Source organism: Amblyomma maculatum, chromosome 1, assembly GCF_055883805.1.
Source record: "Amblyomma maculatum isolate TAMU_Amacu chromosome 1, ASM5588380v1, whole genome shotgun sequence".
In the NCBI taxonomy this organism is placed as follows: Eukaryota; Metazoa; Arthropoda; class Arachnida; order Ixodida; family Ixodidae; genus Amblyomma; species Amblyomma maculatum.
The window spans coordinates 24,146,204-24,218,292 of record NC_139344.1 but is presented as its reverse complement, the minus strand read 5'-3'; the positions used below and the strand labels follow the sequence as shown (position 1 = coordinate 24,218,292).

General features: G+C 45.3%; 1 protein-coding gene across 2 annotated transcripts; it reads left to right on the top strand.

The window, feature by feature from the left end:
* The first annotated feature begins 16,022 nt into the window (after positions 1-16,022).
* LOC146201952 (putative 4-coumarate--CoA ligase 1) lies at positions 16,023-55,687 on the top strand. 2 transcript variants are annotated; one of them, XM_084587874.1, is made up of 11 exons: positions 16,023-16,395; positions 40,112-40,319; positions 41,352-41,458; positions 45,256-45,449; positions 47,514-47,685; positions 49,499-49,670; positions 50,181-50,281; positions 51,219-51,363; positions 53,459-53,716; positions 54,228-54,387; positions 55,238-55,687. In XM_084587874.1, the coding sequence occupies exons 1-10, from the start codon at positions 16,207-16,209 to the stop codon at positions 54,359-54,361; spliced, it is 1,680 nt and encodes a 559-aa protein (XP_084444000.1). In that variant the 5' UTR covers positions 16,023-16,206; the 3' UTR covers positions 54,362-54,387; positions 55,238-55,687. The 2 variants fall into 2 exon arrangements, with proteins under 2 accessions (XP_084444000.1, XP_084444001.1); XM_084587875.1 differs by having other exon boundaries at positions 55,217-55,687.
* The last annotated feature ends 16,402 nt before the right edge of the window (positions 55,688-72,089 follow it).

Genomic DNA, 72,089 nt, shown 5'->3' with positions numbered 1-72,089 from the left:
TATTTGCATAATTGGTGAAAATTGTTTTTGTGTTTACACTCCTTGTCTCGTTTTGTGTTTGCATATGCTTTATATCTAACTATTGTTACTTTTAATTCTTACCTTGTGTTCCCCTGCTAGGAATTAAATATTTGGTGTATTCTCCGCACTTTTCGAATTACTTCCGGTTCAACAACGCACAGACACACGTGAACCCTACATAGGCGCAGGCCGGCCTAGCAAAGTCGGTTGTCCAACGCTGACTCTGAGGTCAGGTACTAGCGTAAAGCGGCCCCTGGGCCTCCACGGTTTACACCTGGCAGCCGTGGCTAGAGCAAGTTTGTGACAAGGTCTCAAGGATGGTTAATCACCTACGGGTGAATGAAAACATCGAAGTGTGCTGCGCCTTTTTAGAGCGCTCGCTATTAAATGCAGCAGGGCTAGAATGTCCAAACGCTTTCAGCCAAGCAAATATATGCATTTCGGTGCGAATACCGCGTTCACAAAGAAAGAAACTATCTCGCAAGCTCATAATGAATTTCTCTCGTTTAAAATTTCAACCGCGATATTATCATTTCGAACGCCTCATTAGAAACCTCCTGCGGCTGGCAATCGGCCTCCTGCGCGTTATATTTGGGGCGGCGGGGAGAGATGTGCTACAGAGCCAGCCAAAAGTCACGCATGTGCTTAACAAATACGAAAGTTTTGCTCTTGAGCGGGCTGGAAGCGTCTGACTTTAGCGATATCAGACGGTGAAGGAGAGGCTGTTATTAATTAAATCGGCATCAAGTTACAGACAAACGCTAGAAGTACATCGGTAAGAGCACAACGAAAGGTTTTCAGTGTCATCTGTGGCCACAGAAACAAATGGATGCGTGGCGCATGGTGGGAGGTCTGGTAGCAATGCGTTAAGCTGTCAGTGGCGCAGAACTACGATCTATCTTTCCCGCTCTGCTTCTTTCCAAGTATGCTTTGTTAAAAACGGTCAGGTAACGAGCGAAGTCCGGAGAAAAGGGGACTCACGAGGGGCCGGCAACCAGAGATCCTTGAGCACGGCTGTTTAAAATGTGTTCTTTGATGCTCTGGTACTGCAGCAGTGCTGTAAACTTTTACGCTTTCACCTTCATTTGCCCGCTAGTCATCCGTCTATCAAAGCGAGAAAATGATTATCACAAATCGGCCATTAAATTCGCGGATAAGTAAAAAAAAAAATCGCAATGACGCCAGCTTACTCACGCAGGCTCGTTTAACCACTCTTTTACTGAAAATAATTGGCGTGCAAGTATTTGTATAATTACAGAATAGTAGGAGATTCTACCATCATGAGAACAATTAAACGCTGATTAGTTTCCAGTAAAGCACGCATACAATAATTGCCAGCGTCCGTAGCCGTCGTGGACGGGCACCCTTACTGTCTCTGAGCTGGATGTCTTCGCTTCCCTCTGTAAATGCCTTGTGCCATTTGAACAGGCGCAGTAAGCACACCGCATCGATGCCTTGATGATCATGACGAGTGCCTCGGTAGGCGACTTCCTCAATTTATTGCAAAATTTCACCAGGTATCGCTGTTCCCAAGTTCGATCCACTTTCCCCGACGCAGCCAAGAAATAGGGGTACATGGCGTCTACTCGCTTCGCCTCTTCGAAGCCAACTGAAGTCGTCACATTGTGAAGCTAAAGGGTCCTCCTCCATCCCTCAAAACCGGCTTTTCAATCGCAGTCATAAGCGTGCAACGCCACAACTAGTCTCATTACTTTCAGGACATACCCAATATGTGTGGGATCGAAACTTTTCGGAAACATACACATGCGTTGACACTGTGGTTTAACCTAGGTGCAGCATAAATTGGACCGAAAATTTGTTTGTTTGTTCTTTGACATAATGCCGTATGAACAAAGCACAAAACATTTAGCGCTTTTAGAAAGGAAGAGGCTGGGTAAAGATGACAGGGGCATATGAACTCCGCAGCTCTTGATTTTTAACGCAAGAGAATTTCTTGGTTCATGAGAAACATCAGAGCGTGTCACCAGTGCATCTCATCGAAGCGTAAAATTAGAGCGTGTCCTCATGCACTGACACTTAAAAAAAAAAATCATATCCACGCCAGCAATAAAACCACAATCCTTCCGTGTCCCAACCGAGCGCGCTAGCTGCTGCTCAACAGCGACTTCCACCAAACGTTTTCCTTGTCTAGCGCAAGAGCACGCTGGAGTGTGTTGAGGGAAAATAAAGGGATAAGACATGAAAAAAGAAAATAATAAAAAAAAAATGAATAAAATGAGAAACCATTACAAACAGGTAAAAATAAGAAGAAAGAAAAGTAAAATGAAAGATAAAAATGACGGCTCTTTTAGTGTCGCAGCAACAGCAGCAGCAAGGCGGACGTTTTCGCATTTCTCCAGTACGTGTAGGCAGTACTCTCCTTTTTGTTTTATTTTTAGTTTTATTCATTTTACGTAATTTTCACATCCCATAGCATGCTGATTCGCGGATATTTTACTTTCTGCTTGCTGCTGCAAAGAGTCGGCCTCCAAGCACCAGTGTTAGTTAGGTAAAAAAGCCATGGGATGCTCTTCAATGAAACCAGTCACGTCTCACAGGTGGATTTAGCAATGTGCCTAGATTTAGGACTAGCATTGCATAAATGAGCACACAGGAAAGCTTATGCGTCATTAAACCCAACGCAACACAGCACGTGAAAGTACTGGCAGACATTTGTAGTGCCTGCACACTAGTAGTTCTTAAAAAAGAAGGTAAAATTCCTATAATTAAAGGTGTTAATCAAGGAGACACGATCTCCCTAGTACTATTCACAGGTTGCATAGAGGAAATATTCAGATACATGGAATGGGAGCTGTTAGTGATCAGGGTTGAGGGAGGATATATCAGTAATCTGCGATTCCCTGATGGTATTGCATTTCTATAGTAACTCAGAGGACGAATTGCAAAGAATGATTAATGGCCTAGACAAGAAAAGTAGAATGGTAGGCTTGAAAATCAATATGCAGAAGACTAAGGTAATGTTCAACAGCCTCGGGAAGGAACAACAGTTTACAACAGGTAGCGAGGCGCTGGACATGGTAGGCGAATATGTCTACTTAGGACAGGTAGTAACCGCAGATCCGGGCCATGAAAAAGGAATAACTAGGAGAATAAGATTGGGATGGGGCGCATTTGGCAAGCACTCGCAGATTATGACTAGCAGCTTACCGGTATCGCTGAAGAGGAAAGTAATCAACAGTTGCATCTTACCTGTACTAACCTATGGAACTGAAACGCGGAGGATAACAAAAAGGTTTCTACTTATGTTGAGAAGAACACAGCGAGCTACGAAACAGAAAATGGTAGGGGTAACATTAAGAGATAGGAAGCATGCAGAGTGGTTCAGAGAAATAACTCAAGTTACCGACATTCTAGTGGAAATTAAGAAGACGAAATGGGCATGGGCAGGACATGTAGTGCGAAGAGATGATAACCAATGGTCGCTTAGGTTAACAAACTGGATTCCAAGGGAAGGAAAACGTCGCAGGGGGCGGCAGAAAGTTAGGTGCAACGTTAAGAGATTAGAGACGTGCAGAGGGGATCAGAGAAATAACTGGAATTAACGAGTTCTGGTAGAAATCAGAAATAAGAAATGGGCAAGACATTTAGTGCGAATAGAGGATAACCGATGGTCGCTAAAGGTAAAAAACTGGATTTCAAGGGAAGTAATGCGCAGCAGGGGCGCCAGAAATTCAGATGGGTAAATGATGCTGTGAAGTTCACAGGGTTCAAGTGGATGCAGCTAGCACAATACCGGGTTAATGGAAGAATATGGGAGAAGCCTTCGCCCTGCAGTGGGTATAGTCCTGTTGATGGTGAGGAAGAACACAGCACGTAAATCTTACGATTTGATAACCTGGTGAAAGATATGCAAGGCAGTACGGTCGTCAACGACCACTAACTGACTGAATTTATTGGTAAAACCAACTGCTTTTACGTGCTCTCTTCATCGTCTTGATTGGTATGTCTTCTCGAGGCGCCTTTTTGTTTTTAAATCTGCGTTATAAACTACCAAAGAGCCATAACTCCAGATTTAACCATGGCTGCTATACAGATGAATGTAAATGAAAAACAGTGCGTAAGCTTCTACGCCACTGTTAACTCTACGATTTCAGCTTCAATCCTGACATATTCAACCAACTTTTCCTAACCTGCGGCTCACGTTAGCAGGGCCACCTTATGTGCATGGTTCGCATACGATATGGGGGGAGAAAGTTCAAGTGTATATACAGCCCAACATAGCGCATTTTACAGCGCCAGCTGTTAATGGGTATTCGTCGGGCGGCATTGACGGCGGCAATTTTGTTAGTCTGCCAGCGTTGGTCCTGATTCCAGACACCCCGGGATTATCTGGAATCATAATTCAGGCAGTAATGTACAAAGATCTCACCAAGATTCACCAGGGCCACCAAAGTATTGTCAAGTGTCGAGGGAGAGCGCGCAAGTCGGTCTGGCGGCCGTGCAGTTTATCGCAGATTAAAGAACTCTCCGGTCTTTACACCATGAGAATTAAAGGGCCTCCGATCCTATTTTAAAAAGTTTTTCATGCCCAAATTCCAAATTTATTCGATGTGAATATAGGGTCTAACATATTCCAGTTTATTCTCATGGCGCAAAGTTTGTTGAAAATTAGTAAAACTAGAGAGAGAGAAGATGGCTACACAGTATGCAAGAGCCTCGAAGAAAGGTAGAGGGGGGAAGCCTCAGCCCACAAGACGAGCCAACGTTTTGACAAGGTGACATCTCCGTCTGGGCAGCGCGCTCGTCCTTCGAACTGATGCTCTTCTTCAACGTTTGTGCAGGGCTGTTTCATAAAATCAGAAAATATCAGATGTTATTTGCATTCAAAACGTCCTTCAAATGTCAGTTACAATTAATTTCAGCATGCACTCGATCAGCTAAGGAATCATTCCTGTTATGCAAAAAGGTGGCCTTAACTATATTGAACCACATTTAATTTCGACAATATTTGACGTCTAAAATACTTAATAAATTTTGTAGTAGCTGTATATTGATAATATATATAGAGAACTATCACCACCTGTCAACTTTGTATCTACTTACATTTTATTAACTAAGCTATATACAAATTAACCATCCATCAAATTCGTATTTACACATCGTCATACGGAATAAAAGTGCGTACAATGTTGATAAGGTCAATACGTTTTTAATACAGACGCTGAAGACTGTTGACGACCATATTTGTACGGGTAGGAATGCATGGATCAACCGCAAACACCTCTCGAATCTACTTAGAGAACGAGACTATACAAAAGATGTTGACGTGAATAGTCCAGTGCGTCTAAAGAAGCGCCACTGGAGGCTCCATACTTGGACGGTGACAGCGACGTCCAGCTCTCAGTGAAAGCCCCCTTAAGGAGGCAGCATCGCAAGGTGAAGTGAGTGGCCAGAATGAAAGCCTGGCTTCGAATGTTTTAAAGTCGTCAGAGGCATCGATGTCAATCCCGCTAGGAGCACATGCACGCTAACTCTACACTCACTGCCCGGGCTTCCATCAAGTGCACCGTTATCTCACAACACTAGGGATTGCACATGCACCTCTGAAGGTCGGCCGCCTCAACTAAATATTGAATTTCAGTGATTAATGAACAATTATGCATCGTAGTGTTTGTCCCTAACCTCCTAGCGAGCTGTTCGACCACATATCACTTCAATATAACGCATGATGCTGAAATAAAATAATCCAGCAGTTCTAACGAGGACACTTGAAATAATTTATCTGATTCGCAAAAGTAATACTCCGAAATATAAAGCTTTAAGGCCACCTTTGTGCAAATACAAATTAGCCAGCAGATGCAAACACCGCAGAGCCATATATTAGGGAATTGAAACGTAATGTATGATAAAAGTATGCCACAAAGGGCCTACAGTCCCAAGCTAAACTGAAAGCATCAAGAACTATTGCGCAATTTTATTTAATTGTCCCCACGTCACCGCGCGGGAATGATTAACATTGGCATCAGGCCTGTAAATACTTGTATTTTACTTCTGTCTACAGGGCCTGCATTGTTGACGCCTGTATATGCCTGCGTTTCTTTTCTGCTAAAAGCATAGCAGAACGTCCAGACAAAAGGCAAGGTAAGCAACACGAAAAGTATTATTTTTCTGGATTTCATTTCTGGAACCCCAACAACGAGAGAGCGAAATACCGGCTGCGCCGAGTTCCTGAAGAAACGTTTCATTTCTGCTCGAGTATTTTAGGTTGCAAAGTTGACGGTAAGGAAGAAGAATTTGGCACTCATTACGCGCAAGTGCCTCTGAGCTAACCAGGAGAATGACCTTTCGTTTTCTGAAATTTGTTCGAGTTTAGCAAAGCTAATCCGAATGTTTTTTGAGGAATCCCCCAACGTGGGGTAGATTTCATTCAACTGAATAATTACTCATTTTCGCGCAAAGTAGTGCAAAGCGGCAAAATCTTCTCAGAGTTTCGCCGTGGAATTAAATACGGTAATTCGGAACCAGATCTGAGTCCCCCATCTGTGTGAGGCATTCACTTTGCCAGCCAGCTATGCAAGCAAGTCTAAATAGATCGACAACTCGACGGAGGAATGAAATTAGTCTATTCACTTTACAGGTATATCCTCCGTGGGTAGTCATCACTGAAAGGAGTAATCGTTTAGGACCCCTCAATAAGCAACTGTAGAGCAGCAGGGAATGCTAGTGATGAATAACTCGCTTTGACAAAATTCAACCTCGCACTGAGAAGCCTCATGGTAGCAAGCAGCCATTGAATTATATTATTTGTTCTGTTGACCTTCGGTAACTCTTTGCCTCACTTAAGACACTGCCTCGTCAGAGTACTTTAAACAAAGAATGGCGGTGATTGAGAAGTAATTGCTTGATAGTTTCGCAATGCAAGTGCCGTTGTTGGTGCACCTATTGTAAGTTTGCCAAAAAATGACCTTGTTCAGAATCCCACTGCAATCTGCAGGTATTTTTACTGTGTGTGGCGAGACTCCAAGAGTCTGAAGTATCAGCGCATGGGCGCAGCTGGTAAGTGTAATCAGCTCATATCACGCTCGTAAAATTCTTCAAGTTTACTCCCTGCATTCATGAGTTGATACGAATCACCTACCATTCTTCGTAGATTATGTTGCGACAGGATCGCTTAAATATAAATTAACGAAAATTAAGTGACACAATTTCTTCCTGTACGAGCAGAGAAAGGAGTATGTTTGTGAGCTCTCATTTTCTCACGGGGGCTTTGAGAGAAAAAGATAGAAATTCGATATGTTCAGCATATCTTTCTGCCTGCTGCACACATCTCTCCCTCCCCCCCACCCCCCCCCCACCCCTAAACACACACACATGCACCCTTCTCGCGGTGGTATATATGATATCGCATTTGACTGCTGAGTTTAAAGTAACGAGTTCAAGTCCGGGCTTAACCCGCCTATTTTCTCCGGAGTAGTCAATAGAAACGCGCTTGTGATGACAGTGATTTCGATACAGAAATCTTGGGTGGTCGATATTAATCCCCGCAGCACAACGTACAGTACAGCACAGAGTACAGATTCGGCAGTTCAAAATCAATCAATATATCCAATACTTTCTCCCTACCTCATCCATGATTAGACCATGACTGTTCGTATTTTCTGTTCTTGACCTGCATGTCTAACTTTTCGCTCCAGAGCTGTGGTGAGCGCACAAGGAAGTCCGCATAGATAAAGAAAGGGCACCGCCGTTTTACGACACTATTCAGATATTATAGGTACGCAGGGTGGTAGATTAGATTGTGGGGGACCCAAAGACGTCAGAGTTGTCCTCAGAAGTTAGGAATATCACTCACTTATGTCACAGCCCCTAAATACCCACTCCCATTACAGCACGTCATGCTGTGTAATAGAAACCGGCTTTGATTGCCCGTAGATCATAAAATCCCCAGTTACCTTATTCAATTGCTTAAGAAAGTCCCAGCTTTTGGCGCTCTCCCAGGGCGACAAAAAGTCAGTGATTAGTGCCCGCAGAAATACCTACGATGACGGCCATTTTTGGCGGCAGAAAAGAGGGTAGGAAAGTGAAAGTTCTCCTTTTTTTTTTTTTGCTCTTTTTAAACGAGTCGCAGGCAACCGAATACAAACGTGGGTAGATATAGGAATAGGAGGAGAGGTAAGGATGAATATATTTAAATTGGCAATAATGCAAAGCATAGAGAGCATTCTGTTCCCGTAGCTATCTCGTAGAACACTGGGTTCGTTTTAATTGCGATGGAAAACTTCAGCTTTCCTCCTGTCCAGAAGCCGGGGCTCCATTGGTTTGTTTGGTCATAGAATGATGAGAATGAAGGTATGTCGGAGAAAACTTTTTCATATGAGGACATCCAAACGAATTAAGATGAGGCGGAACGACCAAAGAGGCAACGAAGGTAACTAATGTAGATAGTTCTTTCGGAGATGAAGCTGTCAGCGAAGGCCCGCAAGGGCGGAAAGAGATAAAGGACGCTCAGTAGAATCAGTGATCGTAACTAGGTAATTGGCATAACATGAAGAAAAAAGACAAAGAGTGTTTCTGCACAAATTCTCTGAATAAATGTATGCTTAGGATTAACGTGCGCGTGCGGTTTCCTTCTGCAGGGAATGTGCTTATAGTCACTGTGCCAACAAACAACTCGTAAAAATGTCGGGATCATCGCTGGTGCCAGCGCTGCGAGAAATGAGATATTCGATATCTATATGCATGCTGTGCGGAAAGGTACGTGTCACTGTGATATCTTTGTGGATTTTTTCATTGCCTAAGTCGATGCAACGCATGCATGGTGGCGGCTGTTGCGAAAATGGTGCACTCACCTTTGAGCAAACTAAACTTTAGGCCATGTCAGCCCATGTAAGGGCACGCAACACCATTTTCGTGCACTTACCTCACCATGTCATCCGCTGCGACCGCAATGTCCCTGGCTTCTTTGTCACTCGAAAGGTTATGTTGCGGCCAACTCGACCTTCCCTTTCGCACTCTTTCTTGGCGCAAACTAACATGCACGGTGTCAAGCGACTCATTCGTGAACATGGCGCGCCGGGTTTCACAAATCAGCGAAACGGTCAGCGATGCATCTCTGGGAGGCATGGAAGTTTCGTAACGATGGAAAGGACGGCTTCCTTACGCGTGCGCCACCGAGTTTTAGGGAGGAAGCAAAAATATGTTTCGCGAATTGTAGCTGCGCACAATTCGCAAAACATACTTTTGCTGCGCATGCGTACAGGCTGCTACAGAAGGCCGCGCCCAGTTACCTCCCCTGAAAGAGTGAAGCGGCTACTGAACCGAGCTCAGAGCAGCTCAGTGCCCTTTCCTTTTATTTTTTAATTTTCTTTTTAACTTCGTTTGGAGAGTCTGAACTTTTCTAAGCTGAGGTATTTATATATATATATTCCTTTTTTTTTCTTTAAACTGCGCAAGATGAGCAGTCAACCTGATGTTTATCCAGCATCCTTTCAGGTAGTGCTGCAGGGCAATTTCGACGCATTTACCGTATGCAGAGTCTGCCTATATAGCTGCAACCCAACATGCGTTTATGAGAAATATTAGTTCGCCTATATCTTATAGCAACGTATACTTTAGGGACCAAGTGTCCAATTTCACTGAAAACGGAGCCCTTAAATAGAGTTCAGCAAATGAACTCCAGGCATCGTCACCGGTGGCCGTTTTCTCAAACAAGCTGCCTAACACGAAAACCGTTCTATTTTGTTTTTCCTGGTACCACGATGTGATCATTAGCTAGGGCGCTCAGGCTGCTGAACCCAAAGATGGCGGTTCATTCCCAGCAGCGGTGGTCACTTTTTGAAGGAGGTGAACAAGCAAGGCGCCTGTGCGCAGCGCGATATCAGTGAGCGTTAAAGAACACCAGGGCCCGCTTGCACAAAACAATCTTAAGACTGTCTTAGCTAAGTCCAGACTTAACTGGAGTCTAAAGAATAGGCCACTAGCATGGACGCTTAAGACTGGAGTCAAGACTGGGCTTCAGTCCTGACTTGAATAAGTCGCTTGTATGATTACGACTCTAGTGCTGTCTTGGTCAAGACACAAGGACGCCAGGTGTCTAAGTAGAGAAATTAGAAAAATACAGGGATGCGCTGGCACTGTCCCTGCTGTAAGATGTACACATTCCGTCAATTTTGCGTTGTGTAAAATCAGTGCCATTCCTTTTTGCGGCTTAAGATTGCGTTACGAGGAAAAATGCCCCAAGTGATTGCTGAGGCCGTTCTGGGAGCCACTCTGGTGAACATTAACCCGAGGCGTTCGACGTTCGGAACACGAGCCGTCTTAAATAAGCTTGGTCTTTCTAAAGACACCATTTAAGTCTGGACTTAGCTCGGACTTTATCGTGCAAGCCGGCCCAGGTGATCAAAATTTCCAGAGCTTCCCACTACCGTGTCCCTCATAGCCTGATAAACGTTCACTAAGTTCCAAGTGGAATCACGGAGTTCTTTTTCTGTCCTTGCGACCCCCGCATGAATCGTATGGCGGGTGGAAAAAAAATGCTCCTTTTATAAATACAGTTTTCTGATCACCGAATGCGCCATCTGCTGTCAAACAGCAACATGGCCCGACAGGTCCATAGAATTGATTTTTATTAACAACGATAAATTATACTGGAAGACGGGCAGAACGTCATGACCAGTCTACAATGTTGCCTAATTATTTTCTAGTGGTGACTTTAAAGTGGGCTGCTCTGAAAGTACTCGGAGAGCTCCGCCAGCACCGAAGCACTGCCGAATGGCCTCATCGACTTTTATCAATTACATGTCGCGTGCGCTGCACGAGGACAACCGCCAAAGAAGGATTCCTTTTTAGACAACAGGCACGCGATCATTGCGAATATGTCGCTATGCTTATCGATCTAAAACGCTGCAGCTCTTCTGAAGCCCTGATTCGCGGCGTTCACTGCTTGTGAGCAGTGAAATGTGTGCGAGTGGCGCGTCAACGATGATTTATCAAGAATACGGCTGATCAGGTTCCATATAAAGCCGCCCAACTTCCGACATGGTGGATTGCTATGCATTTTGAAAACGCTGTTTGCTTTAAACGTTTCAGTTAGATTGCTTTGCTCTATACCCTCCTGCGTGACCTAAGTTGTCGTCCTCGTCAGCTGCCATTAATCCGCTGGCATCCCACAGAGCGAAGCTGCTGTTTGCCCTCATCAGCCAAGACTCAATGAGGGACGCGGTACCCAAAAAAAAAAAAAAAAGGAAATGCTTGCTACCACGGTCTATTTGGTGCGAGTGATTTTACCCGAGTTATAATAAGAACTAATATTCGTCGACAAGCGCTAGCCCTTGTACCTACAGGCAGGTATCGCTAAGCACAAAACATTTAGGTGCTTAGAGATACACAGTGCACCGCTCAGAACTGTTATCTTGCTAATCCTTCCCACGCGGTGGCGCAGACGCAGTGGCTGATCAGTTTTCCTGCTGAGCTCAAAGCCATGGGTCCAAGTCATGGTCGTGCGGGCAGCACTTCAAAGAGTAATAAATGAAAAGGCAACTTCTGTTAGTTCGATGACGACTTTCTTTAAGAACTAAGAGGGAGCAGGAATTAAAGCAGAGCCTTCCACGGTGGCTTCCCCCTGTACCACAGATGCAGCCTCCGGGCGCCGAAAGCGAAAAAAAAAAAAAAAACAGAAAAAAAAAAAAAAAACAGGAAATTAAAAAGCACGAATCGATGTTGTCGGAGCTGGACCCTTCAGTGTTCTCGAGTGAAACACGTTAAACGCATCCTTATCCCAACTTTTTTTTCTTTATTGCGGAATGTACATAATGACAAAATATACAGTAAAAATATTTACAAGGTTTGCAGGCCGCTTGCAGACCGCGAACAATGGAGTCGTTTCATTTGTGCAAGGAGGGCGCTGTCGGGACCCGGAAAAGGTCTCGAGAGATCTGAGGAGTGCCGCCTTAGACGGCTCCAAACCGGGTTTTTTTTTTATTGCCTGACTTTTGCAAGACAACACAAACACACTAGACATTGATATAATAAGCCTGCCAGGGGCTGGCTTCGTTGTTCTAAAACTCCTTTAGATCCATCAAAGGTTCTACCTTTTGCAACCACTCAAGATTATCATCGACAAACTTCACAATCTCGATAAAATGGACGGCCTCGCGGAAAAACATTCGTGCAGGACGCGCATCAGAATTACAGTGATATCCTGCCATGCGTGAACGTCATATACTGTGGAGGCCCATTAGCACGATTCAATCATATGAAACACCCTCCTCATTTTGCGTGGGTAAGTACCGTATTCCGTAAGGATTAATAGGTAACTCTTTCTTTATGGTTCTTTGATGTGCGTCCCAAAAATAAACCCTTTCCCAACAGTGAATAAATACATGATCTATCGTTTCTGGCTGTTTAGAAATTAAGCAATGTGCACCCCACGGAAGAAATAAACCTTTTTCTTGCAAAAACACTTTGACTTATCCCAACAGCGCGAGCGCATACTACGAAACTTTCTTTGTCTTGCGTCAGAAGAGCCAACGGCATCTGTTGGTTGCCTAAGCTTGCGCTAACCCAGGAGACACCCTCGCATTGCGTGCAGAGTACAGATGTGGCCGTCGTTGCGAGAGCCCTTTATTGTCGCAGCAGCGCTCGAGGGATGGTGCCTTGATAGTGGGCTACAAATGGCGTCGCACTGCCGCCTTTGTTCGAGTGCAGAGCCCAGCTTGAGCCTTCTAGGACGAGGGAGCTATGTTCTTCTCCTGACACTCGGTGGCGCAATAATAATAGTAATACTTGTCGCACTTACGAATCAACGCCGACCATCAGCCATGAGAAACGCCCCGTTAGGGTGTTCTAGGGAAGTTCCGACCATACGGAGTTCATTCCCGGCACAATTAAGTGACCACAAATTAGGTAGTTTTATTTACGTACATTTTTTTTTTTTTTTCGCATGGCGCCACAAACAGGCAGCACGTCGAACAGAGTACCAGCACACTCAGCAGGATGCCCGCAAACGTCCTGCACGCCAAAATGCTCGAGGCCATGTCAACACGCACCTCCAAAACCAGAAACACAATCGTCGCCTACTTATGCGAGGCGGCAATATTCGATGCAAATGCAAGAGGTGCAAAAATGCTGTGCGCAGAAGCGAGCACTGATTATCTGCATATACAACGGATGAAATTGCCGTTTTGTGATTCTTTATTCGCCTTTCGTTAGCACAACGAAGACTCAAAACCGAGTAATAACTACAATCTGTCTCAAAGTTACAGCTTCCAAACGCCACAGTGACTCAGTGGCTCGGGCGCTCGGCTACTGAACCAGAGGACCCGGGCTCAACCCCTGCCGCGGCGGTCATTTCGTGGCGGGCGGAATGGAAGCGACATCCGTGTGCTATGCCTGAATGCGTTTTTATGTGTAATGATAGTGCAGTTGACTTAGAAGAGTGCAGCTATGCGAGCCTGACTGTGCCAATAGAGTACGCGACTGGCAGGCAATTCATGTGATAAAGAAATGCGCACGTAAACAACTGTCAAAGCGACGAGACATAATGGCATCCTGCAGATCGCATCGCTGGGGCCGCTCGAGCGAGGCATCTCCGAATTTTCGGCATCCCTCGCCGTTTGATTCTTGGCCGAAAATTTGGCTCTGTGATTCACTTAGCCTCCTTGTCATTTTATTAGTACTCTTTTAGTCTCGCGAGGTGACACTCTTTTATACTCTTCGTCGTCGTTTCATGCATGTTCAAACATCTTTGCGCTTTTCCAGTGTCTCGTGTGATTTTCTGCCTCCAAGTTTCTTCAAAAGCGCAACGAAGTTTGAACTTGTCAGTTACCAACTATCGCAATTAGAAACCCTTTTGTTGTTTCATGCACTACAGATATTCAAGGGAGACAAAAGAGTCAAATCAAAACGTTTAATATGGCGAGCGAATACAGCTTGTACTGCACAACAATTGTGAATAGTAAAGAATATAATAAATAGTAAACCACGGGCTTTTTTAAAGCCCCGAAACGACACATAGCTCATGACGGATGCCGTAGTGGAAGGAACCGGATTAATTTAGACCCCCTGTTGTTATTCAACGTGCACTAACATTGCACAACACACAGACGTTGCTGCTTCTCGCCTGCGTCGGAATGCCGTCGCTGCGTTCCTGGACCCTAGCCCTTGACAATGGACCGTAGCTATAGCAGAACAAAGCGATTAGGCATCGGCGTATACGGTCACTGAACACGTAAGAAACGCAGTAAGTGTAAACTTGTATGTCACGTTGCATCTAGTTTCGTTGTCGTGTTCTGAACTTGACCTCGTTACAGCTTGTAAAGGGGCACTTAGTACATCGGGCCTCCGAAGACCGAAATGAGCGTCTGCAGTATTGTGGAAATAAATAAAATAAAAAAAAACAAGGCAGCTGAGAAACTCTGATGGCGTTTATATTCGGCTTCAAAACACGTTTTCTTTGATGAGAACGGCAGAGTCGTTATGGGGGTATACGTCCTTCCTGCTTTCTTTATCGCTTCAAGCTTTTGACGTTTCTAGTTATGTTCAGTGTTGCCAGTTTTCTCGGTGCTTTTTTTTTTTTTTATTTCCGACGTTTATTTGTTAATGCCAAAACACTAGAAGCGCTATTGGAAACGAAAAGCGACGTCCTTCCAAAAGTGGCGTCAAACAGGCACCAGCCGGCACCTATAGTCACAGCACACACCTACCACAATCAAAGTAATCGATTATTTGAAGTGATTTGAAACTAATTCAAATTTAAACCAGTGCACTTGCCACGGCTGGCTGTGGCAATTGTGGAAAAGAAGGGAATCCACCGTTGGCAGGCGGCAGCTGGCAGGCTGCATGACCGAGTGCATGGGTCACGTGACCGGTTTGTGGGATTTTATTATTATTACGTTATTTATTACGTTATTAGACAGTTACATGCCGTAGTTGGCGGCAGTTTTCACAGGTGGCAGCTGGCAGCTGGCAGGTGACATGGTCATGAGGTGATGGTTCGCCGAGCATGTGTGATGTCATGACGCCACGTGACATGGCCGAATTAGCAAGTGCCGAGAACGCTGGCGGTAGGATTTCTCCGCGCAACCTCCTATAAGTGTTAAAGAAACAAAACAAAAAAGGCGAATACGTAAACGTCCGCCTGCAAGGAAGGAAGCCTCTTGCAGCAAAGTTGTTTTTAATGCTATTGCATTCCTCTGTTAAAGTGGCTTTAGCGTCCCATATATTTTGTGCTTGCATTCTTTGTGCGATAAAATGCGCTTTTGCGGCAGTGGCGCAAAAGCTATCTAAATATTTCGACGCGTAACCTCTCGTTTGCTGTTCTATTGAACAAACACTTTCTTTAACCCGCCGTGGTGCTGCAGTGGTTACGGCGCTCAACAACTGTGGCCAAGGATGCGTGGTCGAATCCCGCGGTCGCGGCGGCCGCTTTTCGATGAAGATGGCAAGCAAGGCGCCCGTGTTCTGTGTGGTGTCAGCGCACACCGAAGAACACCAGGGGGTCGAAATTTCCGGAGCCATCCACTACGGCGTCTGTCATAGCCTTACTTGCTTTGGGGCGTTAAACTTTCTAAATCAAACCAAACCATCCAGAAAACGTTTCACCTTACAGCATCTCGTTTGGCAGAGGCTGAGGGTGGTATACTCGTTGTTTGTGCTCTTCTGGCCTATACGAGTTTCATTTTATATATATACATTGCCTCTACATGTCCTCATAAAACGGTAATCTATCAATCTTCGCCAACGTTTGCATGCTTCCGTTTTCCCAGTAACGTTCTGTCGCTACAAAAGAGCTTCTCAGGCGCTCGCGACGGTTCTATCAGATACTTACTGCTTTCTGTTCTTAGTTTTGTTTGCGTGTGTGTGTCCCTTATCTTCTTCAACGTCGCCTTAAAGGCATAATAAAGTAATCCGAAAAAGATCCGCGCCATAAAGATAGCTAAGACGTCCTACCGTTACTGAGATAATGGGTTGCAAAATTATTTCTGTTCTCTTTTTCTACTTGTCGGGGAAACATACTTAAGTCCGTGTTGGCATGGCCATGCGCAAGCTTGTACCTGCTTCAATGCCACCGCCTGCTTACATAATGAGCCTTGCGTGACGGAGCTCACTTAGCTATAGACCGTGGCAGCTTAATCGACGTGCGCTGTCCGCGCTTCCGCTCCAGCCAGACTTCCTTGCCACCAGACCTGCGTCACCCATTGTATAAAGGAAAAGAGACAACCAGACATGCCTGTTCCGCGCGAGAACCGAAGTCGAGCTCTTGGAGCGCAAAACACGACTGCCACGAGCGACATGACAGCAGTCATTGAAGACGGCGTTGTCAGGTCCTCCATTCAGGACCTTTACATTCCGGACGTCGATCTGGGCACTTTCTTCAGGGGCTGCTGCAGGAAGTACAAGGATCGCATTGCCGTGGTAAGTGAAGCGTGAACGTCTGCTACTGTGCGTATATGCGCGAAACTGTGCAACGCGCGATATCTGCGGCTGGTGTTTGTCTTTTCTGTAGTGAAGACCTGACTCCTGTTCTGGGTTAGGCTGGTAGCATTAGAGCTGGAGAGCCGCAATATGGTCAAGAATCATATGATGGAGTTGTTGGTGAGGTCCCTGTGTGTATGTGAAAGAGCTGATCTGCCCTGTGCCGCATACTCCTAAAAGGGGAAACGTTTCTTGACAATGGGAAAGTTATGACCTCGAAGCGGGAGATGCCAAAATAGTGCACTTCGCTAACCAGACATGTCCAGAAGCTGATGACTTGGGTTCATAGCATTTTCCTGACTTTCAGCAACAGCAGCCCCTCAGTATAGTGAAATCGCTAATTTGAACATGTCGTAATCGAGAGAGCTCTGCATGATTAACCTGTACCATTTGTGTAACACTGGCTTCAAGGAACTGTAAGTTGAGGTACCTGAAGTTCCATTGGCGCTTCCTTTACCTCTTTATAATGTCGCCAAATTGCTCGCTTTCTGCGCCGTACCCCATGTTCGTATAACGCTAGCAAGTTTTGCTTTAAAAGTGGTTGCACTCATTGTTGCTGTAGTCATAGCTTTCATATCATTTTTTTTTTCGAGAGACGCGTAATTAATGGTCATTCAGTCTTTATGCCTAACAGTAAACTGTTGCTTTAGTATGTGCCTCCTCTCCTCAGAGTGTGTTATTTCCGGCACCAGTTACCTGCTGTAGTATAAATGAGATATATCCTTCTCCAAAAGTGTTTCGTTAAGTTTCTCGCGGATATTCGGCGAAGCCTCAATCATTTTCATTGCTCAAGTTTTCATTCTTAAACGTTTTGCGTCTGCGTAGCTCTGTTAACATGCCGAGGTACGCAGAAGCAAAGGGAAAATTTGTTTCCACAGTTTTGTTCTTGTATTAGTCATATCAATAATATGGTTTGGTTTGGTTTGATTTGGTTTCGGAATTTAACATCCCAAAGCGACTCAGGGTTAGGCTGATAGCATAGAGAGGCCATATGGGAGCGGTCCGGAAATTTCGACCACCTGGGATTCTTTAACGTGCACTGACATCGCACAGCAAATGGGCGCCTAGCTTTTCACCTCCACCGAAAAGCGGCCGCCGAAACCGGGATTCGACCCCGCATCCTTGGACACAGTAGCCGAGCGCCCTAACCACTGCGCCGCCCCGGAGGGGCATATCGACAATATGGTCCAAATGTCTCTAGAGGACATTGGCATGAAATATACCCACGTAAAAAACAAAAAAATGAAAAGATGTTCCACAGGAGAACGGAAACACGGTGTGCAACTTCCTAATCACGATTAAACTTCGTGCTCTTTCCTTCTTAACAACTCGAAGCAGACCGTTATATTTGCTGCGTTAAATCAGTACTATATGACTGCGGCAGAAAGCAACTTCCCCTCCTATTTCTCTTCTTTTGAAGTATTCTCCCTTATAGCCCATTCAATCTCATCGTCGAATTGTGCTGCCGCTCCGAGTCTCATCCGGTTCTGGGGACCATAGTGGACGAATCTTTTAGAACTGCAAAATCTTGGTCGCTGGACTCTTAGTGACTCGTGGAGGAGATCAACGCTGGAGTTGTAGAGTGCGATGAGTGCGACGGTTGCGACTTACAACGGTCGCGGCGACGTCAGCGCCACATATAGGTTCCCTAAATGGAGCTGCTGCCGTACAAATAAAAAAGGTCTGGAACCGAAGCTTTTCCGCTGTGCAATGTACACCCGCGATATATTAGTGGTGCGGGTAAAGTCTGACTTTGGACTCCATCTTACCTTACGTCCAATGTGCGTATTTAGTCACAAGAAGAATTAGGCGAAGGAGCATCTACCTCATCGGCAGCCGAGTGGTCTTTGTAAAAGTTCCACGCCTCCGGCCTTACTTCCCCACCGGGCGGTGGCGCCGATCGTTTTCTTGTTGCGGAAGTGCGATCGCTTTCCTCGTTGCGGAGCGATGTGCCTCATCTGCGGCGCGTAATGAAGTCGCCCCTTCTTGCACGCGGACGCGGCGGCGCCCAAGGTGCGCCGGAGCCGCTCAGCAGGCCGGAAGGAAACGCGCGTTCTTCCAGCGCCACGACACGCTTCTTCTCCGGCCGGCTTCCGAGCTGGGCTGGCCGGCGCATTTATCACCGCTGCATGCGCCGCTGGAAAATTGCTAACGTGGCGCACGGCACAATCGGCGCGGCCCAAAGCGGCGATCGACCCGCACTGCGGCTATCCATTCAATTTCTAAGGTTTCACGCGCGTGAGCTGAATGTGCACGAGTGGGCGGGGAGGTCCTTCGTGTGTGAGTGGCCGCGATGTTCTGAGGACGTACTCTTGGCACTGTGGTCATATAACTGCGGGCTTCGGTTCCGGGTGTGCAGGAGAATTGAGTTTTCTATATAGTAAGGAGACTGCAGAGAAATGCCGATCTTATCTGAGAGTTCTGGCATATCTCCTATGCTGGTTAGTGCGACACTAATAGGTCGGGCGACGTTTGCCGTACGAGGATTCAGTCTCCGTGCGCGGACGCCGACCGATTTTAGGCCGAGTCCATCTTACCTTCGCCGAGACGATTGGATAATAACAGGTTTTGGTCTTTTGTTTTGTTTTCCTTTTCTTCTGCAGTGGTCGCCTCTCAAAGAAATTGCGGGGCGATTGGGCACCTGACGGATCATTCTGCGAAATCAGTTGAATTTATCTTCAGTAACACGGAATGAATTACTTATTCTTCGCCGAGGTTTTCCTCACAAGGCGGAATTTTTATAGAGCATGATTGTGGCCGGAGGTGGGTCGACGGTGTCATTGGGTCAGTGGGCATCCGACTAGCTATAGGCGCTGACGTGCCGATATAGTCCGAGTGTGGTGTTTCCAGAGAGAAGCTGGTGTCTTTGAATTCGACTTTGCCATCATTTTTTCGTTCCTCTCCTGCCTATTCTCCTAGCGGGTGGAGGTTTTCTAGAGGGTGCTGGAGCTCTTTTTTTTTTAAGCGAAAGTGAAAGTTGATTAGTTCGGACATATTTACAGAATACATAAAAATAGAGACGAGGTTCCCATAGTCCGAAGACTGTACATGGACCCTCGATAGATCATTACAGCAAAATAAATAACAGCATAGTTGTAAATGGTTATAAAATAAAAAATTGCAACTCAATACTTATACACAAAAATAAAGGTAGTAAGTAGCCCAGGTATTAGACGCATAAAAAGTATAACAAGTCAACAATTCAACAAATACATATTAAATACATCAAGTTATTCTTAAATGTGTGCAAGGACATTGATGTTTTCAGTGTTAAAGGCAATGAGTTCCAGAATGAAATAGCGGCAAAAGAGCACGTCATTTTTTCATAATAGTACAAACTTTCTGGAGCAGAAAATTGTTATTTTCTGCAAATATTGTACAGTTGTAGCTCGAGAGCAGTATAGGATTAACAAACTGAAAATACAGTCATTTAAGTGCCTAAAGACAATGATTGCGAAGTGATACTGAAAGAGCTGGTGGACTGATAAGATATGATGTCCATATATGATGTTCACTGGGCCCAACATGTGCATACAAGTACGTTATAAAATCCCACAGATACCCCAAATTAAAGGGACCGCCAGGCTCTTTGACCTATAGGCGGCTGAGAGGTCACAGTAGAACGCTTTTTACCACTTTTTCCAGGAGACAAAAAGAAATTATCTTTCTTGCACATGTTTTTTCTCTCTGTTTTAACTTAACACGCGTAGATACGTTGATTAATGCCCGATGAATTTTAATGGACGGTTAGTGCGCATAACTTTTCCTATAAATCGTCGACCAGCCGATTGCGTCGCAAGGCGCAATCTTCTGCGCAGATTTTAAGTTTATGATCTGTCATTGCGAGTTTAATCGTATGCAAGATTATTGGTGTTCTATGCTCCCACCATAAACTATCGCTGTGACCGCTTCCGCGCTGGAATGTTTCGTGTTTACTTATGCTTGAGTAAGCAGCTATGCAACCCCAAATTAAAGTTCGGCCATGCTCCGTTCTCGCATTTCTTCATTCTCTAGTCTCGCTGCTGGGACTACGAATTAAACCATCGATTTCGCAATCAGCATGGTTGCTGACACTGTCCGCAAGAATGACCTACTTTTTAAATACTTCTCCATAGCGCTCACAGTGGTGCAAAATCAATGAGTCAACTTCATGAGTTGCGAATAAATTTAGTGCTTGGCCTTCTTCGATTTCACTGCTAGCTCCTCTTTTCTTTCTAGCTTAGACTAGCTGCTCGTCAGTTCCGGCTACCAAGAAGGATATCCTAAGCCACTGCTGACCCTAACTTCAGCTGACGGTGCGCTAAAGCAGAAAAACCTTTTTGTCTATTTGGTCTGCCGCTGACTACTGTAAATTTACGACTATTGTAGGAGACCTGTAGCCTAACCTGGGGCCCAATTATAAGCTTTGCTAGCAGGCCTGTTCTTTAGTGCACATATTCACATATCATGACATTATCTTCATTTGCCCTGGAAGAAGCGATGTACGCATCCGGTTACAAATCGTGTTACTTGGAATTCCAGCGTAAGTACGATGAGAAATGCATAAGGCCCGACGGCACGTGTTGGGATGCATTTAAGCAATTTTTTTTTTCTTTTTTCCTCGAAACAGTTGAAATGTTAGATGATTTACCCAGTGAAGATGAGCATCCTCCGAACGGTGTTGTCTTTTCAAAGTTGTACGTCTTTCATATGAAGGTGTCACATAGTTTGAGAGTCATGATTCGTGAGACTGTTATCTAGCATAGTTTGTTTGTTCATGCTGATTTATTTGTTTGCATTATTCCATTCACTCATTAATGAACCCGTAACAGCTTACACTATCAATAAATTTTATGCTACTCATTGTTTTATTAATTTTTGCTGTAAAACAGCAAGTGCAGAACACTGACTTTGTTTCATTTTGCTTCATGCACGTCTCCAATTTTAACAATGACCCAATGTTGTGCCATTCTTACAGACTAAAATATTGGACGGTAGCGTGCTTGCACCCGTAAGAATACGCAGGGGAAACAGCACACTTGAGCATTCGTTTGCGTCACCTCTGTCAATCCTTACATCACACCTCCTTAAGTAGCTGCGAAATAACCGCACCTACAAAGCCGTACCTCGATCGAGGCGCGAACAATTGGCTACTTGGTCTATACGGCTTCCCCCTGTATAGATTCACGATGTGTTACGAAAACATTTTTTTTTTTCTGCTGCTTTGTCTTGAATACCAAGAAAAGCATGCCATCGAAAACAAGCCCACGAGACTTGGTAGAAACGATACAAGAATAAAACTCTAGTCTCTAATTGTGCTAAAAAGAAAGAAACAGTCGTAAGCTTTGGCCGTTATTGCAGCCCTATTGCGTCACTGTTCAGCGCCACCCCTAGCAGTTATTATTATCATCTACTGACGCAGTGTTGGCGCGTCCGGGAGCCCTATTCTCGACAGACATGGACGCCGTTCGGCGCCATTTGTTTTCTCTGATTGGTTCTCAGAACTATCACGAGTTTCAAATTTGTGGCGCGAAATTTCGGTGTGTCGAAATGACTTTTTGCGGTGACGTAAACATGACGTGAGCGTGAAAACGGATTTATAGCAGCGGTATTGATGATGTCTGGATGTTATTTATAAGTAACTGGGGAGGGAATACATAGGTATATATGATAGAAAGGGAAGCACTTACGCTTATATTACGAATGGGCTGAAATGAACCGCCCACTGTCAAGAGCCGACTCCTGAAATCTGATTGGCTGACGTTGTGTGACGAAAAATACGTCATGCATAAACATTTAATGATGACATTCAAATGACGTTTAATTACATAAAGGATGTTCTGCCATTGCTGTAAATGAACAAAGTTGGGCGCCGCATTTTGAACCACTTGAGGCGGCAGCGAAAAAAACATGGCGAATTCGACATGCAGTGCAGACGGCTGTTAGCTCGCCGCAGTTTGGTAGACAGTTTGGTGGGTGGTGAAGTAAGCTGACACATCTTGTTGCAATTGCATAAAGCACTGAAACATCGTTATAAGGGAACTTTTCAGCTGCGTCTTTTTTAGAGGATTTATAATGAAGACGCAGATTTACAGCCGCACTAGGGTCGTACCTATACCCTCCCGTTGCAAATGCTTTGCTTTCATAGAGAAACCATCGATCCGCGCCGTCGTTGCCAAGCGCAGCAATGCGGCCCGCTAACTCAAGCGGTTGATTTGCGCGAGACGAGGCATTTCAGAGAGCAACAGAATGGGAAGTTGGGCGAGTTGTTGGTTGTTCATGATGGTTTCGTGAGCGCTCTTTAACACAGAGGCAAAGAAAACAAGAGAAATAAAGGCCCCAGTTCCGTGTTTTCTTCTCTTTGTCTCTGTGTTAAAAATCGCCCACCAAACCATCATGTATTTCAGAGAGCTTTCTAATTATCTGTCTGATCGGTTCGTGAGTTCAACCTGAGGGGTCATATGATTCGAAGGTTATGCAGGAACTTCGCGCAATAGGCAGCGAGGGATCACCAGACTTTCTGAAACGTCGGCCCTAAACACTGCTTTTTTGCCTTGCACTATGCACTCACTGCAATATTAATTAATTGAACAGCCTTTCCACGATGGGCAAAGCAAGCAAAAATACTCAGTTTCTATTTTAATAAAGGAATGTATGCTTCATGTACATGGCACACTTTTGCTTGCCACATATGATGTGTTTCATATATAAAGTTTTCTTCTAATATGCATGCGGGCTCACCATTTGCTTATTGTTTAGAAAAAAATAAGTACTCCGGAGCACGTTATGACGGTACGCTCTATTCATATGATGTAGTTGAGTGACATTTTGTGTTGATTGCTTTTTTAATACAGCCTGAAAATATTCTCCCCTTATTGAATTGCATTTTACCGTTTCGACAGTAAGGAAAATGCGCGCGGCGCCGCCCTGGGTTCATGCGATGATTGCATCAGTCATCTTTCGCTTTCTTTCCTTATTGTCCGTTTATCCCCCTCTACATTGTACGGTAAGCTGAGAATCGCCTAATTTTCTTTCCTGCTATTCTGTTCTTCTGTTTCGTTCTCTTTCTATATCTTTTGCGTTTCGCAAGAGCTTATTGCACGCCAGCGCATGAAAATTTAAACGACTGAGTGTAAGGCCCAGCGTATGCCTTCTACTTCGTGTGTGTGTGGAACACTCTCTTTCTCTATCTGCGCTGCTTTCCGCGCTCTACACAACTCAAGCCGACACAATATGTTAAAACCTTAAGCAGACCTGGTGACCTGACGGTAGCTGGTCATAACGCGGCTTTTTGAAAAAGGTGGCAAAACCAGTATCTAACAGTAATCGACAATTTGAGACTGCGAGCGTTGTCCTCAGAGATGGACATTACCGGCTACGCCGGCGCCTGTTCATCAGTACTGGAGCTACTTTGGAAATCTGTTGATTCCTTCTGTTTACGACGAATTCCTTAAACGTTTTAAAAAGCCGCTAAGTGAACGTGAGAGGTCATCGGCGCTTATGAACAGCAATGCTACTTTCCGCTCCATTTTGCACCACTGCGAATATTCAATTGCCGTTCTTGCTCTTCAGCTGAAACTCGCGCAGCCTTTCCGTGCGTAGCTGATGCCGAATGTTGGACCGCAATTATGTCATGGCACACTAATACCGCAACACCACAACATACTTCACTCGCCTCACTGCAACCCGAGGCTTCCGAGTCACGGAATGCACCGCAGAGTATCGGTTCCTGCAGGAGCACCGTCATTTTTCATACTTGGAGCCAATATATAGTAGCAGACGACAGCGCGTTTTTTTTCTGTCACTTTATTTCTCTTTTTTTTCAGAATTCGTAACCCGATTGTGTGCTGACGTAACCTGGCACCGTCCTGATGCACACGTCACGCGTACGTCACAATTTGAACAAAATGGCGAATTGTCGAGAATAGGGCCCCGGCTCAAAAAGAAGTGTGGTTTTGAAGCCATATCATATGTACTCACATCCTATTAAGCTAGAATTGGCCGCAAGACTTGTTGCTGGTTTGTTGGTTGATACCTGTTGGCAACGATTTGCAGCTTGTCTTTGCACACACTGTCAGAAAATAGAAAAGACGGAACGATCGTCTCTGGCTTTTCCCGTTTGTTCGCGTTCGAAGTATTTGCACTGATATGAGGCTCGACTGATAAACATATGACTAGACTAAATATGTCTCAGCTCAGCTCAGCTCAAATGGCCCCCGAGATCCTCGCTTAGAAACAGAAAGGAACCCCTTTCCACCCCCACCCCCCCTTCCCTCGACCCAAAGAAAATATATTTCTAATCAGCGAAATGGCTCACAGCTGACCCTGAACTTCTGAAAAAGGAAAGAAAAGGTGATGTGGCAAAACTCTGGGCACTGGAAAAATCCGAAGTGATCGAGAATGATAAAATAAAAAATTAACAGCTCAAAACTTAGGGCATTGCTGATTGTTTTCTACTATACCAAAGTCACGCATACGGCTTATAACAAAATTTACTGACCAGCGCATCAATGTTACAGACATACGAACCGTCGTTGAACATACTCCTGCTACGTTTTCATCGAAGAATCACGAACATTGGCCTCCATAACGAATATTATAATTTTCTCACTTCGCACAACACACTTATACCCTTACCTTACAGAACATCGCGCCATCTTTGAACAGTTTGCCTTCGACGTTCATGAGGCTCTCCTAATGTGTTGCCTTCACGTCATACACGATATAAGAACAGAATGAACTGTTGGAGCCTGTAACATCTCAGCGCGATATGATTAAATTCAAGCATTTATTGATAGATTGTCATTGTCGTTAGCCTCAGTCTATGCGCATTTCCTGCTGGACCTTCCAATTTAATACATCTGCGCTTCTTATACGTTTTTCCAAAGTTGCTTATTGTCCTTGTGCCTGTGACACTGCGCATCCGTTCTCTTCTTATTGCATTTCCGAATGACCAGAACGTACTCGTATGGGTTCATCATTCCCTTTCGTCATGTGCTGTCATAACTTCTGTTTGCGTTACCGTTTACTTCTATGTGCCAAGCGACCATATTGAACTTTCTTCGTCTTTTTGCAATATCCCCCTAAGGGCAATAAATTATGGTTAGTGATGGTGACCAATGGCGGGGTCATGGTAGAACGGGTACGCCTGGGCAGTCACCAATGCTACCTTGAAGTCCTGCCCAAGTTTAGAGAGCTAGTGAGGCGGAAAAGACATGATCTGTGGAAAAACTACCCTTCAATTCGTCACCACAGTGCCCCCTACAGATCGCAGTGATGTGGCCGTGACAGACAAGAGAATCGCGGTACCCACGTATGGTGCGTGGGTACCCCACGCGCGTAACTAAGGTACCCACGTACTTTACTCGCGCGACCTAGCTCCGTGCGACCATTACCTGTCTCTAGAGGTAAATTTCCTTTGGAGGGTACTCATTACAAGATGGCAGATGGTTTCAAGGGTAAAACGATAGCGCTGGTGAAGGAGCTAATGTGTGCAGACCTGAAGCACTCTCTCCAACCGTGCCAAATTCGCATTCGGCGTTGCTTAGGCAGGCAAGAGGAGTATCTTGCAGGTGGCAACGACGAAGTTGTGCCGTTTGAGTGGGCAATGGGTTTTGATACCAGTCTCGTTATTAATTAGCCACATGTGCGTTTCTTCGCATCTCAATTATACATATGCGGCACAAGCGTCAATGGAATGTTCCATCTAGAGGGTCTGCATGCAATCCCCATACCTACGGCTTTAAATAAAGCAAGCCTCATGCTGTAGAAGTTCGTCGGTGAATGAAATTTTCTGCAGACTGCATAACTGGCTTTCTCAGGCTACCTAAATAAACACATGTTAGCATAATTACTACTGTGGCAGTATGGGGACATAACGGCTTTGGTTATAATTTTGTAAATTCCACCGATTATAGTGCCACATCGCAGCGCTGACGCGCTGTCAAACGGTTAATGTTTTTCAGGTATTATTCGCGGAAGCACATAAAATTCGTGAAAATATTAGCATCAAATTTGATTCGCTATATAGTCGCTCGCATTATTCAATTCCGCTTAAAAAAAAAAAAAGTACTCTTCGCACACCCCTACATCTAAGACTCTTTTACGAAAAGAGGCACTGCCGTTGTTTAATCATCTTGAGAGAAACTGGAGCATGAAAAGGACTTGGCTCAGCCGGCATCCATCAGAGAAACTGGTAAAGAATAGGAAAAATGCCATCACGCTGTGAATTCCAAATGAAATTGTTCTAGGCGACAGTCTAAGGATATTGAAAGCAGCGCATTTGGGATGTGATTTCCACGTTGCTTCCTGTTCTTCGAGGGATTTCAGCTCCAGAAGCAAATTTAATGTCTTGATTGAAGAGATGATTGTTGCTCGATCGATTTCTTTCCTTCGGCTTCTATCCCAAGGCATCCTATATTTGCGAATGTCCTCAAGAACAACATTGTAGAGAGGCTGTTTGCTCCTCGTTTCGCATAAGAAACGCCAATATCTTGTTTTTCCTTAAATACGCAAATTCATGTTTGACAGAGAAAATAAAAAGCCCCATGCGTACTGTATAATAAGTCGCACTGCTAAATTTTGCCAGGTGCAGTTTCGGATTTGCCCTGGCCGAAGCAATACTACTTAGGTGTATTATTTTTAATTACAGATCAATAGATACTGCCAATCTACCAAAGCATTGCATGTCAGCTGTTAACTGTTTAATAAATAGTAAAATATCGAGAAGGTTCGCTGCGGAATATCTGGCCATACCCCATCTCATGGTGAAGAAATAAGCAAAAATAAATTTGAGAAAAGAAGGAAGCACAATATCGACAAAAGTATCCCCCACAAACATATTACAGCTACAGCATAGCCTGTAAATTGATCACTAAAATCAGCAGTACATATGTAACTGCACTGCTCGGTCGGCCTAAAGAAGCACTTGCCCTCAAAAAATCTCACCATTTCCAGCAGTTCTCAGGTTAACTGAAAAATACGGGAAACGCCAGTCCCACGTGCTTCCTACGTAAGCTTAACGATAAATAGAAAAAAAAAAAAAAAGAGGAGCACCTAAAGCCTGGTTTACTTTTGCCGTCATTATTGGGCACTTCGAAATGATAATCTCTTTCTTCGAAAAGCAGTTGATTTCCTAGGCCATGCTGGAACTCCTATTATCAACCTACTAGCAAGATCACCCTCGCGGGTTTCTCAATCACCAGGAAACTATAAAACATTAATAATTAAATATTATTAATAATTGTTTTTCTCACCCATTTTGTCGATAGACCTCCTCATTCTGCATAGCACTCGTCCATACCGCGTAACCACTGGCCTCGTAACACGAATTTTCGCAATTTGCTTGCTTGGCCCGTCGCGATGGCTCTATGTCCTTGGCGTTCGGCCACTGATCTTTAGGTGTCAGATCACCACCGCAGTGGTCGCTTTTCGATGAAGGCCAAATGGACCAAATATCCATGGGCTGTGCCATGTCCGCGCATGTCAATAAAAACACGTGGTATAAATCAATCTGAAGCCCTCCACTACGGAATTCTGCCATTCACTTTTCATTCTGTTCGTGGCAATAAACTCCACGTGTCAATACCAAGTTTTCTTGTTTGTACGCCTGCAGCACTTGTCGCTTCTACTCCAATGTGCGCACATGCTTTCTTTTCATATACGTACTTTTCCGCACTGAATCTCGGTAGGAATTTCCTTAACCGCAACGAATTTGGCGAACCATCGCAGTTTTGAGACTCGTAACCGTACTTCGTGCAGCATTCAGGATGGTGTGCGTTATACCATTTCGTTTCCCATTTAGCTTCAATCTCCGAGTCAAGTTGCAGACTATAGTTTGCGATAGGGATTAGAACCGACGACATAATATGCATATATATATATATATATATATATATATATATATATATATATATATATATATATATATATATATATATATATATATATATATATATATAGCGAAGTATACGCTTCATTAAAGGAAACATTTTTTATTTTTTATTTCACTGGACGTTTCGATCGGAGACCGATCTTTCTCAAGAATGAATCTTCTTGGATCGTGTTCTTGGACACGATCCAAGAAGATTCACTCTTGCGAAAGATCGGTCTCCGATCGAAACGTCGAGTGAAATGAAAAATAAAAAATGTTTCCTTTAATGAAGCATATACTTCGCTATATACTCTTTTAGCAGTCTAGTACGTTATGTTCTCGCAACCTATATATATATATATATATATATATATATATATATATATATATATATATATATATATATATATATATATATATATATATATATGAACCTCTAACGGGCGTAGAAGTGAGGTGAGAAGTCAGATACTCCGATTTCCTTTCCCTCAAAACCAACTTAAACATAAAATAAAATACAAAAGTATTCACTGAGTGAAAAATAGGTGTTTAAGGCGCTGAGATAGGTGCTACGCACTCTTTTCCCCAAAACCAAATTAACCATAAAATATAAAAGTAATCGCGCAATGAAAGGGCGATGTTAAAGGCGCTTCGCGTCTACTCTTAAGGCGAAACTCGAGCGTCCTTTTTGTCGTCAAGGGCAATGTAACCCAATTACCGTAAAAACATTTCTCATAAAAAGGTTCTTATGAACACATTTTGTGCCACTCATATCGCTAATGTACGCAATGTAATCTCCTCTTTTCTTAGGTTTATTAGTAAAATCTATTATGCGATTCTTTTTTTTTTGTCTGTTTGTTTGTTTGTTAGTTTGTTTGTTTGTTTGTTTGTTTGTTTGTTTCGAAGATTCCAAGTATTTTTGAAAGTTCGAAGTTGCAATGAATTGCTAGCGACCTCTTCCTTCTACCACAGCACTTTGCAAGCGCGACGCAGTTCGCGGAAACGCCGCTAGGTAACGCCACAAATTATGTTTAGTTTTGTTCGCCGCAGCGCAGATGGCGGTGTTTCCCACTACCGCTTAAAGTCGCGCCCTACGACTGCTCGGCTACCACAGACTCCGGCGCACATCCTTAAAATTGCATTTAGGCAACACCTTTGAAGTCCTCCTGTTTACCTTGTGCATGTACACTACACCTTAGATCAAGTCTTTGGGTGACAAGGTTTGCTTCGGAGTTCATTTCCAGTGTTGTGCAGCCTGCCACTTACCTAAGACCAAAGTTACTGAAATGTATATGTATACTACATGGGTTATCTTCGCCCAGCAGTGATATAGATTACAGGTGCTCGACTATAGGGTTAGAAAGCAAAATACTGTAGCCCGAAGACTTTTCTAAGGCTGTACCTCTGTTTCTGCCTTCATTCAACACCGCTGATATGTGAAGCCAAAGTAAGGCGTCTCGTATGGTTAATCGAGAAATTACCGGAGACTGGTTCCTTTACTCCCAGAATAATTAATGGTTCCGGTAGTGTATTGGCCATTTCGCGAACTATGGGGGCCGTCTAAGTTCATTAATATTGTGGCGCTACGGAGCACTGCTTCTTGGTGAGTCTAAGTGGAATCGTGATCGTTTAAATATTGGCTGTGGCTAAAGGTACGTCGGACGGACCCGATCAATGGTCTTAAAGGTACGTCCGACGGACCCGGTGCGTTTTTCTTCGGGATCCGTCCGACGGATCCGGGAAATATTTTTCAGAGGTACGGCGGACGGACCCGATCGGTAGGGTTCTTCCGACGGACCCAACGCATTTTTCTCCGATATGGGCCTTGGGATCCGTCGGGAAAGCCGGACTCAGATGTGGTTGTAGCAACAACATGGTAGCCATATGTAGCCAAATCGAAGTTGGTATGAGGTGTACTACGTGCGAGGTGTAAGAAGTATGTACTACATACTGCATGCGTGAAATGTGAAATTACAAAGAATAGTACAGTGGCAAGAATAGTGCCTAGAATGGGTGATATACTACGTGATGGCATGATGATAGGTTTACGTGAGTTGGACCGCGGCAGGGTGGCAAGCACGACCAGAGCGCAAGCGCATGTAATCGCGGTGTTGACGGCCAGCCAGCGGCCCGCACGCCCGCTCATTTGGTCCTCGTTATTATGTGGATTAACGTCTACGACGGTCGTTATGTAATTATGTAGTTTTGATTCTTCAAAGTTTCCTCACTTCCATCTGTGATGAGATGCGTCACGTAACGCATCGTTTTCTGCTCGCATTGAGGTTTGGTGCTGCAAGTTCTACGTAGTACAAGCGGCGCTGAAAAAGCTGGGCACCGCCAGCGTGTCTCTAGCCCAAGCATCGCGTCATTCGTGTTTGTTGTACAACTGGAGGTGTGGTTTGTGCTTACCGTGAGATGCTGTGATTACGGATTACGTCCTACTAGAGTGCTGTGTGAGACTACGAAGAGTGCTGTGATGAGTGCGCCGATGTCCGGACGGACATCAGTGTGTCCGTTTATGATCGGCGATGTTGCACGTGCATGTCAGTGTTTATTAGGTGCAGTGGTAATTTATTTACACGCGCTGTGCAACAATCAGACGAAAATAAGTCATCGACAATTTGTTAGCCTGTACTACAGAGCTCAAAACTCGGAAAATGGGAATGCACGATGCAGTTTTCGCATGTTGGAGTGGACCGAAAAATAAGTGCCCAGCCCACACCGCCGGGATGCGTATTACTACAGGTGAAATGGTTCAGGTTTATTAACTGACCATGAATAGCATCTTACTCAGAGTATGATGTGATATATATCTGGTTTAGCATCCCAAAATAACTACGGCTATGAGGAACACAATAGTTGAGGGCTCCGGTATAATTTCGACCATCTGGGGTTCTTTTACATGCACTGACACCGCACGGTGCATGACGGCCTATTGTTTCGCCTCTATTAAAATGTCCCTGCTGTGGCTGGAACCAAATCTGCATCTTTGGGTTCAGCAGCCAAGCACTCTAACTACTGAGCCAGCACAACGGGGCCAAGTATCAAAATGCATGCCATTACATTTCTTTCTAGCCTGTGGTTTTCTTCACAGAACTAATGTATACAAGGAAAAGTAAACAGCAAGAAAACACTAGTTTTATTGCACATTATATTCACATTTCAGCAAACATTCTCTAGGAAAAAATTTCTCATAATGTTTTCATGGAAACCATGAACAAAACAAAACAATGCACTTACTCCACTCGAATTATTAATGGGCAAGGTTGCATCTATGCTACTACACTGCACTTATCACAAAACCACAAGCCCCATCTGCTTTGGCCAATCACTTGATGGAACTAACGGAGACAGATGTCGCACACCACAGACTGGTCGTCTCGCAACATATCTCTGCATATGTTGCATTTCAATTTCATGCCTTTCCACTTAGTTTCAACTGTTGCCAGCATTACTAGTCACCCATCTTTTCTGAAATTCCTTTTTACGCTGTTGGGATCAGCATCCTTGTTAACGATGGTCTCTGGCATTTTAGATGCTATCATTTTCACATCTTCCTCATCTGGAAGAACGAAGGAAATGACAAGCTTTGAGCAGACAAAAAATTAGGGAGACTCCTAATCTCCACCTGTAAGGGTATGGTGTGCCAGCGTTAATGGTTCTTGTCTGCAGATCCCACTGTGGATTCTCGTTAATTTACATGCCCTTTGCTACAAACATTACTACTAATTCCTTAATTCATGTCTGTTATCTCAGATATACTCATTAGCATACGGTCGTAGGCTGCCCTGTTAGGTGATAGACAACCTGGCATAGACCTCTGTAAGCCTCAACCTTTCTTAATTGGAGCTGAAACGTTGAAGATGAAATATTTCAAATATAACTTTGTAAGCTTGGCTTAACAGCTCCTGCCATGTCGTGTGGCCTCGTGACATTTGGCTCGTGGCACTTTTGGCTTGTGCACAGGGGTCATCTGTTAAACACTGGTTAACATGCATGAAAAATACATTTTCACACAAACTGGTGGCAAATGGTCAAGTGGTGCACTGCAGATTCTGAAATGTATACCTATATTCATGCAAGGATCGCATCATCACATAACATGATCAAGAGTTCTATCAGTACCTGTAGTTACATAGCATTTCAATGCCCATTAAAGGACCACCTCAGACAATGGTTGTTGTTATCTCAAGACCTGTTCTAACAGCGTGCTGACGCCATTCCACTGAGCGATGGACATGTATATGCATACCCTAGATAGCTCATGATTGTGGATCTCATTTATTTCTATGACTTCCAAGGAGTTCCTGTCGTCAGAAACTTTATGAAATCGGGACAGTAGTCTTGAAAGGTGAAAAGAAATAACCAGGTTACCTTGACGCAATGCTAAATTACAGAGGGTGAATATGCTGCATGAAGATACCAAGAAGCTTGTACAAAGAAAAGTGAGAGTGAAATGGCAGGATTTTTGAAACATTGAAATAAACTACAAACTATACTTGTCAAACCTGTCATTAAGGAATGGAAATCATGCAGTAATCAAAAACACAACATGGAGGACATTTTAGGTCATCTTCACAAAACACATACCCAAACCTCACACACAGCTTCATGCTTATGAAAGAGGACAAACCAATATGCAAGGAGTGTGGAGATGAACTAACAATAAACCATATCTTACACATGCGCCAGAGTCGAGAAAAGAGGAAACATTTTGTACAATTTCCAACAGATCCATTTCCATCCCAGCATGATCCTAGGAGAGACGTGCAAATTTCCTGCATTTTTGGTTTCCTAAAATGTTCCTAAACAAGCTACATCCTAAAGAACATTTTAGTCATTACACACAAAATAAATACATTAAATTTTGTTCTTGGTGCATGGCAGCATTAGTCGCTTAGGCACCATAAAAATCAACACAATGCTGTAGTAAGGTGTACCTTGGTTAGCTATGTTATATGAGACAAGCTTTCGGCCTGGTGTGGTCCTTATTCACGTGACAGTGCTGTCATGAGGGTCTATGTCCCAGCGATCGGAAAGTGACCTATTCCAATAATTTTACAAACTGAAGGTGATTGTACAGATTTCTAAAGACTGGAGTGCTCAACTGTTTTATCAACGTCCGCCTGCTTTGACAGCCTGGAGTGAAACTGTTGAAGAGAATACATTTTTGAACATTTAACGCGTTTCTGAAGGCGTTGCTTTCAATTACGGGGCCAACAAAAAGCAGGTGAATGTCAAACGCCGCCTAGATAGGCTTTCTAGCAAGACAGCGGTGTAGCGTGGAAAATCGCTCCACCGATCCATCGCTGGCGCCGCTGACTTGAAAGGCGAACTGTTCAAACTTATATAGCTACTGACCACACCTGAAACACTGAATTGCGCATGATCAAGGCAGAATTTCTCTAACACTGAGCACTGGTAGCTATCGATTTCGCGCCCAATATTGTGAAAATCTGTCCTCTCTTCGATCATTGATACGTCCACGGTTGAACATTTATGCGCCTCGGAGTAGGCCAGCCGTGGGAACATGGATGCGTGGTTGTAGCAACGATCGCTTGCATGGCACACTCTGCAAAATTCCAAGAGTCAGCTTCTTCAACGAAATGTGCAGCGCACATTTTCTACCGCGTACCTAAGCCCGGCGATGCATGCATATCGATCCCGATCGTTTCAAAGCTGCGCGGCCGTTCAGTCGGGTCACGCTAACCTCGAGCATGCGGGGGTTTAAACTACATAAACTTTAACGACAAGAAAAAGATGCAGCCTAAGCACTTTAGTCTAGTAATCCCCTATATACCAAAGAACATTGCTGTTCACAGGGAATTCGGATCATTCACGCTTCCGGCTTTCCGGTTGTGCACTCTTGCGGTGCGGTGCAGTAGGTCTTCGCCTCGACGAGTCGATGTGCAGGCCTCTAGTAGATTCGGCATGTCTTCTGCCACGGCTCTGAGGTAGAATTTAAACGAAGAATTTAGCTAAAAACATCCTGTTTCCTCGGTCTGCATGTGAGGAACGAGCACAATGCCATTTCACATACATACTTTGGACTGCCGAATGTTCAGCTGCACGACGAGGTGTGTGTGTGTTGTGCCGGCGCTAGATCTTCAGAGGTCGATGCAGGACCTAAGACAGCGTAAATGCTAGGAATAGCTCGCTCGCATTACGGGCAGATCGGGGTGATAGTTTAGTGCGAAGCGAAAGCTGCTCGTGAATGTGCGTATCTCGATGCCAGCTGGTGGAGCTGGTGCAGTACGTAGCATATCGCCTGCAGCTATGTGCTTGACAGCGATGTTTGCCGTACACAACCCTAAGTGAAGACCGTGATCTATGTTAGAACGGATGCACTCTTCGTAGCACCTCATCGAGAGTCGCGGCTAGCTGATATCATAGAGGATGAGATCCATTCACGCGTAGCAAGCGGAATGGGGCCGCGTTCGACGTGCATATAGCCATGAGCCTGTATATCGACGTCCGCCGTATCTTTACGAGAATCGAATGGATCCGTCGGACGTACCTTTAGACACTTCGTTAAATATTTTCTCAAACTCGCTATTGCTTGTCGATAGTGGCGACGTAATGTGAACGATAGGCGAGGAAGAAATTAATGAGGACTCGTGAGCGCGCGCCGTCAATGTGATGGAGTTGTACAACGGATGTATGGTAGAGCAAGAACATTTATTCTATTTAGTGTTACAGTTGAACACGGCGCGGTATCTACCATAAGGCTTGCGCAAAAAGCAAGCTAGATACATTTTAACTTTGGCGTGAGTTCTAAATGTTAAAGGTATCCAGATCTCACGGCTCTTTCTTTTTTTACATGCTCATAATTTTTTACGCTACTTGCCCGTTTTACTGCCGACGCAGATATATCGATCTTTTACAGCGCATAAAGATGGGTAGTGAAGGAATACAAGATCTCCTGGTCTCCGCGCACTATTTCTTTTGGAACAACCATGCCTCGCGACCTTGGTTCGTAAGTTGTGGATGGAATTCGTGTGAGGATGTAAGGCCGCTATGATGCAATCTTTTTGCCCGATTAAAAACGGTTCTCTCCGTTTGAGTGCATATGTTTCCAATCACAAACCACTCATGGGGCCGTAACTATGCCCAGACATTGTAACGAAATAAAATTTGAGGAATTTGTTACGCTGACTGGATTTCCTGGAGAGCGATCATTTAACGCCGTCTCGTTAAAAACCGCACAGTGGCTCTCACCGCCTATTCTAACTCGACAACACGGAAGCGTCGTAGCGGGGCTTCGAAGGTGTGTTTTTACCGCAAAACTGTGATTACCTTTAAGTGCGCCGGCTACCACACTTCTGCAATAAATGGTTAATGGCAAAGTTGATAAATGGCGCTAGAGTATTGCAACGACAACTTTCTAATAACTCGCTGTTGAATGTAAGCAACAAGCAAATGTGTGAATGTGTGTTCGTGGACGTGTTTCGTGCTTTTTGGCTATTGTTATCATTTTTTTTTCTTTTGGTTGGGTGCGCCATGAAGGGCATTTGTTTTGTGTCGTGCATGCGAGCCGTAACCAGGGTCGCCGCTTTTCAGTTCAGGTGTTCCGCGCTTTTTCTTCAGAAAAAAAAAATAAATAAGAAATGGCGGAAGGCGGAGGGGGAAGGGGAGCGGGGGGGACAAATGGAATAAAGGTTGACTAGTAGCCTGACACCTCACGTTAACGAAAAATGTTAAAGTAAGTACATTGCCCTTACAGTTGCGAAATGGCAAGGAGTACGTACGTTACAAAGTTACTGAAAAAAGTAACGCGTTACCGCCAGGAATGGGCATAACTGAGAAATAAAACGAAGTGAAGTCGGGAAAATTTTCTAGTTCGTGAATGGAAACAGAGTTGAAGGTTAAGTTTACAATTTCGCCGTCGTCATGACCCGAGAATGGGGCGTTCCAAATCTCGCAAGTCGACATGCGTCCCTGGTCAAACGTATCACGCAGCTGCAAGCATTTCGAAGGCTTTGATTTCACGATGGGCAAGAGCAAGTGCATCGTCAAAGGTGCGGCGCCTTGTATTAATCAAAACATTGGGAGAGAGCAACCAGGGCGGACCAGTGGAGCGTCTTGCCTGAGCACGTGAAATCCTGAAGATGTAAGTGCATTGTATGTAGCGAATCTTAGGCGCCGTAGCCCAACGTCATGTTGCTGGACGTTGACTAGTTTTCCTCACGCGAAACTCGAGATGTTGTATTAGCTTACACGCAGTTCTGGGTGCCATCTGCAATGTTTAATGGACATTTGTTTTGTTGAACTTCGCGCAAAACTCAGAGAGAAACACGAACTGTCTTATCTCTCGATCGGAGTAAGTCATTCCTAGAGACCCGATGGCGTAGACTAGTCTGTGGTCTATAAAAAGGGTAAGGTACCGTGCTTTAAAAAAAAAAGTGCGGAATTGCTCCTTGTATAGACAAATTAGCAGAAGTTCGCTGCCGAAAGCGCTGCACCATGTCTACACGCCTGACAACAGCTTTGAGAAGAAGGCGAATGGCTGCCAGACGCGACGACGGACTGATGAAGTACTGTGGCGACGGCGATTCTGGGTGCATTCGCCACGAGGGCAGTGAAAGCCTCGGATGCAGAGTGTGTAGCTAAGGCAACTTTCGTGAGCTGGCTCTTAACCTCCGTGAAGACTGTCGACTCTGAGCATATTAAAGAGAGAGATAGAGAGAGAGAGAGAGAGAGAGAGAGAGAGAGAGAGAGAGAGAGAGAGAGAGAGAGAATAGAAGAACCGAAAGGCACGAAGGTTAACTAAGCGATGCCCCACGTGAGCAGGGGAACAAAGGGGAGAAAGGAAAGAGAGAGCGAAAAAGAAATTAGTTCTTTATGTGTCCATAGACTACTAATAAAGGCGGTGCGGACTTGCCGCTGATGACGAGGGCTTCGAAGCTTAATAATAGCAGTGCAATATGCGACGAAACGCATGTAAAGTTAAGCAAATACAGTCAATGGTACAATTATCGCAAGGAAGTGGGGTGAGGACAGTTGGCGGCTTCAACCTTTTCGGGAGGGCGGATACCCTCATTGTTGGCCGGGGAACTCGGTGAATGGAATATTCAGTCAGTTCCGGCAAATACGATTCTAACAAGTTATATGGGTATGAAATCAGTGTCAGATTTCGAGGTAGTGGTCTGTCGTTATGAGAAGCAGATGCGTTGGATTGCATGAAGTTAAAATCGCAATAAAAGAAATTTGATGACGTCTTTGGTGCGTTAGACCAGTTTATTGATGTGCAGTTAGAATTTTCTAATACGAACACAGCAGCCTACAAAGGTTTCAAAGGTGGCGCGTTGCAATAAGGGAATGCATGAAGCGTCACTACCAGGGACCCAATAGCAATCACACATCACTATGGTTGGAAAGGAGAGCAGAAACATAATATGTCGTTAAGTAAGCCTTTGGTTAACCATATAGTTGAAGGCTACGGTGAGTGCATGACCATCTAAATGCAATCGCCTTGTTTCTCTGAGCTGTTGCCGCAGTTCGAAAATGTGACCTGCACTTCGTTATCGTGTACTAATTCATTTGCCTAAATTTCTGTTTATAAGGACTATGTTGCATTCAGTAGCATGCATGAAACTAGCAAGTGGACCCTGTTTTGGCAAATGGATTCTGAAGCTTATATACTTGAGCAATATTTTCCCATGGCAAACCAGTCACATGGGAAGGATCGAGACTTCTCGTTTCCTTAAGTTCCTACGAGACTCTAATCCTGGCCCCTTATTCTATAAGCTTCCATTTTTCGAGTTTTCATTTTCGATTCATTTTGTCCTCTAGCATAGGTCACTGTCGTTCGGCAACCTAAGTGCAGCTTTCAAGCGCCGGTGAGAAGCGACCGCACCAGTGGCTCATTAGCGACCCGAATTTCAGCACTGGCTGCATATAGCGCAGATAGCTTATGCTCCTGTATTCAAAATGGTGACGTAGCAGTTGTCTCTCGTGGGCAATCTTGTACAGTGTGATGCCTGTCTACTAGGTCGCTGATCCTTGTCATACCGTAAAATAATGAGCAAGCGTTCGCCTACATGATGCAGATGATCACGAAATATTGGTGAGTGCGCTCTTGCTAGGTCCAGGCGTTGAAATCCAAAACGGGCACGCGGCGAATTGGGCCCTTACATGGCCCGAAGACCGATCACTAAATTCAAGATGGCGCACATCAGAGTGAGTCCTCGATACGGCGTAAACACAGGAAATGCCAGGCAAAGAATTCGGATAGTTTATTAGAAGACACGAGAAAACGCGCGTTTAAACCGCGCGTTACATATCTTCGTCGCTGAATCCGATGAACGACTCTTCCGAGTAAGAAAAAAAAATTTAAAAAGTGGCAGTAGTTTAGCTCTGGTTAAGCCTGGTAAGTTTCGCAAGCAATACTGCAATGGTTGCGCTTAAGGTTCGGCATGTAGTGTAGCTGCGGGTGTAGCTTCACGTGTTTAGCCACGATTAAAGACTCGTCCTCTTGTTGATGCCGAGTCATCACTGTCCAAGGCATTCTGAAGACTCCATGCAGGATCATCACCCGACGTACAAGTGTCTAGAGGTGCACAACGCGCTCGTCTAGCAGCGTCTTGCGCTTGCCGTTTTCCTAGCCGTTGTTCACGTTCTTCGGCACTCTCTTGAGACCGGTGCCGTTTTCTGGCTTCGGCGCATCGCCGATGCTTCTCCTTGTATAAGACTACTTCTTCTAGGTTCTGTGGGATATTCTTGGGGGGAGGGAATCGGACACGGGTTATGCCGGCCTAATGTCGCGGCGGTACTCTTGGTGTCCGGGGGATGGATAGCAACTGATTTACCCCGACGCGAACTCCTATTCCTCTCCTTCCACTTTCACTCCTGTTAGCGATCGTCTTTTTATTACTGCGCAATTCCTTACCCTGGGCGACGGCCGTCCGCCCCTTGGACCCTGAGTGGTGCGTCCCGACCACCGCTTTGGCGCACGTGCCTGGATTTCGACGCGTGCATCGCATGCGGTGAGAGAGTATACGATCCGGGGAACTCCGGGAGTACGAAGTGCGTGAGGACAGGAGTGAGCGGTGCGTCAGCACGGAGAGCGGACGCTTGAAAACTGTGTGTGAACGTGCGTGCGAAAGGCTTTACAGAGATATCAGTCAATGGACACATATTATCGTCGTCAAGATAGCCAACAATAGGCGCTTGGTGCGACTTTGCTGTTCCTGAATTTATTGCGGGCGTTGGACTTAATCGCATACACGCTTGCACGGTCTTTATGGCAATTCTAAATATCAAGAACAATGAGTAGGAACTTATTCGAACATGTGTGGATGATGGGTATATTACAGTAATTTGTGATTTCAATAATTGGCAGCGAAACTCACCCGTAGCTTGTCAAAACATCAACCTCAAAAGGAATAAAATTGAATTGAAAATCGCGTTATGGTGGGGGCTAGCCGACAGCAAATGGGCACGGGTACCTGTTGTGGCGCGTGGTCTAACATGTTCGTACTTTTTCCAACTGCTATCTTATTGTGAAGAAGTGTGAGCTGTTCTTGTTGCTTTTTATAAATTGTATAAGGTTATCATCTGAATAATGTTCATCAATACTTTTTCATTTATTTGCCTTACTGAGATCCATGGTGTCTTACTTCAGAATACGCGAATTTCGCTATTATCTGTATCTTCTGACTAGTACCATAAGCAAGCTACAAATCTGAAAGGCTTATTATGTGCCACCAGACAATGGAAGGTTTCTGGTGCCAGAAGCCGAGTGGCGCGCGGCGCCATTACTGTCCATAAAGATGTATCCACTGGCACGGTCTCCGCTCTCCACAGGTGGACGGCGAAACGGGCGAGTCGTGCACCTACAGGCAGCTGGAGGATTCGTGCCGACGCGTGGCGGCCGGCCTCCGAAGCCTGGGCTTCCAGCCGGGAGACCTAGCAGGCATCCACAGCGGTGTCAACGTCGACTTGATAACCGCTTTTTATGGCACAGTTCTCGCCGGTGGTCGCATGGTCTTTGCCAAGGGCAACCTCACCCAACGTAAGCGCATCCTCTTTCACTCCTCTTTCGGAACACATTCTTTCCTTAATTTCTCCTCTCTTCTTTCTTTCTTTCTTTCTTTCTTTCTTTCTTTCTTTCTTTCTTTCTTTCTTTCTTTCTTTCTTTCTTTCTTTCTTTTGCTGTATTTCCTTTGTTTAGATCTCACACGTAGCATATACATGAATGCACACCGCGTGTAGACATAGCCGGGAAGGTTATACGTGTCATCCACGTGACCTTCGTAGATGAGAAAGTGGTAGCTTCCTTACAATATACGAGTTCGTTTCGAAAACAAGTGCGAATGAATTTCCGCCACTGTTGCATTGTGCTAAAAAGTGTGTCCACATTTATTTTTCGCAGGGGTCCACAGTTATGTATGTCTTGCGCCTTCATTGCTAGTACTGTTCACGTTACTGGTAAACCTTGCCCTTTTGAATGAATGAGCCGCGGCGACAGAGTGGCCATGCAGTCCTGCCGAAGAGCGCTGGTTCATTCACTCACTTCCGGCTGCATTTCTATAGAGGCCAAATGTGAAAGCACTGGGATTAAAACGATCGACCAAGAAGTAACTTTGTGTCCTCTTTTATGGAGTGGTTCTGGAATAGTTCGGTCCTCAAAAACGCGCACATTTGGTAAATAAGCTGTCCTGTTTCTCACATGCTGAAAGGAATTGTAACAAAAGCTTGTTTCGCTTCGAAATCATGAGCCTAGACAAGAGGACGCAATGTCTCTATCAAAAGCAACATCCAATAAACACCAAGAGGCAGCCAAATGAAGGTAATCACAACTGGACAATTTAAAAGTATTTACGTCTAATTCAAATAACGTTTACATGTTGAAATGAACATTTCAGTCTGACCTTAAAGTATAAATTGAATAAGACGCAAAGTTACGTGCTGGTAGCACATATAAAATGTCCACCTGCTTACTCTGCTACGGGCTACCGCGTATCGTTTTATCACCAATAATAATTAAAAAAAAAAAAGCAGCTTTTTCTTAACTTTGATATTTACCTTTCTTTTATGAATTCAGGTGAAGTCCAGTACCAGTTCAGTGACTCTGGCCCCAAACTGGTTTTCTGCGACGACGCAATGGCCGAAAAAACCAAGGCTGCTTGTGAAACCGTGCCGACAGTCAAGGTAACTTGTTTCTCTTGCGCTTGAGGGACCGACAGCCGTAATGAGCATTTTATCTGCCGTGTTCGGGGGGATGAGGTTAAAGGATATTAATTCTACCTAAATGTAGCAACTAGTGATTAATAAACGAGAAAAAAAATCACATGTTTTGGTTTTGCGGTTTAAACAAAAAAAAAAAAGAATGATAAAATACGCCGAATTACGTTTTCAAAAATTAGGTTTTAACGGAAAACAGGTCACTATTCTTGACATGCAAGCCATAGCTGGCTGACTGGTAAGTACGGAGTACACAGAAGAGAAGCTAATAAATAACTGAGCAAAGAGGTCAGAGGCCGTGATGTGACTCTGGCATTGTTGGATAAGCAGCACGGTTGTACATCCTGCCAATTCTTTAACTGTAACGCGCAATCATCGTCTTTCCGGTGCAGCGTCGCCAGAAAGGGGGAACGGAAATCGGGAGAGGGAACGAGCATGAGGGCGGAATTTTATGAACGGCTAGAGCGATGCCTGGTCTGCTTGGCTGTTCTGCTCCGTCGAAAGCCGCCCGTCGAATCAACTTTCATGCGCTACTTCTGAGAGGGCTTGTTCTATCAGCTGTGTTCTTGGAGCTTTGATTAGTCGAGGTTATTTGCAACGTTTTAAGTACTACACTTGTCCCCGGTTCCACTTTCAGGTACTGTCTCCAGGAGGGTTGTTTTGAAATTAATTAATGGGCCGGTTTTTTTTTTATGTTCTCGACAGTTATTTGTTCCGAAAGTAACGAGCACAAATAAATATTTTGCATATTAGGTTGTTTGTTGCAAATATGTGTTCTTCATCACGCATATTATCCGCACTAAATGCAGCGGATAAAAACAAGTAGTGGCAACTTCTTGGGGCCCCGGTATATACCAACCGATTGTGGCAGCGGTCACTTCGCACTCCTTAGAAGAGCCTAGCAGACGAGACTCACTGCAGCAACAGAAATCATCGGCATGACTTTGCCCTCGCTTGCCTTGTCATCTCCTACGTTTTCCGGCACAGCAGCGCCGGGAAGTCGACAGTCGTTCGGTACTGTTAAAGAATTGGCCGGGTGTACAGTTTTAAGCATTTGTCTCCTAATTTATACGCCACTGCAGACCGGAAATTGCCGCCTCTTAGCTTCCGGCTAGCTAACCGTCATTTGTTAACCATCAGCACACCCTCAGAACAGTTAATCAGTTAACCAGTTAACTTCCCACCCGCGACGATTGAGCGGCACTTCCATGACAGCCATCAACACTCATACCCCGTGATGCCCTGCACTCTGGCTCAACCCAACGCGACAAATGAACGATTACCCGCCGAAGTTGTGCTTAGCGGTGAATTTTCACTTGCGTTCTTGTCTGATGGCTGCATTACTTCAATTTTGCTACATTTCAGCGCGTTGGTTCCGAGTCACTTTGGTATCACCATATTCCTCTACACTGACGTGCAACAGACAAATGTGCTGCCCAAAGTTAGTTGCAATGACGAAGTCAAGAAAATGAGCATGGCCCCATAGAAGAATAAAAGGACAAATTGGCTGAAAAAATGAAGCAAACAACAAACTGCCCTTCGTGAAACCCATTTTGGGAGAACGGAAATCGTGTAGCCACCAGTAGCTTGTGATAGAAAGTAATCATATGTCATCTTCGTTCTGGACACACACGCGTCACATAACTTACAATTGACAAAACCGAATATGGAGATGGACTGCGCACACAAGACCACATCCCATTCTTTCGCCCAAATTTTGAAACTGTTAGGAGCGTATATTTCACTCGATTTTAGTGCAAGCACGTTCCTTTTCATCCAGCATTCATCCAGTGAAAATGCACGTATTGTTTGGCCACATGTAGTCAAATGAAAGCAAAGGTCTAAATCGAACTGTGGAGTAAAGTGTAGCCCATTAAACACGAGATACTTTGGCTTCGTGCTTGGTGCATCACAGCCTTAGCTGTCTTTGTACCGTAAAACTCAACACAGGACATAACACAATTCTCCGAAAAGGCGTGTAGCTCATCCATCGAAATTACTTTTCACCCAGAAAGTCCGAAGGGGTTTATTATAGTGAACACCGAAAAACACTCCGACCAATGTTCAAAATCAAAAGCACAACCCTCATAAAAACAAAAGTTTAACCCTTAATAGTAACGCACACTCCACTTTCATGGTGGGAAGAGAGGGAGACAAATTATTTACTTATAGTTCTCCCATGTACTCTTGAGAAGGAATGAGCTAGGACATCATTACTACTCGGATATCGACACCCTCTCGAAGCACACACACTTCATTGCAGAAAGTGTGCACTGAAAGCCAGATATTTTTCTTATCGTGTATCGTACATTTATCCATACCATTCCTTTATCGTGCAATGAGACCCAAAATTTAGTTTTTCCATGCTCTGTTCTATGCGCATTCAATTTTTGTCTCCAGAAATAAAATTAATATCATAAAGAATACAAGTAGGGCCATAGTTTTCGCATAGTTTTTTTTCTATGAATCAAGCAACGCTCAGTTCTCTCGCTGTTTCTGACTTGATGGGGCGCCTTAATGAAGCCGTGCTATATCTAAAAAACAAAAACAAATATAGGGAAAAATTTTAATGTGCTAATACATGCGTTCTCTTATATTCTTTTGAATCTCTAACTACATACAAAAAAAAAAAGCAGCAAAAGCTGCGAAACATATTTCGAGATTCCGTGCTTTATTCAGCGAATCAGACAGTATACATGGCCAATCCACTGTTTGTTTCGTATCAAATCAATGGGCGGATGTAAGAAAACATATGTTACGTCAGCGTAGCCATTTTCTCCGAGTGAGCACGAACCCTTGGAAATCTAGCTTTACTTTGAACGTAAATATGCTGCGGAAGATCAGCAGCGCCGCCACGTTTGAATAGTTATCTGGCTTCCCAGCACTTAACGGCCAGGCAGTGGATCGACACTATGACAGCGAGCGCTCGGAGAGGCATTGATATGTCGTTTTGTTTTTATGGCAGCATATCGCGCCCTTCTACCCATAAAAGCGCTCGCCTTTCAAGAGGGTCCGCTGCAATTTAATTTACAAACATAAAAACACCATATTCGAGAGATCCTAGGTGGAAACTTTTCGAGCGCATCGCTATTGTATCTTTCGATATCACTTCCGGCTGAGTTACCTCCACTGAAAGATGTAATCCTAAAGTGCGAGAGCACGTGTAAGCCACAATAATAAAGCCACTTAGAATGAAGTTATCTGAATTTCAACTTGGTTCGCATTAATTAGTTTTTCCACAGAAATACGAGGTGTGACACACACACACAAAAAAAACGAGACTGGTCCAATAAATTATTGTACTTAGAGAATCAGTTCTCGGTGACATTATCACCTTCAGAATAGTCGCCTTCAGCATTCACACACTTCTGCATTCGGTGCTGCCATTGCTGGTAACAGTTCTGGTACAAGGTTTTTGGAAGGCCCTTCGGGAGATTTTCCGTTTTTGCCTGAACCTCTTCAACTGACGTAAAATGGGTGCCCTTTAAGCAAGATTTACTTTAGGAAATAAAAAAAAAAAAGTCGCATGGAGCCAAATCATTTGAATAAGGAGGATGTTCCATCACAATAATGTTTTTACTAGTCAGAAACTGCTTGACAGATAGGGCCGTGTGAGCGGGTGCATTGTCCTGGTGCAACAGTGCATAGTGCGGTCGGACATCCGCTTACGTAGAGCCCCAGCTACACCTGCACAGTAGCTCCAAGAAGTGAATCGCGATAGTGGTCACGAATTGCGCGATGCTAAAACACTACTGCCTGTGCAGACGCTGGTGACATTTGGCGAGCACGAAGGCATGGTTCGCTTCTCCACGCTGAAAGAGTTCCAGGCCGGCTACTCGGCTGCTGGCATTGATCCACGTGGTGTATTGGCCATCTTGTATTCGAGTGGCACAACCGGTTTGCCCAAGGGCGTCATGATGTCTCATCGCAATATCATCTCTCAGCTCCTTCTGTCAGGGTAAGCGCTCCTCCTGGTATGCTCGTGTGGCGATGTGATAAGCTGAGCTACCCCGGGATAGAAATGTAAATCTATCTTTATATATACAATGAAATCAGAAAAAACCGCGACAATTTTGCACAGACATATATGAGCATAAATCAAAATTTTGATTCCAGGAAAAAACAATACAGACTACCAAAGCTGAGAACAAATTACGGGGGGCAAAGCCTGCGATCCCAAATACCCATACTTTTGAACAAAAATAAGGACCTTGTTGCCGTTATTGAACGGCATGCATCACTTGGTGTATTTAAACGTACACTGAACAAGATGTGGAACTAAGTGTTGTAATTAAAACTGTCAGCGATGTCAAAAATTGTTTAGCAATTTTTGAGTGCCTGTTACTGTTGTTGTTGTTGTTTTTTTTTTCATTTTTTAATTTTTTCAGCTTGTTAAGTGCTTCTTACTGTTGTATTTTTCTATTGTATATTTGCATCTTTGAGTGGAAAAAAAAACAATTTCATCTGTACCGCGCTGTTTCCCCTGTGTACAAATTGTATGGGGCTCTGAACCTGGTCATGGTACAAGTACGCACCTTTTTTTTCGGGATCCTTTAGTTTCTGTGTAAGGAAGCTAAGAATAAACTTCACACTTCAAACTTCAAACATGCTAGCTCTGTCGGAGGGAATGCTGTACATGGAACCCTCCCCACCAAAACTTAATGCAGCTGCACTTGAAAGGACTTACGTAAGCATTATGTTTCGAGGCATCATGAAACGTCTTTTGGTGGAGCTGCTCTTAATTTTTCTCTAACGCTATCCCTCAGCAGTCGGCTTCGCTGGCAGCTCAGAACTCAGCGGCTGTCCTCGGAATTAAAATACCTGTCTATGAGACTCTCATACGTACTAAATTTGAGCGTAATTGATCTGTTTGAGATTCCCGCTATAAATTCCTGCTAACATTTCGAGGCTGCGCTGCTGAATTTTTCATTATTGGTTGACCGCGTTCTCTATAATGGTTGTGTATATATATATATATATATATATATATATATATATATATATATATAATATTGTTTCGAAGAGAGCCACGAGCTACAACCTTGCCCCGGCACCCACTGCCAGAAGAGACATTATCTAGAATTTAAAACTGTCATCATCAATATTGTACAAAGGACAGTCACTCCTGTCTGTAACTGAAAAAAAAAGCCACATATAGGCATTAACGTAGAGAAAAAAGTGCCCCATTTTGTAACGACATCAAGCGTTGTGAGCACATTATTTCATAGAATACGTAAACAGAAATAATGTCCTCACGAAAGTAGATTTTCGCTAGCACCCCTCACCACCAGTTTCAGTGCTTGGAGATAACTCAGATCTCATGGCTGTACCTCATTATTATTATTTTTTTAAGAGCGAATGTTTTGGCTCGGTTGTCTTCAGAAATGATACAGATGTACGTGGTTTGCTAGAAGAGGCTGATGATTTTAAAGAAAAATCACAAAACGTACCGCACAGTGCACTCATATTGATTTTCTCATCTCGTTTGCACTTCTAGAGAGTTGCCAATCTCATTGCTGCGAAAACAGCTCTAGAAACTTGATTTCAACATGCTTGATTTCCTTAGAGATAGCACGCGTCCGAGAGGCTCTTTGACTCATAAGCGCCAGTAACCAATTCTGAGCGTAAGCGACACAAAATAACTAAATAATTTACTTGACTAAACGCGTTTTTATCTTTTTCTTTACGAATCCGTAAGTTCAAGTTTATGAGAGGTCTTCGCCAGGCCTGCGTGTTACCCCTGCATTTATTCTTGCTTAGGATATCGTCATTATTGCTTGCTGTCATTTGAAGCAAAAAGAAGAAAGAATGTGGCCCAAAGCAGTTCACTAACACTTTCACAGTGGGAATGGAATAAATATAATGTTCAGTTACAATTGCGTTTCCAGCTATGGTAACTACAAGCATTCGTAAATATTGATAAAGTTCGGTAAAAAAAAAGAACACATGTTTGGATGCGGCGCCATAAAAAAAAAGGGCTCTAAGATATATTTTTAATCACCTTTCCAACCCTACTTTTCAGGGACGACGGGGTGCGCCTCATAAGGGGCAGCGACACGATGCTCGGCACTGCCCCATTCACGCATGTGTCCGGTCTGTGGCTCTACAGCACCTGCTTCACGGTGGGCGCCAGCGTAGTGGTCACGGCGCTCTATGATCCGGAGAGCGTTCTCAAGTCGATTGAAAGGCACAAGGTTTGTACACTGGCAAGGATTCAAGCTATTACACAGGTTAGAGGTAGGTGTAAAGAGTGGAATGGTATGAACAGGTTGACAACCACCGAGACGCGCTGGTTGCACTACGGTGGTTTCCGTTCTCAGCCGAGCAACATGACTTAGCGCGCTGGATAAAAGCCGTAATATGCTTATATTCGCGGAACTGAAGTCCTTGATAGTGTCAATATCGTGTGTGTGACAGCCACATACCTTAACTGGTACCCTATTGAACCATTTATTAACGATCCGATGAACTTGATGTACTCCTTGGAGTAGGATGCGATTCAGCAACTCGAAAAAATTGGTGGGAAGGCGAAGTGGTGCGCCAAAATACATGCCCAGCTATGGAGCTGGCGAGGTTTCTTTTAAAGACGCACCGAATACCCACCAGGGTGAGGTGCGGGCGCTGAACTCACTCCGTTAATATGGCAAGGGGCGTTAGTGCGGTCTTTAGATGGCAATGGAAGCGTTCTATTAATAATAATAATAATAATAATAATAATAATAATAATAATAATAATAATAATAATAATAATAATAATAATAATAATAATAATAATTTGTTCACAGGAAGGCAATGGCGCAGTATCCGTCACACTTGTTTCTGTGGACACCTGAACCGCGCCAAGGAAACATTCTAAAACTTCACTTTACAGGGTCGGTGCGTGGAGGCTAAGGTCAGCGAACAGAGATGACTCGAACTAATTGCCTTTGGCTTGTGATGATGGTAGGCGGACGTACAAATTGTCTATACAGTAAAGACGAAGGCAGCCGCGACGGTAACAGCAGAAATGCCGGGGGGCGGCACTGCTTCAAGGCAAAGAGTGTACGTACATACTACCTGTCTAAGCAGGTGAGCAAGCACATGTTGCATTGCTAGGGAGGAAGCATTCCTAAAGATCAATATGGACAGTATCAAAACATGCGTCCGGAGAAAGGTTGAAAATGTCGCAACAGGGTGGCAGTAGGTGTCCGCCCGTTCGCAAGGGGCGCATATGGGCCTCTTGTCCCAAGCATTAGCGTTAACGCGACACTACGAAGCGAAACGCCACCAGCTTTATTATGCGTGAAATCGGGGACAGGCAAGTTCTGAAGGGCATGAAAAATGTGCTTAGGAAAAGAAGCAGCCACAAATGACCTTGGAGCACTCACACAGCAATAGCCATTCAGCTGCAGTAGTCTTGCATATGACATCCTCGAGTTGATGTCGGTGACTTTCGCTGGTTGTGTCAGCTCATTGTTTATAGAGGCTTTGAAGGAAGTTTTGGGAAATCCGATAGTCAAGGCAGCAGCCAGAATCACGTGGACATTCGCTAGGAGCCTCTTGAGGCACAGCTTTCATAGGAGAGCGTCTTGCACCGTGTAGGCTGTAGTATGCCGCGAAGCTGGGTTAGTGAATTTCGCTTGCGGATTAAGATAAAATCTACTCACTGGTTCTGATGAACGGCTGGGCACGAGCTCTGTCCCGTCTACACACTGCAATAGCACTCCCGTTTCCCACGCTAAGTATAGCAACACAAAATACAGTCCAGGCGGATATCGAGACGCTATAGTCTGTAGTCAGCTAATAAAGCACTGCTTTAAAAGAGGCTAGTTGGTCGTTCATGCTGACGTATGGGCATGCTTAAACGAATACACAAACGACAATAAATCCGTTGCTTTGTGTCGCCTCTTATGGCGGATGCCATCAAACTGAGTAAAGAGAATCGAGCCACGGTTTCAGTGTTTAAGGAACGTAAACGCTGCTCAGGACCTTCAGCTTGACGTTTTTCTTTCTTTCGCTCTCTTGCAGGCCACGCTAATGCTCCTGTTTCCAACATATGTCCAGAAGATGGTGCAATGCGTTCATGTGGACAAGTACGATGTGAGCACTATGAAAACGCTGCTCGTTGGAGGGTCGACCACGCCAACCACAATGGCGAAGGCCATTATCGACATGTTCAAGCTGAAAGCATTCCGCCATGGTAACGTGCTGGGCAGTTCTGTCATCTGCCTACTGCTACCGCTGTGCCTTTTCTGGCTTCATTCATCAGCCACAAGTTGTTGCAGTTAGAGACTGTGCGGCGATATTTTACTTACGTTTATAGTGTACTTATATCTTAATCGCTCATGTTAACAGGGACAATTAGTTTTTGCAAACCTCCTCAAATATCCTCTCCCTCGCCTGCTTTTTTTTTTCCCCACAGTTAGGTACTTACTTTCTCATCTCAGGTGCATATTTACTTCGTTTCTGTGTTCTCTAAACTGTATTGCACTACTCACGTTAGGTAATTTTTGTTTTGTATAATGGCTTACCAATTTCCACTTTAAGGCGTGATGGATTAATCTAGCTAAAGTTTTATTGCTATTTTGGCATCACGGAACAGCACGTATATTGTCGTGTTGGAAGGATGCGGAGATGAAAAGTGTTTTCGCTAAACACATTTTGCCCTTAAAATTCTAACTTTTTGTCCATCATTCTTTTTCGGTATTAGTCTACGGCATGAGCGAAACATGTGGGGCTGCCACTGCCACCGACATAAGTATTGATGATTATGAGAGCGTTGGAAAGCCTGTTCCCATGTCGCATATCAAGGTAAGATACAACTTTTTGCTGATGCATTTATTCGTGTAGTGCACGCTCCTATTTCATTTTGCAACAGGACTAATATGCTTGAAAGCTTGCTTTGGTGAGCGCCATCCCGCTGAAGGCCAAAGGCCTCTCCATATCTTTACAATGAACCCGTTCTTATGTCAGCTGCGCCCATATAATCTCCGCCGACTTAATCTCATTCGCCCATTCAACATCATACAGCCTCTTATACGTTTGTCTTCTCCTGGAATCTAGTCATTTACTATTTGCGACCATCGGTTATCTTCCCGTCGCATTACATGATCTGCCCACGTCTAGTTCTTGATTTCGACTAGAATCTCATCCACTCTTGTTTGCTATTTGACCCACTCTGCTCACTTGCTCTATCTTAATGTTACACTTATCATCTTCATTTGTATAGCTCGCTCACGGTGGGAGACTTTATCAAGAGCATGCATGGTCTGAAACTCGCAATTTATACCTGTTATCCGGGAGGAGTTTGGAGCAGTTCTTGACAATCCCGACGACATGGTCATGAGACAGTGGCTTAGTTTCATAAACTTCTATCGGGTTGGAAATATCGTTGCGGGTGACGTCCACGTCATTTCTAACTTACTACAGCGCCCACAATATCGTGCTCCTTATAGTGAATGCGAACAAAAGAAACAAAAAACAAAGTCGCAGTGAACAAAATAAGGTATTTGAAATGACCAACAAAAGCATTTTCAGTGGTTTGAAAAATAGCCAAACAGTCGTTGGTGCATATAATGCGAGACAATACTGACCATGGAAGGATTGTATATCATGCTTGGAGGTAAAGTGTTAGAGTTGCAATGTTTTCATCTTATTCCATACATCCGCTCGTGCTATGCGACCTGCGGTTTAATTCACGTCTTGAGGTTTATCTATCTTATGATGCACCCTTGCTTCTCCCGCTCAGTTAGTCGACGTGCAAACCCGTGAAAAGCTCGGGCCACGACAGCCCGGTGAGATCTGTGTGAAAGGCCCGTTCTGCTGCCTTGGCTACCTCAACAAGCCTGAGGCGACAAAGAACCTCTACGACGACGACGGTTTTATTCAGTCAGGTGCGCTGCCTTTCTATAGCATCATTGTGAATGCACCACTGGCACACGGGCCAATGCTGTTTTCTACTCACTTGTCCTTAAAGAGTCCATGATAAAACGGCTACTTCGTCACTGGCTGTACGACCGATATGAAACACATAGTTGGTACTCGGGCTAGTTGCTGACTCATATTTTGTATTGAACAGCGCAAAGGAGACGTTGGGCGAGAGTGCCGTTCGTCAGTTCTTTTGCAGTGTTCCAAAAAAAAGTTGGACGCCAGTTTTTGTCGAGTCACTGCGACAGAACTGCGAGGTAACGGTTCTTCCCGCAGTAGACCCTAAAACTACGCCCACACAACAGGTTTTCCGACTCCTCCACCATATTTTATCGTGCGGCGGTAAAATTAAAGGTATCTTCATGCTCCCAGGCACCAGCATATCTACTTTGAATAAAATTTAATGCAGCAGAAAGGTTACTCGGCGGCATCGATGTCGGCGGGAGCAGAGGTGCGATAGAGTCCATGGCTAGCCAGGTCGAGAGGCTCTCGTCCTAAGCGATAGCGATGCGGCTTCTATTTAAGAATTCCCGTCTTCGTCGTCAGCTTCTAAAGAAAGTTATCCTTCTTCGCAGCAATCAAATTGCGCAAACGGGGGATTCGAGGCTTATCACTGCAAGAAGGCCTAAATATACAATAAAATTGAAATCATGCACCTACGGATAACAAAGATTGCATTTATGTCGTACAATACCAGCAGAGCATACCGTTCAGCTTTAACAGCGTAATCACTCCGCGCTCAAGTAACAGGTTTTTCATTGTACGGGGTCTGTAAGGTCGTCAACAGTGTATGTTTTCTCGAGTTTTCTTTTTGTGTGTGTTTATGTTTCCTGCCGTTTCGGGCAGCCGGCCCGCGAGGCGCGCGGGCGGAGCGGCGCCGTACCCAGGGAGGGGGGACCTTTTTCTTGTTTTTGGGTTACAGTGTGAAGTGTCCCTGCTTGTGCGCGGTGTCTGTTTTGTGTCTTTCTTGACGGGCGAGGGGTCTCGCGCATTGAAAGGCACTCTGCCGTTCTGTGTTCGGCCTGGTGGTTAGCGCGCGAGGCCCCGAACGCCGTCGGCGGACCCCTTCGAGCGTCCGTTTGGTGTTGTTTTTCTTATTTTGTATGTGTAAAGCGCGGTCGTAAATCTAGTGCGCGTCCTCGAGAGTGGAATGCCAGTGGTGGAAGGGCCGGGGTTGGGACGCTTCGGCGAACTGGACCTCGGCTACGATTTTCCACGAATCTGTGTGAACGGGGGGGCACCAAGGACGTTTCGCGGGAATGGAAAGCGCGCGAAAACCAGGAGGTGCGATGGGTGGCCCGGGGAGTTGCGGCCCGAGCGAAGGAGAAGACAGACTGTCCTAAGCCAGAGGGCGACCCAACTCTGTGTTTTATTTGTTCTTTTTCTCAACTATGCTGTGCTTGTTCATCCATCCGACCTATTAGTTTAATTAAATAAGTTTGTTAATTTAATTCGGCCCATTGAAATTCTTTCGGCGAAGCAAGGAGACGGGACCATAACCAACGAGAAGAAAAAAAGAAGAAAAACTTCAAGAAACATCTTTAGAAGTTTACTGGGTCCTTCACTCTTATGGTGAACGCTCGACCAGGTGGTCGCTTCCTTACAAAGCACTATTGAAGAAGCAAAGCGGCGCAGGCACACATCTGAAAGTGGGGCTTTGCGTGGCCTGCTACTTCGCTTTCATGCTCGGCCGGGTCGGACATATTGGGGCTTCGAAGAAAGCGACCACGCACTTGCGCATTTACCCTACAATATGAAGGCCCACAAAATTACCGAAGGCACTTCTTCCCTTTTTTTACTTTTTTTTAACATTGGTATTTGATGTGGCTAAGCACAAAGGCAAGGTATAGCTGAAGCCACAAGCTCACGAGGGGACTTTTTTTTTTTAACTGTTATGAGTCGAATTGCATCACTAGTAATCAAAAATGTCAAGAATAATGCCTTCCGAGAACACTGCTGTAATAGAGTCATCGAGGCATGCTACGAGTTCTCCGGAAAGGCCACTTTTTTTTTTTCCTATGTGCGCAAAAAGCCTTGTCAATCGTGCCACTATTTGCGCAGGCGATATTGGCTACTACACCGAGGAAGGGAAGATATTTGTCGTGGACCGCATCAAGGAGCTCATAAAATGCATGGACCAGCAAGTGGCGCCAGCGGAACTCGAAGAACTGCTGGTGCAGCACCGGGCCGTCAAGGAGGCGGTGGTAGCCGGCGTGCCGCATCGAGAGTACGGCGAAGCCGCGCGGGCCTTCGTCGTCCTATTCCAGCACGCCTCTGTCAGCGAAGACCTCAAGAAGGAGCTCGCTAAGCTTGTAGCCGGTAGGCAAACTCGTGTGCACGGTACTTCATTTATTGCACCTGTTAACAAACCCGCATACAATCCTTTATACGCCATTAGATAAGAGGGAACGTTAGCAAGAACAAAATCTGCAGGTGTAGTCATCATGAGATTGCTCGAAAAAAGAAAAACGAAAGGGTTCACGCAATGAATTGAACCACGCCTTTTAAGGGGGTTACGCGTTTTTCTATATTTCTCCTTCCTTTAACATGCTACATTCTTACTGATCACAAGGAAACTGGTAAGGTAATCGAGCTTTTTTTTTTTTTCTTCTTTTTTTTTTCGGGCTAGATAAGAAAACGGGGGGGGGGGGGGGGGAGCTGGAATTATTATTACACGCCTAGAAACTCAGTCTGTAGTACACCTTAAAGAACCTCAAGTGGCCACAACTCGCCCGGATCTTCGGATCGTTTTTTTTTTCTTTGTTTTTTTTTTTTTTTTTTAGTATTGCGTGCCTTGCAATTTATATGTACCTTCTCTCCGCTTTTTCAGACCAATCAGCTTTCCATAAACACCTTCATGGAGGTATCGAATTTGTGGAAAGCATTCCAAAGTCAGACACCGGAAAAAATCTTCGAAGAGCGATGAGAGATTCCTACCTGAAGAACAAGGACGCCGGCATTTAACCTGAAATTGGGTCGTCTTCGCACCTGTAAGTGCTAGTTCGCCATTCCTAGTACTTTTGTTTCGCACAGGGAGCAGAAATCAGCTAAAACGTTCACAATGGCATTTTCTATTAGATGACCGACTTTTCGTACGCGAACGACATAGGCTGCGCTCGTACAAGGGACGTTCGCATCGGCTCGGCACCTCAGTTAAAAGAAAAAGTTCGCCAAAACTTTGCGTTTCACTCACCCGCTCATTATCGGCGCAGCGGGTTTTAACAATTCAGGCTCGCTTTAACAACGCGCTTTTCCGAGAGAGCGTCTATAGCATTCCCAGACGTTCCTGTTAAAAACTTCGAAGCGAAAAACGTCAAGCTCAGTGACGGAACGAAAAGAACGAACAGAACGCAAAGAAATCGAAGGAAAAAATGCGATGCCCCCTTTGCACAACTGCATATATAATGTAGTTTTGTCTATACTAATTAACCCGCCGGGGCGGTGTAGGGGATTTGGTGTTTGGCTGATCCCAAATTCGCTGGTTCGATACCAGCCGCAGGCAGTAGTTAAGTAGTAGCGAATTACAAAACTGCCTATGTGTTTCAACGCACGTTAAACAACTCCGGATGGTTTTATAAATTAATCCGGAGCTTCACTAGAGGATCCCTCACGGACAGTTGAAAACTTTTCTTACTTTTGGAAAATTCTCTGCGCACAGTGCAATAAATAATAGGGTTATCCTGGGGCTCTTGACGTGTATAGTTGTCATCACCTCTGACATGTGATGCACTAGTGGTAAATTTCTGGGACGATTTACGAGTGGGTATAACGCAAGTTTCTGTATAGTGCTATAATGTACATCATGAAATTATCCGGCAGCGTTTCTTTTCCCTTTTTCAGAATAACAATCTCAGAAACTCTTTGAGTCGTTCTGGCTGCTTCCTGATGACCTGCCTGCCGGCTTCTCCAAGATCCGCTCGATGTTTCTTTGAAAGCGTCTCTTTGGCAGACAGCCTGAATCCTACTGAAAAGGGTTGCGATTGAGGAAATGCCCGTTAGCTGTTGCGTTCTCGCCGATAAACTTAGCGCATTATCATTTATACCTTTAAGTTCTGATTAATGATGGACGTAGAGCGCCGATCAAACAAATAAATAAATAAATAAATAAATATATATATATATATATATATATATATATATATATATATATATATATATATATATATATATATATATATATATATATATATATATATATATTGTGTACATAGTCGTGCGCAATTTATTCACACGACAAGCCTTAGTCTTCCAGATCGCTGTAAAGCACTTTTGTATAAAAATAAACCAAAGTGGGTCATTTCGTTGCGTGTCTCTCTCGTGTTAGAACATACCTAGCTGGCAACGGCGCTAAAAAAAAGGGCGCCGTTGCTGGCCGTGGCCGCTCGGAGGCCACCAAATAGACGGCGGAACTTGGACGCTCTCCACGAAGACGTGTGGGTGGTATTACCTTTCCTGTGACTGAAAATTCCATATCATGTCGTCTTCAAAGAATATGCTTGCGATAGGCCCCATGTTCTGGGCCTTTGACGTCGCCCACACTCTTGAAAAAGAAATCCTCCGAGTTCCCTGACCATCCCCTTTCATAACGTGTGCACGTGTGGCATCACTGAGTTTCGATATGTTATATACAAAGAGTCTTTACGTTGTTTACGTCGAAAATGAATGGAGTGACTGGTCGCTCGTTCATTTAGCTAAAAGCAAGGTACATAAAAACTAATTACAGGAAAAGTATACAGGTCAGCCGTGGAAACGTGGTTATGGCTGGCTACTCTCCACTGAAGGAAATTGGAAGTAAACGAAGGAGAGGCGTGAAGAGAAAATATAAAAAAAGGCTGTCAACGCCGTCGTAACGCGGGCAATGAAGATGCCCCCGCACACAGGTCCTGCACTCGTCTCCCAAGTAGACTCTAATGTGTAGCACTAAATGTACAGTTGTACATGTGTCGTGAAAAAGTAATAAAAAAGAAACTATAAAGAGTTCGTTGAGAAATTTGAACCTTTTCGTATAACCGCTGGCTCTTCATAATATTGCACACTTTCAGTAATGCACAGTCTTTGTCAATAATATAAGTGCAAGGAGTTTCCCTCTAAGCATTGTAATGCGGCTTCTGTAAGCACCTCTTGACCACCTAAGACCGAGAAGTATACCGAGGAAAGTGTACCGAGATTTCTCGTCACCCACGAAGGTGCGAACGCTGGAGATGCGCACCGAGCCGCGTATAACAGAGCTCAAAACCAAACCCTTTCGTCTCAGTGTATTTCGCAATGACGGTATCTTTCAATAATGAACTGCTAACGTATTTCCAACTCATGAAAACAGAGCTTTCGCGTGATTAGCGAAGAAACCAAACTAGTCTGCTTAGTCGTCACCTACCTTTTCAGTGAGTGATAGTCAACAAGAACTTAATCCGCGTTTGCATGCGACGGTTCAGTAGCCGGAACATGCCGGCAAAGCGACCAATCCGAGTTTATAGTTTAGTGCAAGTGGTATTTCCTGAGCTGATTCCTTCATGCGGTATTTATTTGAAAAACTACGCTTAGATTCGAGAATTCATAAAGATAATTTATATCACACGACCACAGCCCATTGCCAAAACCCCACCAGAATACAGCACCGCTGCCATTATTACTGCAGGCGACGGAAGTACTTTAGAAGATGGCCCTGAGCTCACGCAGGATTTCCGTCAGTCGTGCACTCCGTCCTGCTACGTGACCTACCAGACTGCGTGCTGAATATGGAAGGCGCTCGAAAATCCGCGTGGTGCAGACGCGAAACATTATGATATATGCACAACTTCCATTTTGGAACAGTTCACACTTTATTATATCCCTTAATATGCGTAGTGCTACAACCCTCGCGTCCGCGCTTTCCTCTTCGTCTTCCATTCTTACCGCGGGCACCATGGCCGAAGCTATGAAGCTGCGCTCGCCAAAGCTGGTAAAGAGGTTGCCATACATGGTGCCGGGACAGGTCAGCTACACCCTCTTGACGCCTCCACCAACGATTCTTTTAAAATGCGGCTGCGAAAGTTTCGTGTAGGATGGCTCCTTGAAACGCGCGAGCTGATCCCAGCAGGCCGCATCAAGCCATTGTTACCAATGCCACCTTGGGCCGGCTTGCACGATAAAGTCTGTGGGCGATTCCTCTGCCCGAGGGATACGCAAGACAAATACACAGCGGACCGTGTAATAAACATCTTTAATCTCACGTCCGGAAGTCCATGGTGATGCGGGAGGTCATCGGGGTCGTCGTCTGGACGAGCAGGCAGCGATCCGCGGGTCGTCTCGGGCAGTGAAGAGGGCGAGGCGACAGCGTGCGCCTTCCTTTATACCCTCGCGCGGGACCGGTTACCCCGGGAACGAGTGGGGAGAGGGAAGGGTTAAGCGGCGGCGCATCGGTAGCCGCGGGAACTTTGAATGTGGCTGGCGCGGTCCCCACAAGTCCAAGCTAAGTCCAGACTTAAAGGTGTCTTTAGTGAGACCAGGGCCGGCTTGCACGATAAAGTCCGAGCTAAGTCCAGACTTAAATGGTGTCTTTAAAAAGACCAAGCTTATTTAAGACGGCTCGTGTTCCGAACGTCGAACGCTTCGGGTTCATGCTCACCAGAGTGGCTTCCCAGAACGGCATCAGCAACCACTTGGGGCATTTTTCCTCGTAACACAATCTTAAGCCGCAAAAAGCAATGGCACGGATTTTACACTACGCAAAATTGACGGAATGTGTACATACTACAGCAGGGACAGTGCCAGCGCGTCCCTGTATTTCCCTAATTTCTCTACTTAGACACCTGGCGTCCTTGTGTCTTAACGAAGACAGCACCAGAGTCGTAATCATACAAGCGACTTATTCAAGTCAGGATTGAAGCCCAGTCTTGACTCCAGTCTTAAGCGGCCATGCTAGTGGCCTATCCTTTAGACTCCAGTTAAGTCTGGACTTAGCTAAGACAGTCGTAAGATTGTTTTGTGCAAGCGGGCCCAGATTTCTTTAAGACGGTTCGTGTTCCGAACGCCGAACGCTTCGGTTCGGCTCGTGTTCAGCAGAGTGGCTTCCCTGAACGCCCTCAGCAATCGCTTGGGGCATTTTCACTTGCAACACAATCTTAAGCCGCAAAAAGCAATGGCACTGATTTTACGCAGCGCAAGACTGACGGAATGTTTACATCTTGCAGCGGGGACAGGGCCAGCGCATCCCTATATTTCCCTAATTTCTGTACTTAGGTACCTGGCGTCCTTGTGTCTTAACTAAGACGGCACTACAGTCGTAATCGTGCAAGCGACTTATTCAAGTCAGGACTGAAGCCCAGTCTCGACTCCAGTCTTAAGCCGCCATGCTAGCGGCCTATCCTTTAGAGTCAGTTAAGTCTGGACTTAGCTAAGACAGTCTTAAGATCGTTTCGTGCAAGCGGGCCCTGTCTGTACTCTGGTGGCGAAAGGAGAGCGGTCGGAGAAACTTGAGCCACATCCAGGGAACGATGCCACAACCTAGTGGTCTAGTTTGCCAGTATCATTCTGCTGTGGACCGTGCTGTTTCGCGCTCATGTGCTCTCACTCAGTGCTTTCCTTTTTTACTTTTTTTTTCTGCCGGAAAGCAGTTTGTCCACCGAAACTGTGTCATGTGCGTACTGTGGAAGGACGAGTGTCCGTGCGTCTTTTGGGGCCACCTGTTTGGATGTTTCGGTTCGCTTTTCTTCACAGCAAGCGACGAAACCATGGAGCGATCAGTCTATAGGCCTAAATCACGACGACGGTTGGCAGTGTCGGAATGTGTGCGAGTGGTTATGTATTAAGAAACGTAGGTGGATATGTGCTCCGGTGCATCACCCGCCTTCCTGGCGAGGACAGAAGCACGCCGCTTTACTGAGATAGATTTCATTTAATGGTGTCTACTACCACTACGTATACGGTAGTGAGGATAAACAGCCTGCCTGCACCAGCGTCCACTGTCCGGCCTCGGCTGGCGTGCACCGCGTAACTCACTATGATATTTGAAATCAATTGTATCCACGAAGTACAAAAATGGGAATTGTGTCAGGTACGTCCATTTTTACCATGCAAAACGTAGTGCTTGAGGCCTAGAAACCATATTTGGGTATTCTTCAACCATACGAAGAAATGCAACAGCGACCGCCGTATTGACCGAGTCGCGGTGCTAGGTATTCTTACGCTATGTTGCGCTGGAATATGCGAAACCCATCAGTACATTTTCTTTAACTTGTAAGGCAAACTTTAAGTAAATTGTCGCTGCAATTATTTAAACATGAGTATTTCCTTGGCTTTATTCGTTTGTCCTCCGAGTGAAGTTAATGTTGAGCACTCACTGGATTTGTTTTCAATATCTAGTTAGGTCTTTTGTTCCGTTCGCCCCAACTCTCGCATTAGGCATATCCGTGAAAGGAACATTTGCAATGGCAAGAACGAAGCGCTATTTGTTTTTATTATACGAGTTAGCGCTTCATTTGAAAGAGCCCCGACAGCCCTTTTAAATAATGGTTCTGCAAAACTGCTCTACATGCCTCCTAACGACACGTCAGCTTATCCTGCATATAGTTAGTTCGAAAGCTCCGAGTGCAAGCGTGCTTAAATTTTCAGTTAATAAAATATGCGGCTGAGCATGGCTAATTCTAGTAGTTATGTACCATGTCGCTGTGTTCGGTTTGAAATAGGATTCATGCATGAACGTGATCTTAGCTTTAGTTATTGCAATTCAGGGTCGTGGTATGTAGGGTTCGTTATTGTATATGATCAGACAGGTTGATTCAAAACAATTTCAGCACAGCGCAGGGGACGTACACAGAAGTGTGTCGCTGCATGAACAAGCAGAGCACTTTCTGCAGCCATTAAGCGAGATAAGTAGCTTGATATTCTTTAAATACAGCACCTTACAACCTTCAGAGCCTTGCAATTACAACTTCTTTGGGTGCCAGTGTACCCCCAGAAATGATTTTGCTTATTTGTTTTGGAATAGACCCATTGCTTATGCATGCATTTGCATTAGAGCGCTATATAGCTCTATTTAGGATCAAGAAAATGATTTTTACTGTATGCTTATCTTGTTATGATTGCCAATGCATAGATATACTCCTCCTTGGATTTCGTTTTTTCCTTTTAATATGAATTTCTTTTTTTTTTCCTGCAAAGAAGTTGTTAGAGTGTAATTATGAGTGATGATTCGAATAACCTCATTAGAAAACCAACGCTCTAGTGCATCACTGAAGCGCCGTCACGGTGATCCGCCAGGTAATAACCCGATTATGGCTTGACAATCTCCTTTGTCGTTCAGCCATTTCATGGCGTGCAATGTGCCCGGAAAACTTTGTGTGAGAGAACTTTTACGGTGAGCGAGCGTCATGGGGATCTGAGTGATCCGGCAACAGCGCTCCTGTTCGGCACCTGACGACAAAACGCTCGTGGTTGTACAGTCGATCACGAATATATCGAACTCGAAGGGGATCGGGAAATAGTTCGGCATGTAAAATATACCATCAGATCAATTCCACTGGGACCGAGAAGCATAAATACGCCTTCTGGAGCGAAGTGCTGCCCGTCGGCTTATTGGCCGCCCACCGCCGAGTGTCGCACGAGCACGCCCCTGGGAGCCCAGCCCCACATCGCACCAGGCGTCAAAAACAAGGGCGAACTGAGCGCATCTCCACGTGCTGCTCCGTGGCGCGAGTGCGCGCTCCAAGTATCTGGTAGGGACAGATCGCAGCGGCGGGGCTCGCACTGCTCACACCTCATGTGTCGCGCCGCGTGGCGCAAGCACTCAAAGCTGCTGCGGATGGTGCTTTGTGAAAAGCCGTCGCTCACCATGAGATGCTTAATTTTGTTGCTGGTAAAGATTAAACGATAAATTTCACTGAAATGGGGTACACCCGATTTCGTCTCCTTCACAAGCGAAGCTAGCCACGCGACAGCAGCCGTTAGCCTGCGATCATCTAGGCTGGCTTCACCGCAGAACCGTCGTTCGGCTTCTCCGCAAGACAGCAACGTCGCGTTCAAAACAAACCGCAAGATCAAAGGGCACTTTCAATCGGACTTTACGTACGTTCAACTGGCTACGCGGTTTTGCAGCGTAAGCGTTACCAGCAAATGCCCAACGCTGCGCAACAGACCCTGCTCCGTGCGCAAAGAAAATCACGGGGGCGCCAATAAGAGAAGCGCCCCTTGCAAAGGCACGGCGCGAAGTTCGATATATCGAATGTTCTCTTGAACGAGAGTTTGATAAATGCGAACACTCTAGTAGAGGTGTTCGAATCTTTGCAAGGGGTTTTGAAGGGGATATTCGGCGGGGTTGATATAAGTGATTATTCGATATATCCGGGTTCGATATATCCGGAATCGACTGTATTTCTTTAGAGCCGCGACGAGCAACCGTGAAGATATGACATTTAGCGTATAAAGCGAAACAAGCTACTAATATTAATCTTAGCTTCAGAGGCACGATATCCAACCGCAGGAGTAATCGTCTGTAAATTCGGCTCACGCTCGAGCCGCAGCTATAGCTACCGCGCCGGAGGTGCGGACTTCCTCTTCTGCGGCTTGCTCCCGTGTTATCAAGGGAAGGGTAATATTTCTGATGGCTCCGGCGGACGCGCAGCTTTGTGATCGACTGTTTTTGACAGTGCTTGGTGTTGCGGCGACTTGAAGTGCAATGTTTTTTTATTTTCAAAGAGGTATAATGAAACCGCCGGAGTCACGTATTTATGTGAAGCGCAATTTTCGACGTGCAGGTGCCAGTTTTGGTAGGTTGCATAGCAACCACGATTTCGCGCATGGTTTCCTAAGCGCGCGGAAACCTCGCTTTTGGCACTGCATAAACAGCGATTTGTAGAGCACGTAATGAAGCCTGCATAGTCTATGGGAGCTGTGCGTCGTTCAGAAGCATGGCCACATAAGTGGCGCCGCAAAGCGTAGTTTATTTTGCACCATTGTGGAGTGCACGCCACGGGGTTAGGCGTTTTCCCCTACGGGCCCGTCGTTTTATTGGTGACGGGCGAAGGATGCCACCTAGCGTCATAGCCACCTTCTCGGCTAGCGCCAGCCATATAACACCCGGTTTCGTGAAACCCAGCCATCATTCCTCGTGCAGCTTCAGTCTTGTTGAACAGTTTGGTGGACACCGTCTTTGATGATACTTCCACCGCGGCCCTGCGCGAAGCGGTTCCTTCGGCGGCCATTTTCCTGTTCCCCGCTCTGCATCCCAAGTTCCAACTCTCACGGCGGCCGCGATGAGCGCCTCACTAGGCGTTCCTCTTCTTCCCCACGCCTCTGCGTGCCCACTACGCTACAGCCTGCATCACTCGCCTTGCGGCGCATGTTATTCCTGGAAAGGACCGCGCCCACTGCGATCCTCATACCATTCGGAGAGTGTTGCCGCAAGCTGCAGCTGTACGACTTGGCGGCGGCGTCGGTGCTTGTAGTGGTTGGTACAGAAGAAGGAGGGTAGGTATCAGGACGCCTCTGATTGCGTTCAATCCCCGGCTGTCCCCATGGCTACCAATCTGACAACATGAAGTTCAGTCGCTTCCGCGCGCGCTCCGTGCAAAACCTCTTCTTTCTCCTCCTTGTTCCGATTGCAGATCCCTGCACCAATCGGCAACACGCTCCGCGCCCTGGGGTGAGACGTAGCTTGAAGTTGGAACAGTGTCACATCAATTTATCTCTGAGGACCACCATAATGAAATCGGCACTGACATCTCGCTCGTGAATGTCGTCAATGATGACATGAAATACTCCACGAAGACCGGCTTCCAACTTCCGCAACAGGGCACCTACAGTGAAGCACAAGATGAATCCGCAGGACCGTGGTAGCACAGATTCGAATCACACACTGTAGTCACACTCTGCCCAAGTTCTTCCGAGCATTCTCCTGCTTGGCGCATTCAGGAACAGCCACAAGTTTTTTAGTAGCGAGGTGCGAAGTAACACAGTCGATCCCGGAAATATAAACCTCGAAGAGGATTGCGAAATAGTCAATATATCCATAATTAGTTATATAAAACGTGCCAACAGTTTATCTCCACTGTAACCCAGAAGCTTATTCTGAATACGATGTACACACGCTATAGCAACACGCTTCCTGCAGCGATATGCTGCCCGCTGACATACTGGCAGCGGCAATCCGTTCGGTTCACTTGCTCGCACCCTCACTCCATGGAGCTTACATGTTGCACCGCCTCTCCCAGCTGGCATGCGCAACATGCAGGCTTGCTACATCACCCGCGCGCTGAGCGTCACGTCATCTTAAACCGGGATGAACAGGGCGCACTTTCGCCCTCGTCATCCTTGTGAATAAAGACTTATGAATCAATGAATGGATGAACGAATCACGCAACTCCACGTGTCGCTTCGTGGGCACGAGCGCATGGCCCAGATATTTGGTAAGGAAAAATTGGAGCGTCAAAGCTCATGCTGATCGCGTCTCGCCTTTCGCACCGCTTGGCACATATTCCGTCGGGGTTGGAGCTCGCATCAAAGTTGCTGCGAATAGTGTTTTAGCAGCAGCCGCTGATAATACGGGACCTAATTCTGTTACTGGTACGCTATAAACGCATTAACTAAGTTAAAATAGGGTGCACTTGATTATCCCTCTCCTTCAGCAGCGAATCAGGCAGGCCACGAGAGAATTATCATAAGCCTTCGGTCAGTATGGCTGGCTTCACCGCGCGACAACCAGTGCATTCAACTCCGGCTTTCCCGCATAAAAGCCGTGTCGCATTGAAAACAAGCGTGCCATACTGAAGTGCAATTTCCATCGGACTCGACGTTCACTGCGTAAAGCGGTTTTAGAGCTTTAGAACGGCCAGCAGGTGCCCAAGTCCGTGCAACCGACAAGGCTTCTCGCGCGAAATGTGATCTTGGGAGCGGCATTAAGAGAAGCGCACTTTGCAGGCGCATGAAGCGCAGTTCGATAGCTCTAATAGTCTACTGAACGGAAGTTCGATAAACACGGACACCAGTCTTATACCTTTGAATGAGATTTTCAATATTCTGAGGGTTCGATATAAGCAATAACTCGATATTTCCGGGTTCGATATATCCTGAATCGACTGGACTGTCGTACTAGGGGTGGCAGTGCGTGCAGGCGTGTACACCAAACTGCCACTTCGAATGCTCCAAGCTCTTGCCTTTATTTATGCGTCAAAATGGACTTTCTGTCGTTTGTGCAGCACCTCGGTGTCAACACATTGCTGTCGCTTGGTGTGCGATGCCCACATCCTGCGTGAACCGATTCTTTTTGATCATGCTACCTGATACTTCATGTGACAACAGGTTTATGCTGAGGCTGTAGTACGCTACAGGTGGGATTAGCCTTGCTTATCGTCCTCTCCTCTCCACTTGCTTATCCTCTTGCTTAGCTCCTCCCTGGCTTTAAGTGCGTTAGCAAAAGAGCTGGCACTCAGCCGTTTAGCCTCTGCGGGACGTCTGAAGCCTTTGGGCTCGTGAAGCAGCGACACTCGTACGACACGCTCGTGTCTGTGTCAGCGGTTTGCGTGACGTCATGACACCACACGTCATGGCCGAATATGTGGCAGCTGTCAACTTGGACAGCACTTTTAAAGGTCCCCGGAAACGGGTCACAAAGAAGGGTAAACAACGCCATAACACTGATAGTTATTGAACCACTCATCATTCTCCCGCAAAAATTTTCGATCTAGCTTCTGCAACACCAGAGATATCGGCGATTAAAAATGACCCTTCCAATTTTCCCTCTCAACTCGTACGCCGAAGAGAGCCATAAAAAAAAAACAAAAAAAAAAACAAAGAATACAAGCAAGTTCAAAGCTCCGCCCAAACATACGTCACTTCGACGAACTTCCGGTTGCCGCGCGCTCGCTCGCTGGCGTACTCGCGCCAACCCGTCCTCGCTCGCACACGCCTGAGGAGTTCGCCAGTTCGCGCAGCGACGGTTAGTGTAACCGAGAACCCGTGGTTATCCTATGTTACAAGGCGGACCAAACCATGGTTGCACCACTAACCGCGGTTACCGCAAACCGAGCTTGACGACCTCGGTTTGCGGCGTTAACCGAGGTTATGACGGCGTCTGTTGACGGAAGCTACTCGTCGGCGCCCGAGTGCGCGAAACGTACGAGCGGGTCTGCTTCACAAAGTTATTCATTTGCCCACTGTATCACGTTTAAAGATCGATGTATAGATTATGGTGCCGCCCGACGTCTTCAATTACGGCCGACAGCGCAGCGACTGCGTACTGAAGCCTCGTCTTGCCTACAGTATCGTTTGAACGGCTTGTTGCTGAGCAGAACGTCAAAAAATACGCGGCCTTAGCTATGAAAGTACACGAGTTTGCAACGCTTGCAGCACGGGATGCCGCGAGCAGGCTGAGGTACGTTACACAATTACCGCGGGGGTGGAACTTGCGAGCGCGGCGAACGCCGGCGCCGTGCGTGACCGTCCATAGTCGTCGCTAGGCCTACATTGTTTCGCTTCGAAGCCGCGGCGGTCGACGCTTTGCAACATGATCAACGCTGTCGTAAATCGTCTACTTATGAAACTGCCTTATAGTGATTCCTATCCTGCCATAGTAAAATAATTATAGGATTAACTCTGCCGACGCATTAATCGCAGAGCTAGTACGAGCAGATCGGATCAGCCGAAATGCACCAGCGGCAGCTGGCTTGGGCAGAAACTGGCTTGTATCATTACCAGCAATTTGCTGCTGGTCAGCGATCTTCACGAGGGCTTCGTACTTGATATTCGGCTCAGTATTCCAGACGTCAACAAATTTTAGCACGCTTTATTTCGGACATCGGTGCTAACGATCCGCCGTGTCGTTCGCGAACGGTATGCGGGAGGAGGGGCCACAGCGGCGGTGTTTACGGCGGTCGAGGAGGTGCTGCCATCGTGCGGTGCTTGACCGTGCTGTTGACGCCTCGTCGGACGACACTCCGATACTCCTGAAACCACGTTATATAAATAAGATATTTGTAAATGCAGCTTCGTTCCGCCGATACCTGCGTCGCTTCGGTTGTTGCACTTAATGGGCAATGGCCACCTAACCGATAAGGGTGGCAAGCTGTGTAACAGCCCGCACAGAGTTCGAGCAGCGCACGAGCAGACGACTTTCGCAGCTACCGGAAGTGTGTTCGTGACGTCATGGTTGCAGTGACCGCAGCGAATGGCAGCTTCTAGCAAGCCTTGCCAGTCAACCGACCCGTGACGTCACGGGACTAGGAAATAGTTCCATGCGACACCGCCAAGCGACATTCTCTCTGCCCGCGAATTTCAAAAAACGCTGTTTTTAAAAATTAATAATAAATCGCTGGCTTTGTTCCAAGGAGTTATACTTTGCGTTAATGCTCAAAAGGATGTGTTCTACACACTGAACACGTTTATCAGTGGTTTCTTGGGGGCCGTTTCCGTGGACCTTTAAGATGAGTATTGAACCTATCGGGACCCTTGAATCTTGAACCAGGCACGCCACTCCTTTGTCATGCGGGCACGTTTTTGCGGCTTGCTTAGAGCAGCACTTCATATGTATGTCGGATAGCCTGTCAAATAGTTTCATAGATTAGGACTGTATACTAACGATAATGTGCGACGCGAAACCGAAATGAAAATCCAAGTCCTAGCGCACCTAATTCTCATGTGACCTAACCGCGCCAGGCTTCTGTTATTTTATTTTTGTCCTCATCTGTCAGCATCCCACGAGCGAACATTCGGCGGGAAAGATATCCTCTTGTTTCTTTGACGTCCTTCCCGAGCCGTGCCTTCCACCTCTCTTCTATCCCATAGCCATGTGCACTTTCGCTGCGGTTATTGGTAGAGAGGCGTTTGTAGCGCTGCGTAATCCTTATTCGTCTTTCAATACCATAATCCCGAGCATCTTAAATATGTTGCTGTACTGTGTTATTGCAATGTGAACTGCATATTTTCTACAATGCAAAGATAGTGATGCAATAACATTTTTGCATAGTATTTCTTCAGATTTCCTCAAAGGCTTCAAGATTATTCCAGGCTACAACAGGTGCAAGAAAAGCTGAAACTAGAGGCGGCACATAAACATTCTCCTTGTATAAGTAAAATAAGCTCGAGTAATTTCCTCATTAATCCACACGTGGTCTTGAAACACCCCCTGCCGATACTTTGAAAGAATGAAAGAAGTAGTAAATATAACTTTTCGCAAAAAAAAAAATAATAAAAAAAGGTCTCTACGCGCGCATAAGTAATTTATTCCGTTTTCACGGAACAACGACAATTCCACCAGGGAACTAGGGAATGAGCTAGAGGACAAGTGATATGCACATCACTTTAGTGCCCATCGCTTGGTGCGGGGGTAGAATATGTGGATAAAACCACTGTCCCCATACGCCAGGCAAAATGTAATGGTTTCATGCGCTATGAGTAAAGGAGTAGCCGGCACCACTGTTTGGCTCCAGCCCCCTTTTCGTGCCCGAAAAAGGATTTGAGCTGATAGCATGGCTTAATTAATTTCCAGACAAATTCATAAGGGGCTTTGAGCAACCACAATTTTTAAGCCTTCGTTTTTCTGTGTCTGGCACGAGTGAAACAAACATCAACCATGCATATTGAAAATGGGCGCATTGGCCTTGGTGTGGCCCATGAATTTTTAAGCGCAAGTTATATAAGACGTAGGAGATAAACACATGCAGCACAAACGCTAAAGTCCGCTTTCATTCGATAAGAAGCAATGGCAAGGTCGAACAGCGCGCAGTGTTTATTGTGCGGGTGCCTCTCTGCCACGCCATGCAAAATGCGCTCCAAAAATGCATTCGATTAGCCTAGACCTCGACACTCCCGAGCACATGCTGACGGCTAGTGTACGCTGTCGTGACGCTGGGACTAAGTCGACCCGGCCTTCACTTGGTAGGGTGCAGAGACTCGGGGTTGATGAAGGATTGAATCTTCGAAGTTGGCAAAATATATACAAGCAGGTTTAATGGCACTTTGAGAAAACCTTTTTACATGATCATTTACATAAAAAAGAAGGGTACATTAACAAAATGGCAAGCGTCAAGAGTTCATTGCGAGAAGCGTCTGGATGAGCCGTTTACCCAGGGCTCAGAGCGACATTTCGTGCTCTGCGGCGTCCTTAAAACCCCCTATGTCCAGCCCCTCTCTGAAGATGCTGACCAACCAAATCCAGGGCACGCCCCTCAGATATCGGCATCCAATCGAACACATCACTGCACTGATGGTCTGAAGCACTGACTGGCCCGGCATTGTTTCGTTGGGCCTGGTCACTTGTTGGCGGGAAAAGCTTGGGAACGGCGAGGAGGTACATTTCTATTCTTCAGCCAAGAATCGATAGGCTGGCTCCGGCAAGTGGATTTACTTCTCAGAAACCCAAGTGCACGTGCGCGCCGCATACGGCTCCCAGCATTGTCCCTTTCCAACAATTGCAAATCTTTCCTGCATTCCCAGGAAATCCTCTAATGGCCGTAATCATTTTGCTCCTTTCTTGTCCTGTATGTCAGCGGACGTGTCACTCTGTCGCCTCCTTTGGACAATAGGCATTCCTTACTTGACCATAGCGCTTCTCGACGGGAAGGGTGAACAATTGAACGAAAGCACTTCCGGCTATTTCCCGCAGGGGGACATTTCTTTGTGTTTTTCTAGACGTTCTCTTGACAGGGTCAATTTGGCATTTGCAGGGTGTCCACAAAGCAAAACAGGCTTACAAAACAGGATTCCTGGAAACAGGCTCACTTAGAGCCATTGTACCAACACCACATATCCACAGCACTTATCCATGCCCACAGGCGAACAATAGAGCGCGCAAGTGCGGATGATGCACGGTCGTAACAACGCTAAGATACAACCATAAGAAATGTTACGTCATCACCAATGCCGGAAAAAGAAACTAAGCAAGGCAATAATGTACATGTACTGCATTTCATGATATCGAACTGATACAACTCCTGTTTAGGCTTCTAATATCTTACGAAGTGATAACTTGATAGAGTTTAACAGCTATGCTTCTCGTTTCGTGCATCATATGCATCAACCAGGGCAGCATATTAGCAGCAAAAACACTTACGCTTCGCTCTGGAATCTCGTTAAACTCTCTAGTCGCGATGTTTACTCATTCGTCTGACAACGTAAAAGCCACCTGCCGCATCACAGAGCCTTATCTGCTTTAACTGACTGGCGTGTCCCTCTGTAGTGAATGACTGCTACCTTTGCTGAGATGGGCCTGTTTTCGCAATATTTGGTACAAATTCTCCTGTTATTTTGCGCTGCTGTAAAGAAGTCCGAAGGGAGAGGATAATTAGTCCTGCTTTGCAAAAATTAGCCATGCATACATGTGAAAAACATGGCATCTCGTTTTCCACACAGTGCTGCTCGGGCATTTGTAAACGACGCGGCTGCAGACCTGACGTGACGTGACGTGCTACATTTCTTCTTTTTTTTTTTTCCATATGAACTTGTCTCCAAATGAAAACGTGCAAGGGCAGCCTTGTAACTTCAGTCATGTCTTTCTATTGACGCGGTCCAATTTTCGGAGCACCATCTCTCCAGCGCCGTGTATACACTGGAACTAAGAATATGTATTTTTCATTAAGCCAGGGAATATTTACTGACCTGCGCTCCGATGGGCACAGCAAAGGAACTCATGAAACGTTCTACACGCCGATTCTACATGGGGAGACTATCACGGGATGCAGTATAGTGACAGACTCCGAATTAATTTTGGCCGCTCGAGGCTCTATAAATTGCTCAGAAGTCTAGGCACACGTTGCGTGATTTTAGTGAGGTAGCAATTTTCCCGTTACGTTTTTTTTTTTTTTCGCTTGCTCGATGCCTCAGTACACACTAAACACGAGTAAGCCATATAAGGGAGTAAAAAGGAAGTAGCATGTCCCCTGGCGGATTCCCTTGTAGGGGCATGCATTCTCTCCAAGCCCTCAGACAATTTTCACCATAGTTTCACCACTAACTATACGGAATGCTATACTTTGGCAACATAAGCCCCCCATATTCCCTTCTAAAGAAATAAAATTTTTATGTAATTAGCAATGAAAGGAGATTTTTAACCACTGCACCAGAAGTTTTGACATTAGCAATTAAAGGACACAGAAACCTCGGTTGAAATATTCGCAACTGCTACAAATTCGTATATTGTCATTTTAGAATTTGCTTCTGTATGTCTAGTGGTGAAAATGCGCCCTAGAGGTCGGGCAGGACGTCCTGACTTTAGAGAGTGCACTATAGTAGAAGTTACTCTCCTTTTGCTCCCTTACAAGCTCATTCGTGTTTAGCACCTCACAAGTTCAGAAACAGGTGCAACCGATAAAATAATGAGGTTCTTATCAAGCTCCTCAAAGGAGTGAATTTTATTTTTACTTTTTTTCTTCACTTGACAACGTATGTTCAGTTCCGTCAAAACCTCAGGGTCGTACAACTTAACTCTTTTAATCTCGACAATAGCGCAGATTAGCTCAACGCATAAGGTATGCCACCCTGGCATACCCCATGCGCGATCTTAGCATATTGTTCAAACCGAGTAACAATAATTCGAAATGTGCCTGTTCGTCATTTATTGCTGTAAGAAGAAACTAACTGGTACAAGCGCAGCTCCCCATATGCTGGAAAACACTTTTTTCCTTTGTCAATAGTCTACGAAGGCGTAAAGGAAGCCAAACAATTTGATCATACAAACAACTGTTTATAGATACTCACACAACCTTACACAAAGAGACAAAAAGTGATGCTGGCCGCGGAATTATAATATGGCCCGATATGATACGATTCTTTTCATTCCACTCCATTTCATTATTATACTCTCCATCTAACCTGAAAGATCAGGGCGATGTCGAGCATATGGCCAGTGATGCAGTGAAAAAAAAAAAACAATTTGACTAGAGGGTAATAGAATAGTTATGTTATCTCGAACGTGATTCCGGGCGAGTACGGGACACGTAACCAACCCTTGTCAGGCTGTCGGATCATGCGGAATTCTTGGGAATGGGTTCTTGGAAGCCAAAAAAATATTAAAATGCACTGGGCTGATTGAAGTTTGCTGCGAGCAACCTCCACATTTGCAACGAGTAATAAACTCAGGCCGCGGTGTACGTGCTTTCCCCTCTTCATGACAGAGAAAAGTAGAAAAAGATAGATTTTAATGAGTCATACCGCCCGGTTGGCTGCCATGCAAACGAGGACAGGGATAAAGATAACTGAAGGGGACAGGAGAAAAAATGCGGGGCCACAGCAATGAGATGCCAACTTCTGCAATCGAATTGGCGAAAACTCTTGAAGAAGAGCGATACATCCAAGCTCTGATTCAGGAAACATTGTTTTTCTGCCTCACAGTAATAGCTAGCACAGCTATAGCAGATAAGGCCTACTTCCCTCTTGATCCACTCACGTTTGTGACGCACGTTACCGCGTTTGGAAATATTTTCATATCTCTTATCACAACACCGTCACCATGGCACGATCCTCATTCTTTTCCTCTTCCCCTTCCTCAGTGCAGAGTGGCAGGCCAGATATTCAACATTCTGGCCGACATGTCTGTATATCCAATCAATGAACACATCTATTTGTTTTCCTCTCTAAATGCTCATGGTCCCAATATCGCATGTTCCTGTCTGAAGTCTTTCTCCGGTTTCCGTATTCTGATTATCTTCGCTTTGTACAAAAGCTGGCTTGTCATAATTTTCATCAGTTTTGGACGCTGCAAATTATCAATGTCTCGTGAGTGAAAAAC

What these genes read in the sequence shown, in the direction of transcription:
- LOC146201952 (XM_084587874.1), top strand. Translation starts at nt 16,207, where the DNA reads ATGCCTGTTCCGCGCGAGAACCGAAGTCGAGCTCTTGGAGCGCAAAAC. An exon ending in TTCCCATGTCGCATATCAAG is followed by an intron (nt 50,282 to 51,218) that starts GTAAGATACAAC and finishes TCTCCCGCTCAG; the next exon opens with TTAGTCGACGTGCAAACCCG. An exon ending in CGACGGTTTTATTCAGTCAG is followed by an intron (nt 51,364 to 53,458) that starts GTGCGCTGCCTT and finishes CTATTTGCGCAG; the next exon opens with GCGATATTGGCTACTACACC.